This window comes from Desmodus rotundus, chromosome 12 (genome assembly GCF_022682495.2).
Source record: "Desmodus rotundus isolate HL8 chromosome 12, HLdesRot8A.1, whole genome shotgun sequence".
NCBI lineage: Eukaryota > Metazoa > Chordata > Mammalia > Chiroptera > Phyllostomidae > Desmodus > Desmodus rotundus.
In genome coordinates, this window is record NC_071398.1 from 41,860,172 (window position 1) to 41,913,806 (window position 53,635).

The 53,635-nt window shown below is 54.2% G+C and overlaps 4 protein-coding genes across 5 annotated transcripts in view; 3 read left to right on the plus strand and 1 right to left on the minus strand.

Annotated features, from left to right (window-relative positions):
- The window catches only part of LOC123480663 (uncharacterized), a 12,292-nt gene extending 8,050 nt beyond the window's left edge, over nt 1-4,242 (plus strand). Inside the window, exons 7-9 of one of the 2 annotated variants that reach the window (XM_045202975.3) lie at nt 862-1,026; nt 1,283-1,429; nt 3,403-4,242. In XM_045202975.3, the coding sequence (XP_045058910.2) occupies nt 862-1,026; nt 1,283-1,429; nt 3,403-3,629 (539 nt within the window). In that variant the 3' untranslated portion in view covers nt 3,630-4,242. The remainder of the gene's footprint in view (nt 1-861; nt 1,027-1,282; nt 1,430-3,402) is intronic. The other variant, XM_045202976.3, reaches the window with a different exon arrangement.
- Nucleotides 4,243-15,568: 11,326 nt separating this feature from the next.
- Nucleotides 15,569-17,269, plus strand: IRGC (immunity related GTPase cinema). The gene has a single exon (XM_053915409.2). The coding sequence runs from the start codon at nt 15,786-15,788 to the stop codon at nt 17,166-17,168; it is 1,383 nt and encodes a 460-aa protein (XP_053771384.1). The 5' UTR covers nt 15,569-15,785; the 3' UTR covers nt 17,169-17,269.
- Nucleotides 17,270-20,638: 3,369 nt separating this feature from the next.
- On the plus strand, nt 20,639-22,920 carry LOC112312864 (interferon-inducible GTPase 5-like). The gene is made up of 2 exons (XM_024569432.2): nt 20,639-21,242; nt 22,304-22,920. The coding sequence occupies exons 1-2, from the start codon at nt 20,639-20,641 to the stop codon at nt 22,918-22,920; spliced, it is 1,221 nt and encodes a 406-aa protein (XP_024425200.1).
- Nucleotides 22,921-24,298: 1,378 nt separating this feature from the next.
- SMG9 (SMG9 nonsense mediated mRNA decay factor) lies at nt 24,299-44,439 on the minus strand. Its single transcript, XM_024569480.4, has 14 exons — nt 44,177-44,439; nt 41,556-41,711; nt 38,953-39,027; nt 38,597-38,861; nt 38,399-38,496; nt 36,162-36,274; nt 33,153-33,264; nt 31,301-31,396; nt 30,798-30,883; nt 28,064-28,170; nt 27,248-27,355; nt 26,971-27,099; nt 26,520-26,664; nt 24,299-24,843 (listed from the first exon to the last, which is right to left on the minus strand). Exons 2-14 carry the CDS (start codon nt 41,703-41,705, stop codon nt 24,765-24,767), a joined length of 1,563 nt encoding a protein of 520 aa, XP_024425248.1. The 5' UTR covers nt 41,706-41,711; nt 44,177-44,439; the 3' UTR covers nt 24,299-24,764.
- Between the last annotated feature and the right edge of the window lie 9,196 nt (nt 44,440-53,635).

Below are 53,635 nucleotides of genomic sequence, written 5' to 3' on the forward strand. Positions count from 1 at the left end.
CAGAGACTGAAGGCCAAGGTCACATAGGTGGCTGCATCCAGCCAGGAACTCGACTGGGGCTGGGATGTTCAATTCAGCCTCTCACTTTCTGGGTCCTCTCTCCATCTGGTCTCTCATTAGGCTGCAGCCTAGTCGAGCTTCCTTACAGTATAGTGGCTGGCTCCCCAGAAGACGGAAGTGGAAACCGGTAGCTCCTTAAGAGTTAAGCCCAGAACCAGCAGTGTCATTTCTGCCACATTCTATAGACCAGAGCCAGTGGCAAGGCCAGCTCAGATGTAAGGGGCGAGGAAATAGATTCTGCCTTGTGATGCTGGAGTGGTAAAGTCTCGTTGCAAAGACAGTGTGTGGGGTGGGAGGCAGAGTGTGGCCGTCTTGATATCTACCACAGTTTTCCAGGCAGGGAGTCCCCTGAGCCCCCTGTGCATCTGCCTCTTGAAGGGAAAAACAGCACATTTCTGTAAATGGCAAGAGGCGTTGAGCTACAAACAAGATTTTCTTGGGTATAAATTCCAAGATGCATGGAAATAGTATAACTAGGAATAGTAAGGATCGTGGACCAGGCTGGGCATTTCTGGGGTCCTAGAGAAGTTTCTGGCCGAGGACCTGAGATGCTCAGAGACAGGCCGGGGACACGTCGCAGGCGCAGAGCTGCCTCTTCATTGGAATCCTAAGGGGAGAAGGCAGGGGAAGGAACGCTTCCTGACCTATGCGTCTTGGTGCACAATGGCAGGCTTTGAGTGCATCAGGGATGATTCAGGCAGAGTGAATGCCAGTAATGACACCCGGAGGGCTTTGGGGGGCTCAGTGAAGTGGTGGCTGGTGACTGCTCTTCCTCACAAGTCTGACCCCAAATGTCTCCAGCTCTAGCGGAAGGCAACTCCATGGACTGGAGAAACGGTTCCTGCGTGGCCTCCAAGGACTGCAAGTCTGACAGCCTCATCTCCTCCCTGACCTACAGCAACAGCTTTGGCTTCTGGATCAACACCACTTGTTGCCAAGGCAACTGCCAGAAGCCCACTCTTCTTGGTATGCTGCCACCAGAAAGCAGTCACATGGGTGGCTAAGGAGGTGGCGGGGTGACTGGGGGAGAGAGTTTGTCCTGGGTTGGAGAAGGCCTCACTTAACCCCCACTCCCCCGTCAGGCTGCCCTAAGGCACCCGGACCCCAGCCCGGCGGGAAAGCCCATTCCAGTCAGTCTCTTGTGGTAGAGCCCGTGAGCACGTGGAGGGCCCTCAGAGGCCCTGCGAGTCCCCCCGGCTGACTGTCACCCTCCTTCACACAGCAGCTCTGCCGGTCTCCCGCACCCTCAGCAAGTTCCTGTGTCCTACGTGTGCGGACAGCCACCTGGGCTTCTGCAATTCCTCCTTGTACATGCAGTGTCCCCAAGGGGAGACCGAGTGTGTCCAGCTAGACATAGTGTCTGAAGAAGGTAATGTGTGTGGATGTGTGTGCACATGTGGGCGTGAGTGAGCCTGAGCACCCTGACTTTGAGTAAGGCATGCCTAAGTTTGGGGTCCCCCTCTATCCTTTGCTCTGCGTGCCCAAGGTAAGTGACTGCGTCTCACTGAGCCTCACTTTTATCTTCTGGGAAGGGGGGTGCTGGAAGCACCTCACAGGGGTTTGTGAGGACGAACTGAGCTCATGAGGGACGCGAGAGAGCAGAGGGTATAACTGGAGTCTGGGGTCAGGCTGCCTGGGGTCAGATCCCAAATCTATACCACGTATGAGCTGGGCGGCTGTGGGCAGGTGACTTCGCCTCTCTCTGCTCAATTTCCCATCTGAGAATATTCCAGTTCGGGGCAAAATGAGACAAAGGCAGGATAATTCCAGTCCCTAACTCATAAGACGGCTGTGAGAAGGGAGCTAACGCACACAACTTCCAGGTGAGTGCTCTTCAAAAGAAATACGGGAGCCACGTGTATAATTTAAGTTGTTCTAGTAGCCGCATTAAAAAAGTACAAAGTAACAGGCCCTGGCTGGTGTGGCTCAGTGGATTGAGGGCCGGCCTGGGAATCTAAAGGTCTCCAGTTCGACTCCCAGTCAGGGCACACGCCTGGGTTGTGGGCCAGGTTCCCAGTTGGGGTGTGAGAGAGGCAACCGATCGATGTATCTTTCGCACATCAGTTTTTCTCTCCCTCTGTTTCTGTCTCCTTTCCCCACTCTCTATAAATAAATAAATAATCTTTAAAAAAGTAGAAAGTAACAGATGAAATTAATTTGGTAATATATTTTATTTTTAACCCAATATATCCAACAGCTATCATGTCAACATGCAACCGATATAAGAAATTATAACGAGCTAACTCTTACATTCAGTCTTTCCTACTAAGCCCTTAAAATCTGGTGGGGATTTGACACTCACAGCACCTCCCGGTTCAGACCAGCCCCATCCCCAGTGCTGAGCAGGCCAGGGGCTGCTGTACTGAACAGCATTATTCTAGAACACAGCAAGCGTGGGTATATGGCACGGTGGTGAATTTCAGACGATACTGAGGGGGAGACAGGAAGACAGTTTGACTCAGAGATGTTGAAATGTGTGTGTGGGGAGGAGGGAGGGTGTGCCTCTTGGAACTGATGGAATTCCACGGCAGTGGTCACGACTGTGCCGGGCGGGGAAGGCTTGCATGCGGTGGACAGGCCTGCAACCAGCAACACTCAGGGACTGGGTGTGCGGAGGAACTCGGGTGTGCGAGCACCGTGTGTGTGTTTCCTGGACAGGGTGGCTCGGTGTGCTTGTGTTGATTGTGGGAGGGCTCCTGGGGGCACCAGGGGAGCTGTATGTGATTGACATATGTGGGTAGCAGGGCCTGAGGGTGGGTGTGGGGTGCCTCACAAATAGGGTTCTTTGAGGAAGTACATTTCAGTTCAGGGCAAAATAAGACAATGGCAGGCCGTGCTGTGCGGCTTCCATTTCTTTTTAACTTTTGTATTATGGAGAAGTTCGAAGACAAATAAAAGAGGAAATACTTTATTTTTTTAAGATTTCATTGATTTATTTTTAGAGAGAGGAAGAGAGGGAGAAAGAGAGGGACAGAAACATTAATACGTGGTTGCCTCTCACACGCCCCCTACTGGGGGCCTGGCCCGCAACCCAGGCACATGCCCTGACTGGGAATCAAACCGTGACTGTTAGGTTAGCAGGCCCGAGCTCAGTCCATTGAGCTACACCAGCCAGGGCCCGTGTTTCCTTTGGATGTGACAGTTTTCTTTTCCAAAACCTCAGCAAGGCTCTGACCCTGTGCAACGGGCACTCTGAGGGGCTGCAGAGAATTTCAGGGGAATTTTCTTAGAGAAACCCAAAGTCTGGGGTCGGGGAGGCGGGGCAGGTGCAGGTAGGGACGAGCGTGCGCTTGTGCAGGTGACCCAGCCTGCGCGCATCCTCACCTAGCGGTTCCCACCCAGTCTCCCCAGGTGGCAGGGACATACGAGTGCGTGGCTGCGGATCCAGCGACCTGTGCAGCGCCCCAGTCGGGACAGAGGGGCTCTGGGCGCTCTTCAACCACCGGATGACCGGCCAGTTCAAGTGCAGCTCCAGCGTGCGTGCCTTCATCGACTCGGGAGCGGCACCTGGCCTCCGCCTCACCCTGCCGGTGGTGGTGGCCGCGCTGGTCACGGCGGCCCTCTCATGAGTAGTCCCGCCTGGCCCCCCTCACGCGGGAGCTCCCCCGCCCCCTGGTTCCACTCATGGCTAGAAGGCACCCTGGCTCCCCTCTGCTAGGATATTTCCAGGGGCCTGGAAGGTTCTGGTGAAAGAGTCAAGAAGGGGTGAGCCTCCGCCCTCAGACTAAGGCTTCCCTGTGGCTGGACCCCTTCATCACCCCACGGGCCCAAAGGCTATACCTCTTCCCTAACACTAGAGCTTCCCCGAGGCCACACCTCCTCCCTCAGACCAGGCTGTTTTTCCTCCCCAGACTAGAGACCCCTCCATGATTACATATTCTCCTCCACATGGGGAGCCTCAAAGCCTAGGCCTCCTTCGGTCAAGCTGGGCATCCCCAACGCCAGGCTACGGCCACAGACTAGGGCTGTGTCTTTTCTCCCGAACACTGGGACACAACTCCCCCTCCTTCTGTCTCCCTCTTCAGGCTCTAGCAAAGTCCTGGGCAGCCAAGGTGGGGCTTAAGGACCAAATTCGCCCGCTCCCCAGGCTTCTCAGCCATCCCTTCCACCCCACCACCCACCCCCCTTCTGTCTGGGCTCAGGCTCCGCTGTCACCAAGTTTGAATGAATCGCATCGCACAAGCTGAGTGGTTTGGGTTTCTTTTCTTGGTGTTCACGGCCTCATACAGGGCCCTGAGGTGGTCTGCTCTCTCCTCTGGGGACCCGAGGGGACCTGCAGGTGACAGTGTTTGGGAGCCAGGGTGGGCATGAGATCCAATGCTCAGTCCGGTGTGAGTGTCACCTTAGAGCTCTTGTGGGGCCTGGAGGACTGAGCAGAGAGGTCAAGCGGGACACTCACAGGAGGCTGAAGGCCGGGAACCACTCGGCTGCGAGCAATGGATATAGTCCAACTAAGAGAACTGAACCAGTTCCCTCAGCACGCATTTGACACATGTTCGTGGATCACGTCAGTCGATCAAGCACAGTTCTAGTCACTGGGGGCACGTAGTAAAAATCCCTCTGCTCTCAGGAATTTATGTCCAGTGGGGGAGAGAGACAATAAACATCACATACGCTAGATGGTGGTAAGTGCCCTGGAGAAACCATGGAGGGGGAGGAATGGGGAGCCCTGGGACAGGGGGCACTTTACATGGGGTGGGTTAAGAGGCCTCAGGAAGGTGACATCTGAGTGAAGACCTGCAGGGGGTGAGGGACAGGGCCCTGCAGATGGCAGGGGCCAGGCTGGGGGCATTCCAGGGGCAGAGGGATCTGCAAGCAAAGGCCTGAGGGACGAGTGGCAAAGACTAGTTAATACTGTGGAGCAAATGCACCACCAGACGGAGTGAGCGGAGGCAGGGGATGCAGCGGGCATTAACCGAGCAGGTCAAAGGCATCATCCACCACCCAGCTGCTGCTCTGCCCTCCTCCGCACGCTGGGTTCACATGATGACGGCCATCGTTCCAGCCTCAGGACCTCATACAACCAAACCCAAGGAGGTGGTGGCCTCCGGTCCTCGTCTTCCCAGAAACCCCACCTCCCAGCCGACTTCCCTCAGGTCCCGCTGGCCAGAACTGAGCCAGCGAAGGTAATGGGTTGTCCTGACTGACTTCGTCTGATCTAGATTCAGTGCCTGGGGCTGAGAGAGGCCCTGGCCCTGGAACATGGCCACCTCAGATTCGGGACAAAACGGGGTTCTGTTAGCAAAGCAGGGGGTCAGTAGGGATCAGTTAGGACAAGAAAAAACACCTTAGGTGTTTCAACAGAAAGAATTTCATACAGGGAATGGCTTACAGTGTTAGAAGGGCTGGGAGAGAAAAGAGGGAAGAAGGGGAGTTGGAAGAAAGAAAGAGGTGCCTTCCAGTGACGGGGGCTGTTAAATCACCCAACACCTTGTGGCATGAAACAGTCCAGGAGTAGGAACTTGGTTCCTTCCATAGCGTTGACGGAAGAGCTGAGACAGGCACAGAAATCGTAACCGTACACGGGGGGAGCTCCTTGTGAGTGAATAGCGGCCTTTACCATTATTATTGGGGAGGAGCGCCCATTGGGTCACGCAGTCAGGACATGTGTTCCGCTCCCAAAGCCCCCTTCTGCTACCCAGCCAGGCCTCTGCCTGGAGGACATCTGCCCTCAGGTTTGGGTGCAGAGGAGCCTGGGGTGGCCGTGGAGGGGGGCAGAAAACGGAAGGAGCTATTTCTGTGAGACTGGAGGCCCCAGGGACGTGGCCAGGATGTGACCCATCCGCCCTGAGCAGGCAGGTGCTCAGGAAACGCTGGCACTGCAGCGGAAACCAGTTAATGACCGTGACCGGGAGTCTGCAGGGGGAGAAAGGGACTGGGAAGCTCACCTGGGCAGGGAATTTAATTTTATTGCACATTTCTAATTTTCTGGAGAGCACGTGTTTCAAGTGAAAAACGTCACTTATCTAAAACATACCAAAGCCGGTCTAGCATAAGCAGAGCCTCTCACCGCTGAGCTGAAGGGCAGGAACCGTGCGTGACCAGAACAGCAGAAATCCCCAGCATCTGACACTGCCTCTCCTCTCCCCCGGTCTGGACAGCCTCTACCCTCCGCAGGAGGTCTGTGATTTTGCTACACAAGCATGTGCTTTGAATTTTTCAAGTCTAGTCGTTTCCCTTTTGTCTGTCCCCCCTCTCCCTCTGTTCTCCCCCACAGACTCTCCCCAGGGACCCCCACCCCAGGAACGGCATGTTAACAACTTCCCACATCTCCTCGTATTAGTTCCCAAACTCAAATAATCCCATGTACACATTTGTTACACCTGTATGTAGATACATACATATAGCTGTATTGATATCCAAATAGGTCAATACCTACATAGGTCTGTACCATACACACATCTGTCATATGTAATAGGACAAAAGCCACTTTCTCAGGCCCTCTTTCCCAGAGTTAGCTGGACCCCATAAAGCAGGGGTGTCAAACTCATTTGCCCTGGGGCCCACATCAGCCTCCCCGTTGCCTTCAAATGGCCAAATGTAATTTCAGCTCCTTAACAGTTGAGGAGTAGTCACATCTAGACAGTCCTGAAGTTGTTTCGGCCCTTTGAAGGCAACTGTGAGGATGGTGTGGCCCCGCGTTTGACACCCCTGCCATGAAGCGTGACTGACCCTAATTGTTTTATGAGCTTTTATCCTCCAGACCAGAAAGTTACTGGAAGCGCCCTGAAGGTGCAGAGGCTCCGGGAACTTGCTAAGCAGGACAGACCAGACCTCGGGACCACCAGACCCAAAGATAACATCAAATTGCAGCCCAACATCTGGCTCTAAAACCACCTCAGTACCCAGTAAAAGCTGCAAGCCCCAGCCCCTCAGGGGCACATCTCCACACGGAGCCCTTTCCCTCCCTTGGGAAAGTAACATAAAACCTTTGCTCTCTGCCCTTTCTTTTCTCTGTGAATTCTTTCACAGCCCAGTCACCGACCCCCCTAACAATATGCATACAATTTAGACATGTTTATGTCATATCTATGTCATGCAGACATGGCTATGTTGCGTCCCTGTCATATAGGTATATGGGGTCTTTTTTGTCTTCTAAAAATAAGGAATTAGCCCTGGCTGGTGTAGTTCAGTGGATTGAGCAAGGGCTGAGAACCAAAGGGTCACCGTTTCAATTCCCAATCAGGGCACAGGCCTGGGTTGGGGGCCCAGTTCTCAGTGTGGGCCACGTAAGAGGCAACCACACATTGATATTTCTCTCCCTCTCTTTCTTCCTCCCTTCCCCTCTCTTTAAAAATAAATAAATAAAATCTTAAAAAAAATAAACATGTGGAATTAGCCACAGCTCTCTGCATCTTGTTTTCCTCACCAGCACCGCATGGAAACCCTCCAGGCCCTTTGATTCACCCCTTTTGAAGGCTGCATGCCAGGTTTAAATGCCTGCGGGGGGCGGGGGGGGGGGGTGATGCACCAACGTTTATTCCCTCGTGACCCTGCTGTGAGGGGATTCCCATCGTTTGTTCCCTCCCGCTGCGAGAGAGTCAGCAGTGAGCTCCCTGATGACAGCGGTGTAGTTCCTTGTGCTCTGCTACCTGGCTTCAAATGCCTCCAGTGCACTTCAGGAGTTTGGAGGACAGTGCCCCGTCATGCCTTTGAATAAAATTCTAAAATGTATCGTGAAATGGGATCACAGGCAACACTTATAAATTAAAAGTGAGAAACGGTGAGCCAGGGTTCAAAGAACATCTTCCCCCACCCCCAAGTCATCTTTACCCAGGCCAGGGTCCCTGGATGTCCCCTCTCCCCTGAAGACTCCAAGGAGAGAGCAATGCAACTGCTTCCGTCCTCCAGCGTGGGCGGGATAGGTTCTCAGGAGGGACGGTGCTGGGTTGAAGGAAGACTGCACTTAATTCATTGAGAGGTGATGCCAGATTGGCCTCCCGTGTTCTGCTTCCTGAGCCCGACCTTCTGTGTGGGGGGCACCTGTTTCCCTCTGCAGGCCCAGCCTGACTTCCCAGCCCCCCCCACCTCTGCCTTCTTCCTCCCGGAAACAGCCCGGTCCCGTGTGTCTGGCCCTCTGCAGGCAACAGCTTGGCGTTCTGACCAGTGCTCTGCTGAGCCACACAGGAGCCTGAGGCGAAAGGTCCTGTATACACGCGGTTACCTATTTTTGTGATGCTTGTTTTTTCTAGACTCCTAGAGTAGTTGAAAAAAATATCGAGAAATTATCTAAGGTATTAAGGCTATTTGAGTTGAAATATTTTATTTATATCAAAACAGAATTTATTATAATTTTATGTTGGTGTAAGTTAATTACAAATTATTTAACATCATCATTTGATCCAGAGACACTGTCGAGCATGAAGTTCCTCTCAACTGAAATTATTATTGCTAAGTTTGTTTCCGTCAAAGCCAGGCACCAACACGTCTCAGCACAGTCCTGGTCTTTATTTAAAATTTTGATATTTTGTTCATTGAACTATCAGGGATTTTTGCATTAATTTTTATTTTAAAAAAGTACTACATTAAAATATCATTGATCTTGATAGTGAGTGTTTGGGCCCCCTTTAAGTTTTCTCCCGAGGCAGTTCTGGTCAAATTGCATCACCGAGTGCAGAAGGGAGGCCTCCCCGTTCCTGGCCCACTCTCACAGCGCTTCTCCAAAGGCCTTTGACTCCCTCCCAGGTCACAGCTGAATAAATCCCCCCAGAACGTTCTCCCTCCTCACTCTGCTCCAGCTGCCCCAGCCCCATGATTCTCCACAGACACACCAGGCTCAGTTCTGCCCCAGGACCTTTGCACTTCCATGCCGCCTGCCTGGAATGCTTGTCCCCCTGATGTCCACCTGGCTTGTTTCCTTACTTCACTCAGATCTGTGCTCAAATAGAAAGTCACTTTCTCATATGGATCTTCCCAAAACATTCTGTCAAAAACAATACACTCCCTCTCCAAGTCATGTGACCTAAAATAATGACTTATTATCTCTCAAAAACCTGTGGGTTGGTTGGGCTTCACTGGGTGGTTCTTCTACCCCCACATAACATTGGCTCGGGTCACTCTGTGGCTGCATCCAGCTGGAGCGCTACCGGAGCTGGAATGCTCTAGATGACTCAGGCTCATCTCCACATGGCCTCTGCCTCTCCACAGGGACTCTCCAGCGGGCAGCGGGACCTCTGCGTGGTAACTTGAGGCTCTGAGAAGGAGAAACCAGAAGCTGCCACTTCTCAAGGCCTGGGCTTGGAAATTCCAGAATGTCACTTCTGCTACATTCTGCTGGTCAAAGCAAGTCACAAGGCCAGCTCCAATTCAAGGGGAGAGGACAGAGACTTCCCCTCTTGACAGGAAGAGTGGCCTGTGCCTCCAGAGATGGGAGAAACTGTCAGTGCCCATTGTTATAGGCAATCTACAGCCCCCCCCATCCCTTACCCTTGTTGTTAGGGGGGGTCAGTGACACAGGCTGTGAAAGAAGTCACAAAGACAAGGAAGTGCAGAGAGTAAAGGTTTTTATTTTTACTTTCCCAAGGGAGGAAAGGGCTCAGTGCAGAGATGTTTTCCTGGACCAGCACGAGCAGCAGCACCAGCACCGGCCCTGAGGGGGTTAGGGCTTTGAGCTTTCATTGGGCAATGGGGCAGGTGTAGGGCAGGATGATTCAGTTGGGCTGCAACTTGTTTTGATGTCATCTTTGAGTTCAGGGTCCAATGGTCACTGGGGTCCCCGGAGCCTCTGCACCTTCAGGGCACCCCCAGTAACTTTCTAGTCCTGAGGATAGAGGCTCATAAAACAATTAGGGTCAGCATGCTTCATGTGGTCTGGCCAGCTCTGGGAGAGAGAGCCTGAGAAAGTGGCTTTTGCTCTATTACTTGTTTTCTTTTTTTTTCTTCTAATCGCTGTTTGACACTATCTTGTTTTTGTTTATTATCTTTATCTTTCCAAAATACAAGCTCCATGAGGACAAGGGCCATCTGTGTCTTACCCACCACTAGGTCCGTGCCCAGCACACAGAAGGCAGCCAGCACTCAAAGGTCAATGAATGGATGAGGGAATCCTGGGGACTGACTTCAGGTTTGCCCAGGATTATGGCGAACGGAGAGAAGGTGAAGGCCAAAATGTGGAAATGTTCCTAGGGAAGCCTTTTAGGATTTTTACTGGACACTGAAAGAAAGGACAGGGAGGAAGGGAGGATCAGGAGTGGGCAGGAGAAATGGGAGGAAGAAAGGAGGCAGGGGACGGGGACCGTCTTGGTCCCAGTTATATCTGCAGCCTCAGCCAGCACAGGGCCCAGCACACGGCAGGCGGTCAGAAAGTATATTGAAGGCATGGAGATTCTCCAAAAGCCTTTGCTGACTCCGCTCCCCCTGCTGGGTCAGGCATCCCCTCTGGGCAACTCCACCCCTTCCTTACCCACTGTGGGTCGTCACTGCCAGGGAACAAGCAAGGACTCAGAGTCACTTCCAGTCACTTCCACAATCATCAACCAATGGGCTCTTGGCTCACAGTCAAGCACATTCCAGCAACTTCCTTCCTGGAGGGGAGGCCTGTCTCCATCCTCACTCCCAGCCCAGCAGATGCAGAGTGGACACTCGGGATACCTTCACTGACTCTAAGGTGCACTTGCCCGCATTCTGGCCATTCTGAAATCAGGAAGAGTCACGGTGGGTGGTGCCTTCAAATCACCGTCAGCCCGACTGACTGCCTGGATGTGATAACGCAGCAGCTTTTAGACCAGACAGGGCTCATTCCGTCGGTATGGCCACAGACTGGAGCAGCTTTTAAAACCAAAACAATAACTCACTCACTAAATAACAGCATCGTGGCTGTTCCTGATGGCACAGAGAATGCGCAGTGAGGGAAAGCACAGAGGCTGCGGACACTCCACGGTCACACCCCGCGTGGCCTCAGGACCAGCTTAGCCAACGTATTTCCCTTGTATTTTCCTAGTTAGAGACACACACGTGTGGTACATGATGAAAATCTGTATTTTCTTTCTTTTCAAAAGATAAGAGGGGAAGGGAGGGAAAAAGAGAAGTAGAGAAATATGGATGTGAGAGAAAATCATCATTCAGCTGCTTATTGTCACACGCCCTGACCGGGGATGAACCCGCAGTCCAGGCATGTGCCGGCCCAGGAATCGAACCGGTGGCCCTCTGATTTGCAGGACACCACCCAACCAACTGAGCCACAGTGGTCGGGGCAAAGCTGTGTTTTCAATGAGTGTGAAATAAAAGTTTTAAGTGATAAGGAAATAGCGTGTCATGGTGTCATTGGCAGCATTGTTGTCCCTCGTTAGCGGGACCTACACGGATGCACCTGACCGCGAGTGGCCTCTCTGATTTGATTGTATAGGGACCTTGTGGGAGAAATGGATGAATAAACGTGTTCTTCTCAGTTGTCTCCGCCTTCCTCTCTATTCTAGCCTTGCTCCTGGGTTTATGTCTGTCTTAGGATGACATTCAGCAGAGCAGCATTTTGCCCCCGTTAAATGAGTGGCTCCATCCATCTGACGGGCTCAGGCAGTGCCTGGCGCACAGTGAGGATGCGGTAAGTGAACCCTCTGCCTCTGTCGGTGATCGCGTCAGCCGCCCCACCAGCCCATGAGGTCTGGTCTGTAAGAGCAGGGACAAGTAGGACTGACATCTCTGCACCAGTACAGGGACTTGCCTCAGGTCAGGTCTAAACAAATGTTTCTGGAATGACCAAATAGTTGAGTAAATTATTGCGCAAGCGAGAGCTCTCTCAGCTCGGGATCTTCGCACAGGTTGGATCTCTAGCCTGGGAGGCAACTCCCCAGCAGGCCAGGAGGCTCACTGCTTCTCATCCTTCAGATCTCAGCTCAGGAGCCCTCTCCTCCAAGAAGCCCTCCCTGATCCCCAGGGTGGGTCAGGTGCCTCTTCTGCGATCTTGTAGTCCTCTGGGATCCCCCATTCCAGTTCTGCTTGCTCTGGGTCCTCACTGTCTGCAGATGGACCTCTCCGAGTCCAGGGGTGGGGTGGGGGTGCGGAGCCCGGGACTGTCTCGGTCATTGCTGCATCCCCAGCCCCCAGCCCAGACGCGGCCTGTGGAGGTGCTGAATGTTTGATGAAGGAAGAGGACGAAGGAGGCTTGGCAGATGGGCATGGGTGCAGCCCCTTCCTGGCTGGCTCTCCAGGAGCTGGAGGAAGTGGCCCGGGAACTGGAGCAGAATGAGCTGGGGTCATGAATGAATGCTGCGGTTTCCAGAGGCAGGTAATTGAGTCTCTCCCACTCTGCAAGTCCGTCTCTGCCTGAATGTGTGCGGTTTGCGCGGTTTGTACGTCTGTGTGTTTGTCAGACTTGCTTTCCTGTAATGAGTCCATATTGGAGGGTCTTCCCTCCCGGGCCAGGTGTTCATGTCTGTGAATTTGGGGGAGGAATCTTGGCCTGAGCGTTTGGTGTCTGGGAATGCCTGAGAATATTTTTACATCTGGCCTCTGTGCACTTGTGTCCGTCCATGAGAATGTGAATGAGTTGGGCTGCTGGGCTGCACTTCCATCTGTGCGGTTTGTGAATTCTGGGCTACGCGCTCCGCAGACCACTGTGCCGCAGTTCCTGCTGTGGCCTTGAGCTGCTCTGTTCTCTTTCTGGGTCTCCACCTTCCCCTCTGTTGTTTGCAGAGGCTCCTTTGGTGAACCTAACTCCGGATTCAGGAAATCCTTTGACTAGCGGGTGCCTCTGGCTCTATCCCAGGATATGCGGGTAGGAGAGACCCCAGGGTGCCTGGCTTGGGCAGAGAGGAGGCCAGGAGGGGAGACCGTGTGGAGATGGCTTCGAAGGACTGCAGGGTCTAGGGGAGGCTTGGCAGCTGTAGAGAGAGTGGCTGCAGTGGAGGGGAGCCGGTGGCCCCCAGTGGCCTGGGGTTCCCGAGTCTTGGTCTCCAGACCTTCAGCTCCTTCCCTGTGCACGTCACGGTGCCCAGCCCTTGATCCCAATCTCAGGCCCTGTATCTTTTCACTCTTTCTGTAACTGGTGTCTCTGGCGTGGCCTTTCTCTGTTGTTTTCTGACGTGGCCTCTCATCCATAGTGTCTTCCTGCCCGACTCTCCCTCGTTTTTTTTTTTTTCCTTAGGGAGCCTCTTTCCCCGCCCTACCTCCCCCCTTCTTGGAGGGCCTTTGCCCCCCGCCTTTTCTCACTCACATCTCTCGCTACTTCTATCTGCCATTGAAATGGTTGTGAGGAAGCAGAGGAGGGGAGAGCAGAAGAGAGAAAGTCATTGTGAAGAGCCAGACCCTGAGCTGGGTGTTGAAGGACAGGCAGGGGCGGGGAGGGGTGAGGTAGGAGAGGGAGGGAGGAGGCCGGAGTCAGGGAGTCTGGATACCAGATGCTGAACTGGGCGGTGGATGCTGGGTTGGGTGTGGAAGCCACGTGCTGGCCAGGGCCAGGCAGGGCTGCTGGCAGTGACCGCGGTGTGGTTTCAGAACTGGCCTCTCCCCAGCGCTTCCTGTCATCCCGGCAGCGCTGGCGACGCTAAATCACCACCCTCCCCGAAGGTGGGTAGGTGAGTAGATGGTGCAGAGAAGGGAAAAATGAATGACTTATTTGGCAAACTGAGTGCCTAGATGGAGGAGGAGAGTTGAGTGTGTGGTGAGGAGGGCCAGGCCCTCAGACGTTGGGTCTGCGTCCTGGGCGTGATGGAGACCATGGATGGGTTTTGAACAAATCTGGAGGCTAGAAAGATCTCCCTCTGGGCCCTTTGTGGGGGACGCAGGGGCCCAGTGTGACTGACTGGCAGCCCCATGAGCAGCTGCGGGTGGGATCCCTGCCGGTGGGACTCCACCCCCTGACATCACTGTCACATTATTGCACAAGGGCTGGTTGACCAATAAGCTGCTGCTTGCTACTATGGGTCCTAGCAACGGGGTCTGACCCTGGGCTAACAGGGCAGGAGACCCCCCAGCAGGGAGAGTGTGAGGGGAGAGGGAGAGCCTACAGGGCAGGTGAGCATCCTGAGGGCGGGGTCTCCAGCTGGGTCCTGTGGGTGGGGGTGCGGCTTCCACTCCCAACCCAGCTCCTTTGGCCCTTACTCCACCCAAGGGCCATGGACCTGTCTGCCCCTTGCTGCTGGGACCTGTCTGAGGCTCCCAGTTTCCATTCCCTGAGATGTGGGGGAGGACATGGACATAGCATGGGGGAAATGGCCTGACCAGGGATGGGAGTAAGACCTGGCAGGAACAATGTCGTAAGGACAAGTTTCTGTGGGGTTGCGGGGTGGAGGTGGGGACAGGGGCAGCCAAGGAGACGAGGGGGGAGGCAAAGACATGTGCCTGAAGGTAGAGCAGCTCTTCAGAGGGCGAGGGAGCCAGGGACCTGGATTTGAGTCCTGGTGGTGGCTCTGAGCAAAGACATCCCTTGCCTGGTCTGAGCCCCAGTCCCTCTCCATCGATGGGGACAGTGACCCGGGATGCGGTTGTCTCTCCCAAGGTTGTCTGAAGAGTCTTAGTCAGTGAGGAGTGTGTTTTAGAGGCGATGGACCAGAAGAGAGTGTGACTGGGAAGAGGGAGGGCCAGGGAAGCTCCCAGGTGAGGAGGACGGGGTCTGAGGAGTGGCCACATGTCGGCTCCAGGGTGTGGGAGGGGACTTGGCCTGGCAAGGCCGGCCCCAGCAGGACTGGGTGTTTAATGCGGGGGGTCCCTGGTGTCTGGGCCCTTCCCTATCCGGGCTTCTTCCACCAGCCAAGCCCACAAATGTCCTCAAAGTTAACCTAAGGATAGAGGACACATGGGCTCACCAGCAGGCGTCACAGCGGCCCTGCGAGGCAGGCAGGGCTCCCTTCCACGTGCAGACCAGGCAGCCAAGGCTGGAGAGGGAGGGACTCGCAAATTCGCACAGCTAGAAGTGTTAGTGACAACCATAGGAACGATGATGGCGCTGACAAATAACAGAGACCCCCTGCCCTGTGCCGGCCACCATTTAAAATGCTTCGTATGCACTAACTCACTGAATTCTCAACAACCCAAGACGGTGCTTTTCTATGATTATGGTTATCCTCATCTTACAGATGAGAAAAACGAGGTAGAGAGAAAGTAGCTTCCCCCGAATCCAAAGCAACTTTGCGGCAGAGCCGGGAGTCGATCCCAGGGTGTGGGTGTCCTTCACCCTCCCTTCACGCTGCTCCCGGTGACAGTGGTGGCAGAAGTGCAGCCACTGTCCTTGACGGCACCAGGAGCTGGGTTTCAGCCCTGTCCTCCGCAGGCCTGGCTACATCATTTGTGGGCCCAGCACAAAAGAACAACACAGAGCCCTGGTTCGAATATTATTAAGAATTTTAATCAGTGTCTGCAGATAAGCATTCAGCCAAGAGCTGGGCCTTATGTGGCTGCACAGGTCACAGCTACGCACAAAACCGTCCCGCTCCCAGATTATCCCAGAGACTCCTCAGTGCTGCTGGAGGCAGGTCAGTCCCGCCCGCTAGCCAGAGGAGCAAACCAGCTCAGAGAGGGGCCTCATTTTGCCCCGGGTCACACAGCAAGTTAGTGGCAGAGATGGGATGTAGACTTGGGCCTGAGAGACCCCAAAGCCCCCTAATTCATGTCCAAAATGTCCCCCGGGGGTGTTTGAGAAGGAGAGGGCCGTGGGGTGCCAGAGGGGGGACTTCCTTCATGTCCCTGGTGTCTCCTGCCCCATGCAAGGCCCAGGAGACACGAAAGGCTCCCTTTTCTACCCCCAGACACCAGGACCCCTGGTCCTGTCACTCTCCCATCCCCCCTGAGCCATGGCCACGTCAAAGTGTCCGGGGGAGGAGGAGACCACCATCCTCATGGCTAAAGAAGAGCTGGAGGCCCTGCGCACCGCCTTCGAGTCCGGTGACATCCCCCAGGCCGCCTCGCGCCTCCGGGAGCTGCTGGCATCCTCCGAGAGCACCCGCCTGGAGGTGGGTGTCACTGGCGAGTCTGGCGCAGGCAAGTCATCCCTCATCAACGCCCTCCGCGGCCTGGGGGCTGAGGACCCCGGTGCGGCTCTCACCGGCGTTGTGGAGACCACGATGCACCCCTCGTCCTACCCACACCCCCAGTTTCCTGACGTGACGCTGTGGGACCTGCCCGGGGCTGGCTCTCCGGCCTGCTCCGCTGACAAGTACCTGAAGCAGGTGGACTTCGGCCGCTACGACTTCTTCCTGCTGGTGTCCGCCCGCCGCTGCGGGGCCGTGGAGACCCGCCTGGCCTCCGAGATCCTGCGCCAGGGCAAGAAGTTCTACTTCGTGCGCACCAAGGTGGACGAGGACCTGGCGGCCACGCGCACCCAGCGGCCCTCCTGCTTCAGCGAGGTGGCCGTGCTGCAGGAGGTCCGCGAGCACTGCGCCGAGCAGCTGCGCGCAGCCGGCGTGGCCGACCCCCGCATCTTCCTCGTGTCCAACCTGTCGCCGGTCCTCTACGACTTCCCGCTGCTCCTGTCCACCTGGGAGCATGACCTGCCCGCGCACCGGCGCCACGCCGGCCTGCTGTCGCTGCCCGACATCTCGCTGGAGGCCGTGCGGAAGAAGAAGGACATGCTCCAGGAGCAAGTGCTCAAGACCGCGCTGGTGTCGGGCATCATCCAGGCCCTGCCAGTGCCAGGGCTGGCGGCTGCCTACGACGACGCGCTGCTCATCCGCTCACTGCGCGGCTACCACCGCAGCTTCGGCCTGGACGACGACTCGCTGGCCAGGCTGGCGGAGCAGGTGGGCAAGCAGGCAGGTGACCTGCGCTCCGTCATCCGCTCCCCGCTGGCCAACGAGGTCTCCCCTGAGGCTGTCCTGCGGCTCTACTCGCAGTCGTCCAACGGCGCCATGAGAGTGGCCCGGGCCTTCGAGAAGGGCATCCCCGTGTTTGGCACCCTGGTGGCCGGCGGCATCAGCTTCGGCACCGTCTACACCATGCTCCAGGGCTGCCTCAACGAGATGGCGGAGGACGCCCAGCGCGTCCGCATCAAGGCCCTGGAGGAGGATGAGTCCCAGCCCGAGGTCAGCTTGGAAGCGGCTGGCGACAACCGCGTGGAGAATCACGGATCTGGGGAGGGAGGTGGCGAGGAGGCCCCGATCTCCATCCGCCGGAAGCTCGGCCTCCTGCTCAAGTATATCCTCGACAACTGGAAGAAGCGGGACTTGGAAGAGAAGTAAAAATGCAGCCCCCACCCTTCCCGCCTCATCCGCAAACCAAGTCTTAATAAAGCCAAACAAACACAAGGCCCATGTCCGAGCTGCCGTTGCTGAGGGGCAGGGTGTGGAGGGGTCTGAGTGAGGTGGGTGGCCCCAGGTGGAAGAGGGGTACACTGAGCAGGGATAGGAGTTGACCCTGGGGAGAGGGAAGTTCTGGGCATGGGTGGTGGGCCGAGGTCTGCTTGGTGATCTCTCTCCCCCTGGTCCCTAAGTGGCCAAGGGGGATTGTGGGGCGACTAGGCAGCCTGGCCTGGATCCAAGACAGGAGCCAACTATCAACCTGCGGTGGGTGGCTGGGTGGGGATCAGGGCCTGCAAAGGTGCTTATTTTAGTTGCAAAGGCATATCCCTTCCAGAGAATCCCAGCGTCCCAAAGGCCTTCTCTGGAGGGGGCAGGGGCAGCCAATCGGGGCCCAGGATTGGCACAATGGTGCCTAGCAACTGGGCTAAGCAGAGGGGGGCACAGGGGCATCCTGGGTCAGCACTGCTGCCCGTGAGTGATGGCGGGCTGGGTGGTGGACATAGCGGAGCCACAGGGCCCCTGCGCTGGCCTTTGTGTGGAGGTGGTAAGGGGGCTGGTGGGCGGTTTCTCTGAGCATCAAGAGAGAGGAGGCAGAGGGCACAGCTCTGCCACCTAGAAAGATGGTTTCATAAAGATGGCGGGTGTATCTGACCGAGTGTGACTGTGTGTGGCAGTAAGTATGTCTGATGGGAGGAATCCTGGTGAGTCTTCCTGATTTTGAGTAGTTTGCCGAGACTGGAGATACCTGTCCGTCTGCATAAGGGGTGTGTGTGTGTGTGTGTGTGTGTGTGTGTGTGTGTGAGAGAGAGAGAGAGAGAGAGAGAGAGAGCGAGTACACACGTGCACCCCCTAGTGAGTACTGGGAATGTGCTGAAAGGCCGGGGGTCTCAAAGTGATGGCGACTGCGTGGGGATCTGAAAGCTTCACAGGGCTGAGTGACAGACACGTGCAACACAGTGGGTGTGCACATCTGTGTCTGGACCAGGCGGCCCAGTGAAACCAAATTCCTCGGCTGATTCAAATATCACACATGTTTAAAAAAATCCAAGAACTACTGGACTGGGCGGCCTGGACAGGACGGGTTGCCACAGGGCTTCTGCGGGCTTGGACGAGGGTCAGGCAAGGGGCGGATTCAGGTGTGCAGAAGAAGGGCGAGTTCCCAGTGAGTCCCAGAAGGCTCTGGAGGCTGTGTACAAGGCTGGTGGCAAGATGGGGACTGTGGGGTCGGGAGGAGGCCTCACCTTCGGTGCTCACAAATACTCCCTGTGGATTTTCCAGAATCTGGTGATGGTGGTTCTTGCCTCATTTGGGGGCCTCAAATTACACATGACCCTATGAAACAGTCCCCGACTCAGAGGGCCCGCTTTGACTTGCACGATTAAAGGGGGTACCAATTCTCTTGGCTGAAGAGCTCTCTCCTTTGCAGAAGGGATTCCTCTCCTCCCAGAGGCCTCCCCATTCATTGGCTCTGCTGGACTATCAGGGTTCACATGGGCCCTTCTGCACCAAAAGGGGTGCGGAGAATCATGGGAGGGAAATCCCAGACCCCAGATGCAGAAGACAGCCAGTCCTTTCCAGACCCATTCTCGAAGCACAGCCCACATCCCCATACCTGTGGGCCCTCAGGCATCTCCCTAAACACAGGGCTCACTGGCCCCAAGGGGCAGGGACAGAAAGGTGGGCTTGAGGAGCAAGTGCTCTCACGACCCTGGGCCTGAGGTTAGGAGAGACAGGGCGGGTTAGAATGGGTTACTCTTGTCTCCAGCAGTCACCGTGTCCTGGCCTTTCTGCCTCCATCTCTCCACTCCCCCATCTCAACCCCCTTAGCCCCTGGTCCAGCTCGGGGGCCTTGCCTCTCCCTCCAGTTGCTGCCCCAGTCCCTCCCTCCCTCCTCTCCCAGGCTCTAGTCTCATTTCCCATAAGGCCAGAGGGACTTCAATGTCCACAGCAGACCGCTCGCTCCCCTGCTCAAGCCCTTTCCATGGCTACCCACAGATAAAGATCAAGCCCAGCCTGATGTTCCAAGGCCCTCCCTAGCTGGCCCCTGCCTGAACCGCATCAACTGTAAGCTCCCGGTTTTCCTGAAATAGCAGAGCTGGGGGGCCTCTGAGGAGTCATCTCTCCATTCCACAGGTGAGGAAGCCGACACCCCGCCCCTCCCGGGTGGAGGAGGTAAAGGCTGCACAGGGCACATGACTTGCTCAGTGTCACCGGCAAGTCCCTGGCATGGCAGGGACTAGATGCAGTCATGCAATTCCACCTGTGAGTGCTGGCAGCCCCGCCCAGCCTGGGCGAGGACTCCGAGGCCCCGGGCAGGACGGGGCTTGCCCAGGTGCTCGCTGCGGGTGCGGAGCAGATGGGTGCTCAGAAGCCAGGCAGTAGGGTGGGCAATGTTTCCACAAATGCACCGGATCCCTTGGGTCTCTCTTCCGGGTGTTGGAACTATAGCACCCAAAGAGGTCCTGGCACATAGTGGGTGCTGAATTGTGCAAGGATCAGGGGGTTTTGTGTGGCAAAAGGGTCAGAGGGAAACACAGGGGGAAAAAAAACCCAAACCAACCAAAATGCACCAGAGGGAGCCCGTCCATGTCCTGGTTCTGGTACAAGCTGTCAGTCACTTGGCAAGGGACTTCCACCTCCCTGAGCCTGTGTCCAACTCTGTCAAATGGGGACTTAATGAAACGCTGCACGTGGTTAGACCAGTAGCTGGCCCAGGGTGAACAGAATGTGAACTACCTACCAGTAACAACGACGAGGCTCCCAGCTCTTCACCACTGACCTGTGTTGTTCATTGCAGTGCCTGCCTGGTGCAGGGATCATGTCCCAGAAGTTATCTAAGAATTGGAATTCTAGCCCTGGCCGGGTAGCTCTGTTGGTTAGAGCGTCGTCCCAATATGCCAAGGTTGCAGGTTCGATCCCCGGTCAGGGCACATACAAGACGCAACTAATGAATGCATAAGTCAGTGGAACAACAAATCAATCTCTCTCTCTCACCTTTCCCCCCTCTCTGTAATATTCAATAAATTAAAAAAAAATTTAAAGAATTTGAATTCTAGGATCAGAAGACCTCAGTCCCATCCCTAACCCCCACACACTGGCTGGAGGTCTTGGGCAAGGGACCTCTCCCCTCACTGCCAAATGTGAATAGTAAGGGGATCTCCTTTTCTGGCTCTTGAGGATTTTATGAGATGCTCCAGGAAGAGAGGTTGGCAGCGATGAATACATGTTAACTAAAATATTTAGCACCGGGCCTGGCATAATGTTACACCAGTACTATTACTGGTGATGCCACAAATACCTTGGGGTTGCTGAGGGCTGGAGAGAAGAGGGCAACTCAGGGTGAAAATACTCCCTTACCTGTCCTGCCAAAGGTCGAGTCCTGAAGAAGGAGACCGGGGCTGAGGCAGTCCATGGCAAGCAACATCTTCCAGTTAGGCTTCAGCCAGTCCCAGATATTGGGGCTGGTAAAGGACACCAGGGCTCTGAGGGAGGCCTTCGAGGCAGGGAGCCTGCCAGCCGTGGCCACCAAGCTGCAGGCTACACTTCATTCGCTGGAGAATGTCAGGCTGGACATTGGCATCACTGGGGGGACAGGCTCAGGCAAGTCGACCTTTGTCAATGCCATCCGGGGGCTGGGAGATGAGGACCCCAACTCGGCCTGCACGGGCGTGGTAGAAATGACTGTGGAGCCCACGCCATACCCACACCCCAAGTACCCTAACATCGTTATCTGGGACCTGCCGGGCATAGGTGCACCCACCTTTCAGGCTGAAAAATACCTCCAGCGAGTGTTGGTGGACCGTTACGACTTCTTCATAATCATCACCTCAGAGAGCTTCACTGCCAAGCACGCCCAGCTGGCTCGAGGGATCGTACAGCGGAGCAAGGGCTTCTACTTCGTCCGCTCCAAGGTGGACGTGGACATGGCTGCCTCGTGCTGCCGCCGCCCCAGCACCTTCTCCAAGGAGCAGGTGCTCAGCCAGATCCGGGACGACTGCTCGCAGCGGCTGGAAGGTGAGGTACGGCTCCGCAGATGCTGGGGTGGGTGGGTTCTTGAAGGGTTGCTTGCCCCTTCCCCTTCATCTTCCCGCTGAGATCCAGAGTGGGAAAACGGGGCACGTAAGGTCACACTTCAAGACTGAACGGGCCCCAGTGTTGTGACACCCTTCAGCAACAGCCATCAGGAAACATTAAAAGGATACAGGTCTGTTACTCACAGGACCTGGAAATTACACAGCACAGCTGGGGCCGCAGAGCAAGGTCGCAGGTAGAGACAGATAGTGGGCCTGGGGTGCTGCCTTAATTGGGGTTGATTGAGGGTGGGCCCCTAGGGTTGTGGGGCTCGCTCTTTATTGGTGAAGTTAAAACATTGAGCAGCCCTTTGAAACGCAGGAAGAGAAAACAAGTAGCCCAAGTGGTCAGATAATGGAAATCAGCCAAGTGCTCTGGAACGAAGGAGCCTGGTGGGGGGGGGGTGGGGAGGCAACTTGGCGGCCATGAGCTCATTCGAGACAGCCCTCTCCGAATGGACGCCTCTGCCATCAAAGCTTAAGTCAGGCACTTGTGGCGCAAGCAGAAAAGCCAGTGTCGGGCCTTACGCTACATTTCCTGAGAGCAGGCACTTCTCAGTCACAGGTGACAGAGGCCGACCACTTGCATTAAGGAGAACAGTGGGTGTACTGGCCTGTGTATGGGTTACCAGGTTCGAGCGGTGCAGATGCCACGCACCCATGCAGGGGCTGGCACCTGTGGCTGACGGTACCTGACGTTTCCTGAGGGCTCAGCACGTGCCAGACGCCAGGTTTCTTCTTGAAACCAGTTCGCCACCACCACCATGTCCCTAGGGAGTAGGTGCAGCGATCACCTCATTTTACAGACCAGAGAGGTTCGGTAACTTGCCCAAGGCCACGCAGGTGGTAGGTAGCAAGGCCGGGCTCAGGCAGCCTGGCTCCAGGGCCCACTCTTAAGCCACAGGCTGCGCAGACTCGTGGCAAGTGCTTGAGCCCAGGCAGCTGCTAGGACACAGCAGCAGCCCTGGTGTGGAAGCCAATGAGCGGTGCTCCTGTCTCCTGCAGCGGAGGGCCTGGAGGACCCCAAGGTCTTCCTGCTCTCCATGTTTGAGTTGGGCAAGTATGACTTCCGCCTGCTGGAGGAGTCCATGGTGGAGGAAGTAGAGCGCCACAAACGGCACGCGCTGCTGATGGCCCTGCCCAACATCTCGAAGCCCATCCTGGAGAAGAAGGCGGCCTCGCTGCGGCAGCACGTCTGGCTGGTGGCCGCGGTGGCCTGTGGCATCAACCCGAGTCCTGTGCCTGGAGTAAAGGGTGTGGCGTGCGACCTCTACCGGCTCATCCACTCCCTGGAAGGTTACCGCTGCAGCTTCGGCCTGGACAAGGACTCCCTAAGGAAGCTGGCTGAGCAGATGAGTCAGCCCCTGCACAAAATCCTGGACACGATGCAGGGCCTGAAGACCAAGGTCACCAAGGAGCTGGTGGTGGACCTGTTGGGCCAGGCCTCCAGGGATGCCAGTGCCTTCACCCAGGAACTCCTCAATGTGCCTGCCCTGGGCACCCTGGCCACCTGCGGCATCTCCTTCGCTACTGTCTACCAGATGCTCCGTTTGTCCCTGGATGCGGTGGTTAAGGATGCCCAGAGTGTGCTGATGCCGACCTTCGACAGCTCCGACCAATGATCTCAGCCCCAGGCCTCAGCCAACTGGAGGTGGAAGCGCAGGGCTGGGAGGACACAGGCCCCATCTGTCCCCGGGTTGGTGGTGTGGGGCATGAGAAGAAAATTAAAGCCTGACTCTCCCGGACTCAGCCTGTGTGCTGTCTCATACTTTTGTGCCGGGGTTTTACGCACTCCTGGGCCTTTGTCCTCACCATTCCCCCTCTGGCAACCCACCACAGGAAGCCAGCCTGCCACCTGGGAAGCAGGGGCGGGAGGAACCATGGAACAGATACTTTTGACAAGAGCTCAGCTATTTACCCAGAGAAGGCAGTGTGTGTGCAGGCGGGGCAAGGCTGCAGAGCATTTCTGTGAGAGGGCAGGGAACACCATGGCTCTGAAGGGTGCAGGGGTCACTAAGGGCGGTGCCTGTGTAAGGTCCCGTCAGCAAGTGCTGGGCCAAAGCCTGCTCCGGATCTCAGGCCCCCCAGACTTCAGCCCTCTCTTGAGATCTGCAGACTTCACTTCTGGCCAGACCTTCGATGGCCTCTGGGCGCTTCCTTCACTGTCCCCACCCCTTCAGTTGTGCTTCTTTCCTGACAGACTCCGGACTCCCAAGACGTGGACACCAGGACTCTATGGGTCCACCACCACCCACCCAAGGCCAGGTGGGAGCCAGGGAGACGAGGAGGTGGCGGGGGCGGGGGGGGGGGGGGGTCAGGGGAGATTCAGCTGGACAGACTGGAACCAACTGCTTAGAGGAGGGTGGAGCGGCTGATTTGACAGGACTAATTTGGGGTGGCCAGATCAATTCAGAGCCTTACTTTGGGAAACACTGAGATTAGGTACCATATTTAACTGAGCAGATGAGAGATAGTACTAACTGAACTGTATGATACATTTCCCTGGGGCTAGGTCTGGACTTAAATGAAAGGTAGGGACCATTTCTTTAAGAGCGAGCAGATGAGGTTTATAGGGAAGGAAGCACCATAATAACCAACAGCAGGCATAATGAGCAAGGGTCAGGCCTGACGTTCGAACAAAGGTGGGACAGGCTTCAACCAAGGGGAAGTACTATACTTAACCAACTGTACTCAACAAGACATGTACTATGGTTCACCACGTGTTCGGCAAGGCATCGTATTCAGGCGCTTCACACTGGCTTCCTGCGAGGGCAGACGACACAAGGGCAGCCACCGCACTTCGCTGATGGAGGGCGCCACGTTTTCCTGTCCGCAGCAGAGCATTTTCCTGCTCCCTTCATCTGCTCCTAACAACTCTATGACCCACACTGAATGAGTGCCTGTGGAAGTTCACTCAGGCTCCCATGGGTGGCCAAGGATAATCTGCCCACAAGGGCTGGGACCCCAACTTGCCCCGCTGCCAGGACAGCAGGCTGGGGGGAGGAAAGGAGCATGAGAACAGGCTTACATGACTGTTTTTATTTGAACCACCAGAACTGCCCCTGGAAAGAGCTCCCAGACCGGGCCTCACCTCCCAGGAAAGGGCTGTGAGTCAGGGAAGAGGGGCCTGTTGCTCCTGTCCCTGCAGAAGGAGGTCCAGACGGATGGAGCCTGTGCTTCTTAGTGACCAGTCCTACCCCGCCCACCACCTATCCCTGTGGGGACGGAGGATGGGCTGCCCCGTCCCAGGTGGGGGTGGGGTCTCAAAGTCGCCCCCAAACAATGCTCCACTGAGGGTGGGGACCTGACCCTGAACACCTCATGTCTCTGGGCAAGGAAGTCACGGTCCCTCACCCACCAGGGCTGCTGCCACTCTCCAGCCCGCTGGTGGGGAGGATATACATGCTCCATTGACATCCACTGGGGACCCAGAGAGATTCCCTGCGTGACTTTCCTCCCCTGCGTCTCAGGCCAGCAGACGGCTGTACTCGGCCAGGGCAGAGGACTTCTTCACCCCGTCCCAGATCCGGGCAGCGTAGTGGAACCTGTAAGAGGAGGTAGATAGTCAAGAGCTGCCTGGCTGGGGCCCATCCCAGCCTGGGCCCACTATGACCTGTATGTGAGCCTTCTCAACTAGGCTACAGGAAGGGGCCAGTGCTGATGGGCGGTGGCCCTGATTCGCTAACTGCCCCCAGTGGTAAGCAAAACTGAAGGTCTGGGACCTGGACTAAGACCTCAGCTCCCACCTCTGAGTCTATTCAGTACTGGCCTTTGTGGGAAGCAGTTCTGTCTCTACTTCCCTCCAAAGTCTTGTGAGGATCAGCTACATAACCCTTCTCCCCATTTCCCGCTCCCATCTGGCCCTGGTTTAGACCAATGGGAGGAGCAGAGCTCCGGCCGCCTCGCCCTGCCCTCAATGCGCTGCTGCAGTGTTAGTCCCTGCGCCCTCCCACAGCCCACAGCTGGCAGACCCAGGGGACCAGGGCAGAGGCTGCACCAAGCCAGCCTATTTCCTTTTCAAATTTGTTTCTCTTAGAAAGTAGAGGAGACAGACCTGCTGTGGGCTCTGGATACATAAAGCCACGCAAAGCTGGGGTGGAGAGGGGGTGCAGGGCTCTGGGAGAGCAGGGTGGCAGCTTGTGGGCAGAGGCGGAGGAAAACCAGGGGAGGGGACGACGAGACTGTGCATCCAGGAAAGCTGGAAAGCGCAGCCCTGTGGTCCCCGATGGCTTTCTGGCTTCCTCTCCCGCGAGGCTATGCTTGCGCACTCAGGGCCTCAGAATAGATCTTCAAGCTTGACTGGGCTTACTGGTCCTACTCTTTGCAGCCAAGCGGCACCTAACCACAGGGTGTGACCCCACTATGTCACACCCCTCTGAGCCTAAATTTCCCCATGAGTAAAATTGGTGACGAAACCTGCAGCCCCCTGGCGAATTAGGAGAATTCAAAGTCACGGGAAACAACGTGGTATATAAAACAGAGAGCAACAGATGCACAAACTCATAAAGACAGCAGCACGGTGGTGATGGGCGGGGAGGGGGGGCTGGTAAAGGGGTGAAATATCTGGTGACGGAGGGAGACTAGACTTTGGGCAGCGAGCACACAAAGCAAGGTACAGATGACCTATCATAGAACTGCACACTTACAACTAGATAATGCTATTAACCAATGTTACCCCATGAAATTTAATTAAATAAAAAAATAAAACAAACCTAACCCTAACACAACCTTATAACGCTAACTCTTACCTTAACCCTCTAATAGTAACAACCATTTAATACTAAACCTAACATTAACCCTCTAACCCTATCCTAAATTTTAAACCCTAACCGTAGCCCCGAACCTAACACCATAACCCTAACCCTACACATAACCCTGAACCTAAAGCCTAAATCCTCCATGACCCTAATGCCACCTCTAGACCTAACTCTAACCTAACTGCTAAACCGAACCCTGAACTCTGTCCTAAACCCTAACCCTAATTTTAACTTTAACCAACAGCCCCCCCCCGCCCCCCGCAAAACAAACAAAAACCACACACACGAAAGCAGCAGGCTGCCTGACGCAGAAGAGGCGCCTGCAAGGCGGTAGCGGCCACCAAGGTGCCAGGAGAGGGCACGGAGCGTGGCGAGGCTCTGAGCACACCCTCCTGGGCACCGCCAGGGCTGGGGGTGGTGGGTGCGCACCTCGTGCTGACCCCTTCTCTGCCAAGAGCTCTTACCAGTTCTTCTCGGTGAGGATTGTGTGTGACAGCTGTGGCCGGGCCATGGACATCACTTGGCTCCGGAGCTTGTTCACCAAGGACTGGAAACTGGGGTGGCCACGGTACCCGGGAAGCAGGGAGAAGAGTGGGCTGGAACCGGGTCCTGGGAAGTTACAGTAGGAGAATAAGGGGCCTTCCTCCCAGTCAACCAGCATCCTGGCCATCCTGGAGCACCTGAGCTCAGCCCCGTCCAGCTTTTCTTGTGCTTCCACGAATCTGAAACCTGCCCCTGAGAAAGGGTCCAAGCACCTCAGAGACAGGCCAGCCTCCCCTCACACCAGGGTGGGGCCCTATCATCCCCAGACCAGGGCAGCCCGTGTCTCTCCTAACCAAGGGGGACCCTTGTCTATCTCTGGACCAAGGAAGCCCCTGGCTGCCCGTGGCCAATGCTCTTGAGGGGGAACCGCACCTGCCCTTGGTGGGTTTTCACTCTCCGCTTCACTGTCCATGAAGGGCACCAGGAACAAGTTGACCTCCGAGTCCAGGAAGTCGGGGGGCAGCCCAGGGAAGACGTTGCACTGCAGCATGGACAGAGTACCTGGAGGGGAGAAACGGGGAGCCTGCAGGGACCACGCTGCCGGGGTGGGGGTGGGGGGGTGTAAGATGGTCACGCTGGGATCGGGAGACTAGTCTGGGGATCTAGGCCGAGAGGCTGGCCAGCTGGGGGGTGGCGCGGGGACCCTCACCCTTGTAACGCAGGTGCGAGTGGGCCATGAGCTGGTCGATTATCAGGTGCATCTGCCGCAGCTTGCGAGGACAGAAGTCCTCCCGGCGAGCTTTGTTCTGTAGGAAGACTGGGAACGGAGGGGACGTGGGGCCCTGTGAGGCTCGGCCATGGGCACTCCCTCTCCTCACCTCGAAGATCTGCCCTTACCCCCGAGTTCGGATCACTTGTAAATATTTATGTGATGTGTAACTTCACTTTAGCACCAGGCCCTGGGCGATGCTGGAAACCCAGAGATGAGTCAGGTGTGGTGTCTGCCCGCAAAGATGGAAAAGACAGAAGAAGATGGCCACATGATTAGTTGTTTTTCAGAAAGTGGCACCAGGGGCTTGGCAAGGCCAGAGAAGTACGCAAGACCCTGCCTGGGGTGCCTAAATGACTAGATCGCTGCACAATAGCAGGGCATCAACAGAGCACAGCAAGGGCAGAGCAGGCACAGGGGAGGGCCACACGGGGCCACAGCCGGAGCACCGGCACGTGGGACCACTCGGGTCAAGCCAAGACTCACTCCGAGCCCCGGGCTTGGAGGTGCCCGGGACTCGGAAACGGGCAGGCTGGGGCCCTGTCCCCAGGAGGCTCCCATTCTGTTCAAGGAGCTGGACCCAGACTTAGGTTTTACCCTCGGGGGTCAGGGTGGGACTGAGGCAGTGGGACCTTTACAGGACAGTGCTATTAATTTTTTTTGACTTCCCTCCTCCCAGCTCCCCACTCACCCAATGTCCCCGGTTTCGCCCTTCTTTCCTGTACCCACCCCTCTGGCCCCCAGTGAAGCACTCACCCAGGTGAGGGTAGTACTCAGTGCCCTCATCGGAGCCTGACGAGCTGCTGGACTCGTGGCTGGGGGACGGGGTGGAGGGCTTCACCATCTCCGCTGTCTGCAGGAACCTGGGGATTGGGGGGACAGGCTGGCCAACGCTCTGGCACTGGTACCCCACATCCCACAGCCTGGGGGAAGGAGCTCCCTTTGCAAATCTGATGAAAGCTACGGCCACCCCCAGAAAAATGTCACATACACACCAGATTTCTCACAAATTTTAGGGAATCCAGACACAAATCCATGGATTTATATCAACGGGATATTTTTTTTTTGAGTTGTGTTATTTTAAACACTATTTTTTAGAGCAGTTTAAGTTTAGAGCAAAACTGAGTGGCAAGTACAGGCATTTCCCGTGAACCCCTGCCCCACTCCCAGCCTCCTTGGCTATCAACATTCCACAAACCTACACTGACACGTCACAGAACCCAAAGTCCACGGGACAAGTCCAGGGTTCGCTCGGTGCGGTTTACTCTTTGGGCTTTGACAACCGTGACCAGTGCACACTGTCGTGTTACCACAGAGCAATGTCACTGCCCTAAAAATCCTGGGGACCCCACCTAGTCGTCCCCACCCCCGCTGAGGCCTGAACCACAGACCGTCACACGGCCTCCACAGTGTTGCCTCCTCCACAACGTCACGTAGTTGGGATCACAGTGTAGCCCTTCCAGACGGGCTTCTTTCACGCAGTGATACGCATTTAAATTCCTTCACGTCTTTCACGGCCTGAGAGCTCACTTCTTTTTAGCCCTAATAATACACCGTGTCCGGAGGTACCAGTTTCTTTAGGCTCTCACCCACTGAAGGCCCTCTTGGTCACCTCTGAGCTGTGACAATTACGAATACAGCTGCTAGAAACCTGTGTGCAGGGCTTCGTGTGGACGTAAGTTTTCAGTTTACGCTATTTTTAGATGATGTTTCCAAACACATAAAAGTGAATAGTGTCAGGCTGTTTTCAGAGGTAAGGGATGATGGGATGTGACGAAATGATGGCCATTTTCCTTCTACAGACACACACACGAACATGTTCTCCATAGTTTTGAGGTGCTCACCTATGCCAAGAAGCCCACGGCCCCACGAGAAGGCCATCTGTTTCACCTGTTTCGTTCAGACCCGCCTCCCCAGTGCCCAGAACAGCGAAGGACATACGTAAATGCTCAATGTTATTCATCACGTGAATGGACTCCGGTGAGCAATGGTGACAGGAAGGGAGCTTTCAGAACCAGGTTGCTTAGATCTGGCCACAGTGACCGGCTCCCCAGCAAGTCTTAGCTCACATCTGGCCAGGCCCACAGCTCCACGCCACACCCAGGGTTACTCACACAGATGGAAAGCCCCCATTTCTGAGCATACACAGTTGCTCACTGTGTATCAGACACTACACCGAACGCTTTAAATTCTTTTAACTCACTTAATCTACATGAAACAGTTTTGCCTACGCAGAACTGTGGGAAATGAAGCCAATTCCAACGGGAGCTGGGAGTCAAACTCAGGGCCGCCTAATTCCGGAGACATCTGCTTCCTTCAGCTCAGCTCTCTTCTCCCAAGAGCTCCCCTTCCGTGCTGGCGCCTGGGCCCTGTGCCCATGGCTGCTGGCCTCCCCTCCACTACCTGCTGGGGCCCGAGGCCACAGAGGACCCTTGTGGCCATAGGTCCTGAGCCAGTTCTGTCTGGGGCATTTCCAGCTGCTTCGGGCAGGACTCCTGCCAGACCCAGACTCCCTCCCTTCTCCTGCCGGCAGGGCGCCAACAGGACGGCACACATGTCTGCAAGGGGACAGGACCCTAAGGACCAGACAAGCCAGCACCTTCTGGTATCCATTCAGCAAACTTGTATCAGCGTCTCCCTGGGCCAGGCACTGAGTGAGGTGCTGGGGACTCTGTCCGCCTAGCCATCCCTCCTCCGCCTAACCCTTGGCAACCCCGGAGCTTCCACTCTAATGGGGGGGACAGACCACAGAGAGATCTACACTACCCTGCAGGGTGACAAGTGCAATGAAGGGTGGGGGTGGGGGGCGGAGGGAACAGAGGGGCCTGAGTGAGAAGGTCAGGAAAGGCCCGAGGGAGGGGTTCCGAGAAGATCTGTGTGGAGGGTGTTTCTGGCTGAGGGGTGAGGGGTGAGGAGGGCCTAAGCTGCATGAGGAACAAGCAAGAGTTCACCACGGCTTTCATGGAGGCAAGGAGGGCATGCAGCAGGAGAGAGTTCCCATGAGGTGGCGGGGAACACAGAGGGGCCTGTAAGCCGGGCACAGGGAGGACCAGGTTGTGCTCTGAGTGATGCAGTCAGTGGGGTGTTGTAAACGTGCGTGTGTGCGCCGAGGGAGAGTTAGGCGACGGTGACCCACTCCACTGGGATTTTATTTAATTTTTGCTTTTTAAAGATTTTATTTATTTACTTTTAGGGAGAGGGGAAGGGAGGGCAAAAAGGAGGGAGAGAAACACCAAAGTGTGGCTGCCTCTTGTGTGCCCCTACTGGGGACCTGGCCCGCAGCCCAGGCATGTGCCCTAGCTAGGAATTAAACTGGCAACCCTTTGGTTTGCAGGCCGGCGCTCAATCCAGAGCCACACCAGCCAGGGCTCCACTTGCATTGTAAACGGATCCCTGGGCCCGCAGTGTGGAACCTGTGAGCCCTGGTGAGTGGCTGGGTCTCTGGGCCCCAGGTCTTATGGCTGCCTCCCCCTCCCCTGCAGCCCCTCACCTGTACAGACTGAGGTCTGTGAACCAGTCCTGGACGACAATCACCACGTGGCAGACCGTGAAGAGGAAGGCAGCGATCTGGAGTGACTGCGGGGGTGGGGTGGGAAGGAAGGGCCACAGAGTTGAAGGTCCCTTCTGTCCAGAGAAGGGTCTCTGATCCCGGACTCAGCTGAGGGGGTGTCAGGGTAAGGGTCTCAGAGCCTTTAAGCACCTACTGTGTGCCCAGACTGTGCTGGCACTTCCCTCAGGGGCCATCCCTCCATCAGGCACAGTAGGAACCATCACCCCCGTTTTCAGAGGCAGAGACTGAGGCCTGAGGGGGAGGGCATGTTAACAACTGTTCTGAGGGGCAGAGCCAGGCCGGCTCTCAGTGCTGGCCTCTTTGGACAGAGAGCCGGGGCTCTGATGAAGCAGAAGCAAGGTTAACCCACACCCAGCCCCCCATTACAGATCTAACAAGGCAGGGTTATGGCTTCACCCCTGGGCCTGGCTTGGCCCCCTCACCTGCATCTCAACGTAGGTGTGGGGGAGGTTGTACTCTGGAGGCAGCTTGCGGTCGTTGTTGATGAGGTGGTCCAAGATGGAGGGGCTCAGGATGGGCTGGAGGCGAGGAAGAGAAAAGGGGTCAGGGAAGGGGCTGGGGGTCAGAATCCTAGGGGTCATGGCCAGCCATGTCCCACATGTTGAAGGCAAATACGTCGCCTCTCTTAGGACAAAATATGGTCAGAAACCCAAGCAGGGTGCTTCTAATTAGAAGCACAGTGCTAGTTAGCAAGAGGCGAGGGCAAAGTTTAAAGCGGGCACACTTCCCCCAGCTCTCGGGTGCCTATGCCCAAAGAGGCCGGCGCCAGTGCTAACAGACCTAACATCTGCCCGGATGAGTCGTGTCCCTGCAAGACCCTTTTGTTGTTAGCTGTCTCTGATGCTTTCGTAGCTTTGCTAACATCACTACTTAGGCCAAAAAACGGTTAGTGTGAGATTGGTGAGGATTTAAGAAGTGTACCAGTGGGTGTAAAAGAATCAGTGGTGAGCTCATCAGACTTTTCTTAGAGGAACATTCCACTGAAAACCTGTAAGAGCTAAATCAGCCTGCTAGTCTATGGCCTTCTTGCTGCAGTGAGTGGAATTAAGAAAGGCTTTTCCAACTGCTCACTTTCTAAACTCCAAACACTGAGTGTTTACTTTGTGCTGTTTGTCGAACTTCCGTTCTGCCCCCCACGGCCTCTGACACAGCTGGCACACAGTTCAGTTCCCTCCTAGGTCCCCATGGTCCATGCGCAGAGCCTGGCACACAGGTCTCAGGCCACATTTGTCACCAATTCCCGAAGTGAGCAGCACCTGTGATACAGGGCCCCCTACAGAAGAGCTCCAGGGGGTGGGGCGGGGAAGAGCACATAAGAATCAGGCTGATAGACCCCACGCTGCGGTGGGAGGTGCACGTGGGCACGAGCAGACACTCAGAGGAAGATTCCGGGAGGAGGCCACACCCCAGCGGAATCTTCAGGGAGAAGGCATTAGCCAAGCGAAATGGCCTGGGCAGAGCAAGTGGTCTGACGGTGGTGACAGTGACAGCGGAGAGTACAGAGGCCCTACTGTATGTCGGGTGCACCTGACTTGTCAACTCACTGAAACCTCACGAAGAACCCCCGTTTCAGGGAAGGGGAACAGGATGTGGAAGGCCCACAGGGGACAGAGACCCTGGTGAGGCCTGTGCTGTGTGTGGCAGGGCTGGGGGCTATACCAGAGGGGAGGTTAGAGAGTGTGGAGGAGGAAGTCACATAAGCCCTGAATTCCAGGCTAAGGAACAGGGACCCTGCGTAAGAGCAAGGGGGGAGCTAAGAGACGCTGCCAGCCAAATGCACGACGAGTCACTACCAAAGGTGGTGACGTGCCCGAACGCTCAGCCCGTGGCAGGTCCTGTGCCCAGCACTGAGCTTCACAGCTCCGCCGAATGCTTGCCACAACCCTATGAGGCTGAATACATTTACCGTCCCCATCTACAGAACAGGAAACTGAGGTTTGGGGGAGGGGCGGATTTACTCCAAGTCACCTGGACGATAAGAATTCAAGGCAGGACCTGGAGACAGACCGATTCCATGGCCCACACTCTTAACTACTATGCTGGAGATTCTTTAGGCCACTGTGTGCACACGATGGGGAAAGAGAGACGGGGTGAAAATCTGACAGGAAGAGACTAAGTGCCAAAAAGCACAGAATTTGCCCAAGGGCACCTAGCATGCCCCTGGCCCAGCCGGAACCACTTGCAGACCAAGCAGGGTGCTGGCTTAAAAAACTTCTGAGATGGAACTGAACGCCACATGCGGCAGGGGTGGGGGGGTCAAGCGGAGGTTGGCACCTGCGTGTCCAGGAAAACAATCCGCTCCTGGGTAATAAAGAAGTCGATGCCACTGGTCTGATTGCCCCCTCGTTCCTTCATTTCGGCGCTCTGGGCCCGGAACACATACGCCCTGTGGAGGAGCAGGCAGGGAGAGTCACAGCCTAGTTCTCAGACGCTGACATTTCCAGGGCGACACATGAAATCTGCATGTATGACACGGCCCCTGCTGGCCCACGAAGCCTCCCTCCACAGCCCCTGCCATCTGGGGAGGAGGGGGGCGGGCCAGTGGGGCTGTATTTTACACCACAGGACCCCACCCCTACCCATAGTGGATTTGTTAATTCACTTAATGAAGTTAGTCAACTCAGGTGCTGAAGAGCAGGGACTGGGCCTGACTGCTGGGATTCCAATCCCAGCTCTGCCTCTTCCCGCCTGTGTGGCTGTAGCAGATTCCTTGGTCTTTTTCCTGGTTTCCTCGTCTGTGAAGTGGGGACCACAATGGTGTCGAACCTCTTCAGGTTACTGTGAGGCTAACATAGCACAGCCCTTAGAAGAGTGTCTGACAACAGTGACTTGTAATTGTCAGCCATTAACTACCACGTGTGCCTGCTCTCTGCCCGGCCCTGGAAACAGACTGGCAAGTCTGCACAGGGGGAGGCTGTTCGGTGTCCCGGTTCCCAGTCCTCCCCCATCAGGCGAGTCTCCCTCATGTCTATCTGGGCTGGATGCTTGGATATCGCAGCAAAACTGACAGAGCTGGGCTTGGCCCTAAACCACTGAGGCTCAACTTGGTCACTCTGTGATTGACACAAAGCAATTTTGTCTCTTTCAACGTGTAAAATCAGGATAACAGTACCTACCGAGCACAATGCGCTCCTGTGTATAGTGCATGCCCATCTTTGTGCACGCTACACTCAGTACCACTACACCCACGGTATGTAATCATTATAACCATGTATAATGCACATCCTTATTCTTCAGAAATTTGAGCAAAAAACTGTGCATTATACATTGCAAAATACGGTACCTCTCAAAGGGTAACTGCCACCTCCCTGAGATGCTTAATATGTTGTCTGACCTAGAGCAGGTATCCTCCCACAGAACACTGTACTGAAGACCGACTGTGTGCCAGGATGTAGTAGTGAACAAGAAAGACAAAATCTCTGCTTCCACGCAGCTTCCGGTCTAGCTTACAAGTCAACAGAAATCAGTAACCACCGGCATTGGGAAGAGGTGCGTAGAGCCCCAAATGGGAATGAGTTTGTCCATGGAGCGGAGAATGATCGCCCTAACAGGCAAATGATGCTACTGAGGGTGAGAGAGAAAAGGGGAGCCAATGAAACAAGTTAATTCACTTAAAGGGGGATGTGGGAGGGATGGAGGATGGAAGCAAAGGCTAGTCCAGGCAGGAGGCGGGCGGCTTGTGTGAGGGTCAGAGCTGTGTGGGGAGAGCAGAGAACAAGGGAGGCTGGGAGCGAGAAGAGGGTACACAGGCCCCGGAGGGGCGCGGTGAGCAGCTGGGACTTTGGCCTGTGAGCCTGGAGAAGCCCCTGAAGAGATTTAGGCAGGGGAGTGACAGGTCAGGATTTGGGTTTTGGAGAGCTCTCCCTCGCTGCTGTGTGGCCAGGGCTGTCAGGTGAGAATGGATAACGACAGAAAAGCCCAGCACTCTGGGGCCTCCCTTGTCTCCCTGACCTGACGTCCGAATCCTGCCCTTGTTCACTCTGCTCCGCTCTGGGGCCTCCACGTGTCTGCACACACGCCCGGCATTCTCCCAACTCAGCGGTTCACATCTGCCATCCCTCCGACTGGAATGCTTTCCCTTCTCCAAGCCTGCTTTTCCTCACATGCCCCTTAGTGAAGCCCTCCCTAACCACCCAATATAAAACTAACCCAGCCCAGCAATGCCTCCCTATAATCCTTTCCATTTTGCCACCATCTTCTACCATGCCCAACAACGTATTTATTTGTTTTGTTTACTGCCTCCTCCACTGCTGAAGCCTCGAGTAGAGAGGGGGCGAGGCCAACTGGGGGGCAGAGGAGCCTCCCAGCTGGGGTTCTAGTGGATCGCGCTCGCACCACAGCGGTCCGTAACCTGTTCTGGGCCTGCGTCAGCCCCACCGAGACCTGGTGGGAACTATGTGCCCTTTCCCTAGAAGAAACCCCCGACCGTAGATGTGCATGAAATTCTGCATTTACTCTTAGGGTGTTATCGTGGACCCCTGATGCCCATCTGTGGAGTGCAAGCTAATATCACCTGCTTTATTAAAAACAAAACTATTTTTTGAGATAACCCCAAGTGGCTCCTCCTCCTCCTCCCCTGTTCTGAGTCTTCCTTAAGTAGACTGTGTATGCCCCTACTCCCTAATCCCTGCCTTTCTCCCTTTCCTTCTCTCTCCTTAGTTCTGGACCCTAGTTCTTAAGCTCCCTCGTCTACCACATCCCTTCCAGCGACTTCATTCTTATCTTCGTGATCACACCCATCCTCACCGGAGACTCAGGACTGAGGCCGGTCTAGAAGCCACACCTGCCATCCAGGCCTCTCCCGTTGTGTCCCAGCGGTGTCAGCCACAACTGTGAGCATTTGCTCCGCACCAGGTTACTTTTTGCCTTCCTGATCTTACTTCTTCCTCCCAAAACCCACTTCACAGATGAGGAAATTATATGCTGGAAGGTGAAGTGACCTGCCCAAGGTCAAGCAGCTGGTGAGTGGCAGGGCTGAGACTGAAGTAGGCCTCAATCCAAAGACAAATGAGAACTTCACCCCAGGTCCTGGCTGGGCTCTGTACCATTTCCCAGGGCAAGGCAGGAAGGGAGGCATAGGACGGGTTACCTTGGAGCCACACAAAAATTTAGTCCAGCCCGTATTCGTCCTCATCTGATGAAGACACGGAGGCCAGGGGAGGGGAAGCAACTCCTCAAAGGCCTTTAGTAATACCACTCGCAACACCCAGGCCCACCCTCCCGTCTCAGATGGGGGCCCACCTTCCTCCTGCCCCCCCAAGCCCCTACCTGATGCCCCCTCACCTCTGATCCTCCTCAGGAGTGTTGGCTGACAACAATGACATGATCATGGACTTGCCTGTCCCCTGAAGGCCCAGGACACCAACCACCAACACATCGGTCTGATCCAGCAAGTACTGTGGGAGAATGCAGGAATGCGGCCCTCAGGAGCCCGTGCGTTGCTTGAGTGGAAATGAGACAAGGGGGCCCCAGACCTCTGTGGCTTGCCCGCCTGCCTTGTTGCACACGAAGAAAAAATTCTTGCCTCTGTGTGTGTGTGGGGGGATGGGTACTGGACTATTCAGGGCACACCGAACAGCAGCAGTGAGGATTCCAAAGTAGAAAAGAGTGTGACACAGTCAAGAGGCTAGTAAGAGTCAGTGTGGCTGGAACACAGTGGGGAAAAAGGGAAGCCTGGCCTTCGGGAAGAGAAGAGGGAGGCACTGGAATGCAAGGACAGGTTGCAGAAAACAGGACTCGGTAACTGGGGGCTAACAGAGCTGACTCATGGGAGGATCTCTCCTCAGTCAGGTTGGAAAACATGGGGGAGGAGGCGTGAGAAAGCGAGCAGCGTGCGGGAGCAGGAGATCAGTTCATCCTGGCTCTCTGTGTGGGGTTACATCCTGGAAATTCCTAAGACTGTCACTTCTGGGCCGCCAACTCTGCTGACTTTCACCACCAGGGGGCACAAGAGACAGTACTCAAGGAAAAGGAATACAGCAAGTCCTTGAAAAGCCTCATTTTGTTATGAGGTTAATAAGGAAAGAAAAAAATCAATTCCTAGCCGGGGTCATTGTCTGTGTGGAGTCTGCGTGTTTTCTGCATGTCTGCATGGGATTTCTCCCGGGACTCCGGTTTCCTCCCACATCCCAAGGATGCGCACATTAGGTGCACTGGCATGTCTACGGTGTCCCAGTCTGAGAGTGTGGCATGGGTGTGAATGGCCCTTCGATGGCAGGGCTCCTGTCTGGGTGGGTTCGCACCTTGCACTCTGAGCTGCAGGAATAGGCTCACCTGTGACCCTGAACTGGAATAAGTGGGTTGGAAAAATAATGATCTGACTTGTTTTTATTAATCTTTGACTTTAAGATTAAAGAAAACATTTATTTCAGCATTTAATATTAGAAGTGTTTTGGGTCTTTATTGGTGATGTTTCTGTGACCATAAATATGCTATAGGAACTTAACTCTTGTTTATATCAATGAGCCGAGTAAAATTAGTTTCCTTATACATCATTTCCTTAAAGTCGCAGTTTCCAAGAACCTATCAAGGATGTTACACAAGAACTCACTGTATGTTCTCAACTGTGGCTGGCGCTCCTTAAAATCACCTGGAGAGCTTTAAAAAAAGGAGGAAAAAAAAAGCAGCAAATCCTAGGCTTAACTCTAGACACAGGAAAGCAGCAAATCTGGGGCTAGCCCTGTTCAATAGGGCAGACAGACCACACATGGCTATTTAAGTTAAAATTAAACAAAATTAAAAATCCAATCCACATACTGGGCTATGTGGGTAAGTGCTCAGACCAGAAAACACAAACACGGAGCATCTGCATCACGGCACGGACTCCTGCTTGACCGTGCTGAAGGGCCGGGCTTGGGCACCGGCTCCCTTCAGGAAACACAAAAAACAAAATCTCCCCAGGTGATACCAGTGTGAGAGAGGACACACGGAGGCAGCAGGGCCAGGTGACAGTGGGGCCTGGCATACTGGCCTGAAGTCTAAGCTGTTGGGGAAGGAGGGGACACACCAGGGTGAGCTGAGTAGGAGCCTGACCGGACAGGTCTAGGGGGTGGGGCGGCAGAAGCGGGGAAATGAAGACCAGCAGACTGGAGGCAGGGATGTCGGTCCAGGAATGGCAGTCTGAACGAGAGCAGAGGCCGCTGGGAGGAAGGGGGACCTCTGGGGAGTGATACTCAAACCAGTTAACGTTGGTACCACACGGCTTCCACCAGTTCGGAGGGGGGCTAAAGCAGGGTCCAGGAGACCGCCCTGCTGGGGGATGGTGCATGACACCCCCGGGCACCTCGGTGGCAGGGGGAGCACCTCTCAGCCAACCACTGTCGGGGGGGGGGGGGTGGTCAGTACTTTACCAACGAGTACAGCTGAGCTAGTGACCCTTGAGAGCTTTCAGATCGGATCCCTCCCACTGCAGCAACTGCCTGAAAGCTGTCCGGGCTGGTGCTGCCCACCACATGGCTGGAGGGGGCGAGGGTGTGGGACCCGGGGAAGCTCAAGCAGGGAGAGACCCTCCCCCCCAGTACCTCAATGGCACTGTCGCACCAGTTCATCTGGTCATCCACCAGCTTGATGCTGTGCTTCATGCGCTCTGGGGGCAGCAGTTTGGCCTGGCCCACGACAGCTGGAAACACAAAGCAGGAGACAGAGGATTTGGTGAGGGTCTGTCTGTCTGTGTGAGGGGGTTCCGGCTGCCAACCAGGTCCCATTCAGCCCCAACTCACGGTCCATGACAGCTGGCGCGGCAGTGCCCATGCCCCGGTTCTGGATCTGGTACACAGGCTGTGTGGGTCTCTGGCCCTCCTTCTCCCCCTTGGGTGGCACGGGGGCTGCAGGGGGGGGTGGGGGGGTGCCCTCGGGCGTTGAGGCGTTTGTTGGGGCCGCAGGCCCTTTCCCCTCCTCCCGTGGTTTCATGAGGACGATGGGCTTCTCAAGAGGGGCTGGGGCAGGTGGGGCAGCAGGGGCCGTTGGAGGTGGTGGCTGCTTTGACTGTGGGAATGAGAAGATTCCAGTCAATGGGAGAGATCCTTGCCCTACAATTGCTCCCAGCCCCCCCTTCCCAGCATTTCCTCCTGCTCACCCGCTCTGCTGGAGGTTTTGAGAGGATGATGGGGGTTTTCTGCATGACCGATGCGCCTGTCTCTTCGCTGCCATCCTGTGGTGAGGGAGGGCAGTTACTCCACGGGGTCTCCCGGAAACTCCTCTGAAAGCCTGTACGTGCCAGGAACTAAGAGCCCTCATATATGAACTCCCTCAACCCTACCAACAACCCTGTGAGACAGATACTATTACCGTCTCCACTTTACAAATGAGGCAATTGGGGCACAGAGAGGTTAACTGGCTAACCCCAGGTCACACAGACAATAAGCAATGGAGCCAGAATTTGAACACAGACAGCCTGGATCCTTCTGGAAGAACCATGCTGTCCACAGCTCCCCCCAGCTGCTTCCGCTAGACAAGCCCAGGTGGAAGGAGCAAGGACTCTGGAGGTAGATGGATCTTGGTTCAGACCTGGCCCTGCCGCTTGTTGGCTGTGTGAATTTGGATGAGCAACTAACCCAACGCCCGTTTCCTCATCTGGCGAGTGGGGATGGGAGTTCCTTCATCACAGGACCATGATGAGTCTGAAAGAAAACAGAACTCATAACCGTCCATGTGGCACCTGACATACGGCAGGTGCTCACTATCCCAGAACTGCTGGTAGTGCCTGCTATTTTTTTTTTTTTTAAGATTTCATTTATTTATTTTATTTTTAGAGAGGGGAAAGGAGAAAGGGGAGAGAAACATCAATGTGTGGTTGTCTCTCGAGTGCCCCCTACTGGGGACCTGGCCTGCAACCCAGGTACATGCCCTGACTGGGAATCGAACCAGTGATCCTTTGGTGTGCAGGCTGACACTCAATCCACTGAGCCACACCAGCCAGGGCAGCGCCTGCTATTCTGACCCTCTCTGCCTCAGCCCTGCTCTCGTGCTGGCCAAGCCCATGGCCTGAATCCCACATCTGCCCTCTTCATGCCTCTTCTGACTCATCCCCAATCTGCTTGAGAAAGGGGAGATGTGAGTTTGAGTCCTGTCCTTTCTTTGGTTTCTTGATCAACCTCGGGAGGATCCTGGCCCTTCACTGGGTCTGTTTCTTCTCCCACATACTGAAGCTTCTTATTTTAATCCTGCTCACTTCACTGCCCTCTGGTGAAGAAAAAACAGAAGGGTAATATGAAAGTGTTTTGGAAAGAACAGTTGTGAGCAAACTGTTGGAGGAAAGGCTGTGGGCTTCCAGGAGGCCAGGGAGGGAGAGAGGCAAGAAGGTCCAGGGAGGAGTGGGAGACACCTGGGACTGAGGCCGTGAGGGCAGGGAGAAGATGACGGATGGGAGACACGTTCAGGAGGAATAACGTGCAGCACTGGTGTCTGACTGGTGAGGGGTGGGGGGGAGGTGTCCAGGAAGAGGCCTAATGGGTTGTTATTGATACTGGTAGGAGAAATGGCAGAAGATGCAGAGGCCAGCAGGGGACCTGAAGGATGTGAGGAGTCCACTGGCCAGTTAGGAGGCTGCCAAGGCTCAGTAGAAAAAGTCGAGAATTGGCAGTTGTTTGTTCAGGCGCTGAAGCTGAAGGTGTAGGAAAATGGTAACATTTCCCAGGAAGGTGTGTGTGGGAGGAAAAGAAACTGTGTTAGACCCACGGGGAGAACAAGCAACCCCCCCAGTTCTCTGTGAATAAATTACTCTTCATCTTTGTAGTCTTATGACTCAGAAACTGGTCCGAATTGTTACTTTCTTCCACCCCACCAAACAGCTCTCAGAGGTGGGCAGGACCCTGGAGAAAGAACCCAGGGCGCAGATTCTGGCCGTAAGTCACCTGTGCACAGGAGGAGAGCAAGGCAGGGGCTGGGCCCACCCCAAGGCTCTGATTCTCAGCCCAGGACACAGGCTGCAGCAGGCAGATGGTGCCGGGCTGAAGGCTCAGCTGAGCCTGGGTTCGAGTCTTGGCCCCAAAGCTTACTGATTATGACTTTGGGTAAGTCCCTTCCCCTGAGCCTCATCTACCTCCTCAGTGAAAATTACATCTATCATAGGCTGTACTTCAAGGTGTGGCTGTAAGGGTTCAGGAAGGCCCAAAGTACACTGCTCAATACATGGAAACATTTGTTTTAATTGTTATACAACTCTTTACGACCGTTGAGTTTATGGCACCTCTCAGCTCAAACTCTCCAATGCCAATTTCACTTGGTGAAATCCAAAGTTCTTTCCACAGCTTCCCAGGTCCTATGAGATGTGGCCCCAGTCACCTCTCTGATCTCATCCTTCTATTACTTTCTCTGTCTTCATCCCTTGTAGCCACACTGGCCTCAGGCTTGCACATGCCAGATAGAGGCCTCAGGGCCTTTGCATTTGCTGTTCTTCCTGTCTAGAATTCTCTTCATTCAGATTTTGGTCATTGCTTGTTCCCTCACCTCATTCAGGTCTCTGCTCAAAAGGTACCTCTTCAGAGAGGTCCTCTCCGACCACCTCATCTCACACTGCTCCCCTTATCACTCTCTCAGTCTTACTCCAAGGGGGCAGTTGCTTTCGTGCACAGACATGTCTCCGACATTGGGATTAGTGCCTGGCACATGGCAGGTGCTCAACAAACACCCGTGGAATGAGTGGATACAGACGTGCTGTCCTTGGGACTAGAAACTCACCCGTCTCTCTCTTTCCCATGGTGCAATGTAATCCCTCTCCCGACCACCAGGCCCAGAGAGATTCTGGGGGCCTCCAGGGCCAGGCTCCTTCCACCGTCGCCGCCTCTCTATACCGTAGAGCCCAGGCTGACTGTGACCAGACTCAGACATGGTCGCCTACAGAGACAAAGAGGTGGACTTTAGGGTGAAGAAAGTCTCTCCCCGCTCCACTTGGTTCACCCCAGACTATAGAACACTTCAAGAGAATTCTGTGGCTGTGGCAGTGACAGCCAAGTGGCTCCCAGTATTCGTTCTGCACTTCTTCCAAAATAAATAAATAAATAAACCCCCTCAGTTCTGAGCTGAGTACATGACTATCCAAAATACACTGTTCAGCCTAGTTTGCAGTTAGGTGTGTCCAGTGACTAAGTTCTTTCTAGTCCATAATGATTCCAGAAGTGTGTTCTGGCAGTTTTACCAAACTTTCCTTCACAGACGCTCACCTATGCCCTTTGCGCCTTCCTCCTCCTGGCTGGAAGGAATGTGGGTGTGGAGGCTGGAGCTCAAGTAGCCAACTTGGGCTGTGAGGCAACTTAGTAGAAGGAAGGGATGTCAGAACAAGATACAAGGTTTGGGGTTCCCATTAACCTTGAATTGCCTACCTCAAGATTCAGTGAGGAACAGAGACACTTCTACTTGTAACCAAAACTATTTCTAAGTATTAATCATTTTGTCTCAACATAATTCATAGGGGCAGGGTCACATAAAAATGGGACATTCTTTTCCCCAAAATGCTGCAAGGCATTTCCTCACAAATCAGTAACATGGGCCCCGGTGAGACAACTAGCTTTTAGTTAACCATGACCAGCATGTGTGGGGGCGGGCTGCAGCACTCAAGGGCCTACTTTCCCCTGGTGTCGCCTCTACATGTCAGGGTCTGTTCACCCTCCATTGCTGGTGGTTCATCATCCATCACACTCCAAGGCCTCACCAGTGTTCACATTATAAATACACTGTACCTACATGCCCCACTCCCTACCCTTTAAGCATCTGTTCACAGGTAGGTACCTAGGGACTTCCCCCAGGTGTTCACACATCCTTCTAGGGAAGTCTCTGAGTACTTCTCTGTCTGTTTACAGGACTATGAGGCCAAGGCCATTGTTTAAGGGTCAAGGTGGCACACCTATGGACCAAATCTGGTCTGCCTTCTGTTTTTGTAAATAAAGTTTTATTGGAACACAGCCACCAATTTACAAGTTGTCTATGACTGCCTTTGTGATTCAATGGCAGAGATGAGTAGCTGACACAGAGACAGTATAGCTCCTTACAGAAAGTTTGCTGACTCTTGCTTAGCTAGCTAGGAAGTGCCTGTTGAGTCCCCTCCAATGCCACCCTGGTACAATGGGACATTAACGGGTGCCTGTGAGAAACTTTCTAGAACTGAAGTATCCGCTTACAGGATGCAGGAGTATGTCCAGCTCCTCTCTCACTGCTGCGTGACCCCTTCCCCGGCCACAAACAGGAGGACAAGGCCTGTTTCCAAACGTTTTTGGAAATGACTCATTCAACACTTAAATGACTGTTTACAATCTCAGAAGGAGACTGTCCTCAGAACTTGGGACTCCCTACTTCCTCCCTCGCAATTAAGTGTCTGCTTACACCTGATGCTGGAGACCTCTGCAGTGCTCAAGTGTCCGTGTCAGTGACAACTGTCTCAGCACTATCAACTGTCTGTTTACCTATCTAGGAGGGCCCCCTTCCCAGGCAAACAAGTGTCCATTTGCTTGTTATTCTGGAAACCTCCGCAGTATTTGAGTCTACTTAACAGCCCCTATGCGGACTTCCCCAGAATAAGAGTCCACCTACATGCGATTTGTTTTCTCTCAGTGTTGTTTCCAAGCTCCTCTGGGGATTCTCCCCAAACGTATAAAGCCAGTCTAAGTGTATATTGACAGGATTCTTACGGTGACCCCCCAGAAACCGGGTCTAATTACACATTTCTTTGGAGGGGCCTCCTTAGTACTTATGCATCTCTTCACACACCCCTTCTGGGGACCTTCCAGACGCTGTCAATTTGCACATCATTGGGAGAGGCTCCCAGTTCCTGACTCATTTATGCCCACCCTGATGAAGCACTCAAGAGATGACACACTTTTCTAAGGGCTCTCGGACACTTAAACATGTTCACGGGCTCCTAGGTGACGCCTCCCCTAGAACTGATGAGTCTATTTACTATCCAGGGGCCTTCCCGTCTGCACGCATCTCTTCACAGGCCTCCTACGAGGGGCCCCCTACAACCAGTGTCTGAAGGTATCCGGGTCTGTGTGCAGGCCCTCTGAGAGGGCGCTCCCGCAATTTCAGTCTCTCTTGACACGTTCTTGGAAGGACCTTCGCATACTTTGTAACCCGTTTACAGGCCCTCCATTAGGATCTCCCAGAACCGAAGTTCCTACGTGCAAGTTAATACCTCCTCCCCACCCCACTCCCGCCAAGCCGGCATTCAACACGCTGCCCCTGGCTCTGCACTTAATTCCGCACCCCCGCGGGCGTCCGAGCCACAGTCTTAACGGTCGGGAAGGGGGCGGGCCCTGAAGCGCACCCCGCGGGTGCGGGTGCCTCGCGCGGGCACGCGGCCCCCTTACCTAAGGCGGCTGCTGATTGGCTCTACCGGCGCGCGCTCTTCGGAGCGGGGGTGGGGTGGGGGCAGGGAGGTTCCACCAGCAGCCACCCGCTAGGAAATAGCGTCTGGGGGGCCAGGAGCGTGGGGGAGATGGAGAGAAAGCGGGCACCAGTCACTTCAGAACCGGTCCCGGCATCCCGGAAGCGACACCCACGGAAGCACAGAAAACCAGCCTGAAAGTGGAAGAGGAGGAGGCCAAGCCGAGCTCAGATCCCGCGAGCGTAAGCGCCCAACTGAGCATGCGTCGCTGGGTGATTGTCCTCAACACGCATGCGGACCCCGGAGAGCCGGCGGCGGATGCGCTAAGGCCCCGCCCCAATGCGCGTGCGCGTCGGCGGGGGCGGGAGTGGATGAGCGGCAAAGGAGAGTGGGGCTCCGGAGAATTCAGCTTGGAGTTCCGCCTCCTCAGTGGTTTTGGCGAGATTCGGTAGGGTGGGGCAGCAGGGAGGAATTTCAGCGCCCTGGACAGAGTGTGTGCTGAGAACATAGGAATGAATCTGACCTGGCGTGTGCGCTAGAAAGTGTGCTGCCGTTGTGTGGAGGGAGACGCCTGGAGGTCGAGTCAGTTAGGAAAGGGGAAGGTCCGGACTGGCTTTCCCGAAAGAGTTCTGCCGAGGTCGGAGGTGAGGCAGCAGGAATGGGCAGGTCGGGCCCTAAGTGAATCCAGTATCAGGCTTTGTTCTGAAGGCCCGAGAAACGCAGAGTGGGGAACAGGACCACTTATTAAACCCCTCGGAGGCTTCGGTGGAAGAGGATCCAGTCCAGGGTCAATATTCAAATGACCGTGGGCGGAGTCCTGTGCGCGCCAAAGAGGAATACACCGTGGAAAGTGTATGCCTTAGCGCAGGCGCAGTCCGAAGGGCTTGGCGACTGAACTAGGGCGGTTCTCCATGGGAATGAAAGATGTTAGAAGAGAGAAATATGTGTGGTTTATTAATATGTACCATATATGATAGGTGAATGGGGGAACACCAGTTTTCATTTGAAGTCTTATTTTAAAAAATTTAAAAACAGCCCTGGCTGGTGTGGCTCAGTGGTTTGAGCGTGGGCTGTGAACCAAAGGGTCGCTGGTTCGATTTCCAGTACGGGCACATGCCTGGCTTTCCGGCCAGGTCCCCAGTGGGGGCCATGTTAGAAGCAACCACACATTGATGTTTCACTCCCTCTTTTCCTCCCTTCTCCTCTCTCTAAAAAAAATAAATAAAATCTTTAAAAAATTTTTTAAAAACAGGTTTGAACAGGGAGCCCTGACATTCTGACAATTCAAGCAGCCAGTGAGGTACACAATAAAAGTAAGTCTTCTGGTATTCCATTTCTAAAGCACAGGTTCCCAGTTTCCTTCTGGAGCTATTATTGCAAAGCATTGTAAAGGCTTGAGCCTGGGTTCACACATGAGGCAGCTGACCTTGGCCAAGTTCCTTAAACTGCTCTGCCTTCTATGTCTCCATTTGCAAAGTGGAGGGCACGGCAGGGTTAAATGGGCGAAAGTGCCCAGAACAGTGCCTGTTGCATAGCAACACTGCGTTTTCCTTATTTTGTGATTTATGATGATAATGATAGTGATAGTGGTTGGTTCTGAGCTATCCGCTCTCCAAGCCTCATTGCTGCTGCCATTTTCTCAGCACTGGTGCCTGCTGGAACCATTTCTCCAGGCTGCTGTGGGCTGGGTGAAGACACCCATCACACAGCTGAGTCGAGAGCCCTGTGGTTTATGGATTCTCGAGGAAGATTGTGGGTGTCCAGGGGAGAGACACGTGACAGGCCATCTTTGTATTATGTCTGTCAGCATCCCTGTTTAGCATCTTCATTGTCAGGTCACATCTGTTTTTCTTACCTGAATTTCTCAACCCCAGCTCACCCTCCATGCTCCTTTCACATCTGTGCAACCCTGAGAGGTGGAGATGACTTAAGGGAAAGTAAGGAGCCTGGCATTGACCATGGTCCCACTGTGTACCAGCCTCTGCTGTATATACACCATTCAACCCTCCTCCTTCCCTTGTGTAACGGATGCAGAAAATGAGTCTGAAAGAGAAGAAGGGCCTTACTGAGAGGCCCATACCTGGGAGGCAGCAAGCCTGTGTCACTCCAAGGCAAGCCCATATTTTTCTCTGTCCCTCGTATCTAGCAGCGTGCCTAGTGGCAAATCAGTCAAGCACCCAAAGAGTACTTGTATTCTGAACTTTCGCTCTTAGAGACATTAGCTGCGATGCACGTCCTCGCACATCTGATTGCGTGTGCATGATAGCATCAGTAGACAGTGGTGTTCGGGGTAGAACTGCTGGGTCAAAGTGTTGACGGGAGAGACCTGCTGCTGCTTGCTGGCCCACGTAAAGAATTACAGATCAGCAAATCTATTAGCGTGCAATCAGGGTTTATTAGTGATTTGTTCCCACGGAAGAGAATGGGCCTAGCTAAGGTGGGGGCGGGTGTAAAGGCAGGTTCAGGGCAAAGCAAGGTGTCGAAAATAGGGGTGGCTGAAGGCCGGGTGGCCTGAGGCTGGGAGGCCAGAGGGCCAAGAGTGCGAGTCCTTTGTTTGAGGACTTACACAGTTGGTGGGATGGGAGTAAAAGTTACATGTTGATTGGCTGGTAAATGTGGTGCCAGCTTTCCCAGGGGGACGTGACTACCCAAACTTAGGGGTGTGTGTGTGTGTGTGTTGGGAGGGTCTGTTAGCCTGAATCCTTATCTTGCTCCAAATTCCATTTATTCATTTTGTTGTAAAACAGATATGAGACAGGAGGCAGTTAAAGTTGGGGTGTTTACCCAACGTTATTTATGAGTTCACTCTTTGAGCATTAGGGACTCTCTCGTTAAACTGATAGTGTCCAGAGGCAGGCAGTTAACCAAAGTTGTTTCATGGGCTTCTTCTTTGGGTACTGTGGACCCTCTCCTGCCTTTCAGGCCTTGGGGTGAAAACAGAGTTTCAAAGGCTTTCTTTCCTTCCCAGACAGTGGAAAGGATACATAGAATTTCAAGGACTTCCCTGCTCCTGTGACAGCGTGGTGTTTCCTGTGATGTTGGGACGCCTGGCGATATTATCAGACCAGGCTCAGGGCTGCTGAGTTAGTGGGTGAGACATGTCTCCCTCCTCCCTGCCTTGGTTAGCTATTTGTTCTACCACAAAAAGGTGTTTCTTGGCAACCAGGATGCCAAACGCTGGCCGGTAACAGCAGGGCATCTCAGAGTTCTTCTTTGCTGTCTCCTGCCTCAAAGGATACCTCATTTGGGAATCTTGAGAGACATTGCCAAATGATCTGTTCATCTCTTAATTCATTTCTCTGTTCATTTCATGCATGAGTATAGTGAATGAGTTATGGAACTCTAGTCATCTGCCAGGCATGGCTGTAGGTTGGAGATCCTATAGTGAATAGGACAAAGCACCCGCCCTCTGGGAGCAGACATTCCAGTGCGGTAGATGATGCTGATAGGGAAAAGTGGCTTGGAAGAAAAGAAAATCAGAATAAGGGAATGGAGAGCGACAGCGGTCACAGAATGACAGTTGGTCAGGGAAGGCTGCTCTGAGGAGGTGACGCTGGAGCAGAAGGTAAGGAAATGAGCCATATGAAGATGCTGAGAACAGGAATTGGAAAGACCGTAGGAGGTGGAGTGGGCATGGCTATTCCAGGATCATCGGGGTGGCCAGAGTGGCTGGGGCAGGCGAGGGGAAGAGAGACAGGGTTGTTTAGGGGTAGAGAAACAGGGAAACCAGGTTGTATAGAACCTTGCAGGCCGTGGTAGGGGCTTTGGCATTAACTTCCAAGTGTAACAGGAAGCCGTTGGAGGCCTGTGAGCGAGGACCAGCACGTTGTGATGTAAGTGTTGTAAAGATTTCTCCAGCGAACACCAAAAATTAATTAACAGTGGTTGCCTGTGGAGGTGAGGGTTCTGACAGGCGGGGATCAGAGCTGTGAGGGAGACTTGTGAAGACTTTCGTAGTTTTGAACCATGTGACAGTTATCTATGTGGAAAAGAAGTTATGGTAGATGGAAACAATGTTGGTTGCTTTGAGGAGAATGGCCTGCAGCTGGGCAGGGGTGGGAACAGGAGATGAGGAAGCTGATGTCCCTGCCTGGGCAGAGATGATGGTGACTCAGGAAGAGGGTTGTGTGAGAGGAAGCATGAGTCAGGGCTGACTTACAAGTTATCCTAGAGGTCTTGGAACTGACTGACTAGATGAAAAGTGATACTTTTTACAAAGATGGGGAGGAGTAGTCTTGATGGGAAATCGACAAGCTTTGAACTTCTTTTATTTTTTTTTAAGCTTTGAACTTCTTAACTTTGAGATACACATTGGACATCAGACAAGTAGTCACAGTTTCAGGCCGAAGCCAGGGTTTATAGACAGAGAATTTTTGCTGACTTTTTAAAAAACATATACAAAGGTATTATGATGAACACCCACATCCCCATGGACTGGTACTGAGTCATCTGCATTTTACTCGTCTTGTTTCTTCTATTTCCCCCTCCCATGTAGAAAGAAGCAAACTTTTTCCTGCATTTTCTTTTTTGAAAGCCAATCTCAGATGTCCCATCATTTTATCAACAACTACAAGTATGCCGCGTTTTGGAGCTGATACTATAGAGATGGTATTTTAAAGCCCTGAGTTTTTCTGAAACCACCCAGGCTGAGGGGATAGAGAGAGAGAGAGAGGCTGTGAGGCCTCCCACATTGGGGGAACAGGGAAATGACCAGCAGCACCCCAGAGAGGAGCTGGGAAGAAGCAGGAACCTCAGGAGTGGTGATAGTCTGGTGGCCAGGGAACAGAGGGTTCCAGAGAGAAGGGCTCGACCGGAGAGGAGAGACACAGGGCAGCAGCTGGAAGTGGATGTGGGGGCCACAGTGAGAACAGCGTGGCTTTTTTACCCCCAGTGTAACTGTGTTATGGAAACTCCTCAATAGCGTAACACACGTTCTGTAAGGAGAAGTTTATGAGCACTTACTTCTTTTCTCTTACTTTGTGAGGTGTAAACTTAAATGTAAAGTTCATAAAGGGCACAGACCATAAGGGTATGGGCCAATGAGTTTTTTATAAATATATATACTCACGTAACCACTGACCTTTCCAAGTACCCAGAAATTGCCCTGTGTGCCGTTTCCCCTGTTCCAGAAGCAACCTCTGAGCTCATGCCCGTAATTATGGATTAGTTGTGCCTGCTCTTGAACTTCGTGGAAATGAAAGCTTACCGCGGGTCTTTGGTGTCTGACTTCTTGAGCTCTTTATGTCTGTGAAAGCCGATCATATTGCATGTAACAGGATTTTGCTTTACAAGAACTTCTAAAGGATTTCCTAGTGATGGTTTTCCATGCTGGTTATTTTACAATATCTAAAACAAGACTGAATTTCCTAGTGAACACACAGTGAACTTTGAGGATAATGGAGGCTCTGAAGGGCTTGAAGTTACAGTGGCATGTTTTTAAGATGGGAGTAATGGAGGGAAAATGGAGGAGACTTCGGTGCTCGAGGGGATGGGAGGGGGTGCAGACCAGGTGGAGAGAGGGGTTGGAGCTGAAGAAGGGCCAGCTCATTGTGGGAAAAGAAAGGAGAGTCTCACTATTTGACATTCCCTCCAAACCGTAAAAACCACTCCCCTGGTTTGTGTATGTTGGCAGCCGCTCCACACAGCATAAAAGCTGAAAACAGGTCTTTGGACTTCCTGTCTGAAGTTGATGTAGATAATAAGGCTTCCTTCACCACCTGAATAAAGAACTGTCCAGATACTGGGCAGTTCTAAGTGGGTGGGGCAAGCGGGAGAGGAGGGTGGTGGGCAGTTAGGGCAAAGAATGTTTGGGAAGCAAGAGGAGCCCCATGGCAGGAATGGGTGCAGTATTGTGACTTATAGTAAATAGATATTTATTTGCTCTTCCCTGTTTCTGGCACAGAACTCTTAAAACCCCTGGAAGTTTCTGCGATGAGAGTGAGAAAAAGTCTCTTGTTAATGTGGTGACTTTCTGAAAGCACCTGGGTAACCTAAGGGTGGGGTTGTGGCCAGAGACTCAACCATATATGATATTGATACAGGGTTGGAATTTTAATCCCACTGTCCTTCCACCCCACCTCCTGGGAGGGGAGAGGGGCTGGAGGTTGAATCAATTGCTAAATGGTCACCGATTTAATCAACTAGGACGATGTAATGGAGCCTCCATAAAAAACCGAAAGGAAGGGGTGCCAAGGGTTCAGAGAGCTGCGGGGGGGGGGGGGGTGGGTGACTCCATGGAGAGGCTTGGGGCAGCGGCAAGCGCAGAGAGCGTGGACGCTCTGGTCCCTTTCCCCTTAGGTCGCCCTTCGCATCTCTTCCACCTGGCTGCCCCGAGTTACATCCTTTTGTAATAAGCTGGTGATCTGGTCAGTAAAATCTTTCTCTGCATTTCTGTGGGCCACTGTACGAAATTAATGGGACCCATGGAGGAGCGTGTTAGAACCTCCGACCTACAGCCAGTCAGAAGCACAAGTGACAGTCTGGACTTGTAATTGTTGGCCGAAGTGGGGGGACAGTCTCGTGGGACTGAGCCCTTGTCCTGCGGAATATGAGTATCTCTAAGTAGATAGTATCAGAATAGTTTCGTACTGTCGGCGTGAGAAACGTCCAGACCTGTAGAGAATTTTTATTAGTTTATTTGAGGCAAACTGACAACAGTTGCCAGGAAGCAACATCTCAATGGATTGAGCAAATGCTCCGGAGATTGGCAGGTTTGCAGGATATCTTACACACTAGAGTCAAAGAAAGAGATGCAAGGAGGGTTACATGAAATTCGGCAGGTTAGGGAGGTCTGAGAAAGCAAAGCGGGAGGTCTCTGGGATTAGATGAAGGGTAAGCTGGAGAGACAAATACTCCTTTTACATTGGTGGGTGCAAGCTAGTTAACAACGTGTACAGCACGTAGAGACGGCATCGGGAAACAAGCCTGCAGAAAGGGGTTCTGGGCTGTAGTGGGTGGTTGTGTCCTGAGGGGTCTGGAAAAGGGGATTACTGTGACATTCCGACAGTATGTTACCGTGGATGCAAGAAGACAATAGACAGGCTCAGTTAAGGTAAAAATTGACCTTTGTCAAGGAAAATACCAACATGAGTACTCACCATGACTCACTTTTAGTTAGGAAGTTTTAATTTCAGGCTGTCCTGTGTGGTTACTTTTGGTCCCTCAGTCTGTAAGGCTGCCACGCAGGCTTCCCCTGCGCCTGTCAGGGTCGGTGTGCAGCCCCGTTTTCATCCACAATATTCAACAAAAGCTCACTCACGTGATTCTTGTGGGACCCCCAGCTGGTGTCCGAGAATGGCTCGATGTAAGGAAAAACCTGTAACAGGACCCGTTTGCCTAACAGCAGTCAGAGTGCTGGTGTGGGGGCAGCATCTGTAGAGCCCCCAGGTGAGGCCTGTGGGGGCACCGACACAGGGCACACCACTCTGCAGTGCACAGGCAGGAGGGTCTAGACGGGCCCCAGGCCGCTGCGCAGACCAGGGAGTACGTGCTGAGGAAGCAGGAGGGCTGCCTGGGGCTGGAAACTCCTGGCGGGATCTGAGTGGTGGCTGCTCGGGTGAGTGCCTTTGTACAAATTCCTGGAGGCTGCATTTAGAAATGTGTGTAGTTTATGTAAAGTGGATCTGAATGAAAGGAAATATGAGCTAGACTGACAGAAGGCAGGTGGGAGTCATGGAAGGGTTTTGAGGAAGAGCAGGGCCCAGTCAGTATTAGAAAGGTCCTCAGGGGCAGGGGGTCTCTGTGAAAGGGGACAGGCCAGAGCCTGCCCCCCCCACCTCAGTTCCTGGCTGGTTCTCTCACTCTGATAAGCTCCCACTCCTTTCGGGACTCTCTGTCCCACCTAGTCCTCTTGTGGGAGTGCAGGCAAAACAGAAGTAGGAGAGGGAAGTAGCCAAAAGCTCACCCTGACACCGAGCCCCTCAAGGACAGAGCCCTCTGGCTCGTGCCTGCAGCCCCAGCCCTCACGCAGCCCCTCAGGAGGCACTGGCTCTGTGAGAGGGAGTGCAAACACTGCCAGAAGGAGGGCCATCGGAACCTGCACTCACAGAGAGCCCGCGGGCAGGCAGGCAGGGCAGGCCCGAGAGAATTCAGAACTGGGATCTCTTAGTCAAAAAGCCTCTTCTAAACCAGTTCCTACCTTGTCTCAGGGGAAACCAGCATGTGGTAGGTGAGGGGCTTTGGTCCCCCCCCCCCCCCGAGATTCAGTGTGCTCATTCATTGGTACTCACTGAGGCCTTGCACATGGCATTGAAGACACAATAGTGAACAAAAATGAGAATATCATTTCAATGCGTGATGATCTGAATAGACCAGGTACCTGCATGCCGGGGCTCTGCAGGCAGGCTGCCTTCATCAAATCCCAGCTCCCCCACCTCTTTGCTGTGGCTTTGGGTAGCCTTCTGAATCTGAGTTTTCTTTTCTTTTCTTTTCTAAGATTTGATTTATGTGTTTTGGGGGGGGGATTTTTAAAATGTATTTATTTTAGAGAGGGGAAAGGAGAGAGAAAGAGAGGGAGAAAAACATCAATGTGTAGTTGCCTCTCATGTGCCCCTTACTGGGGATCTGGCCCGCAACCCAGGCATGTGCCCTGACTGGGAATTGAACCAGCAACACTTTGGTTTGTAGGCCGGCACTCAATCCACTGAGCCACACCAGTCAAGGCAAGAGTTTTCTCACCTATAAGACAGGACCAATGGTACCCACTTTGCCTCCTTTTGTAGAGGTTTTGTAAGATCGGTTATGCAAAGGGCTTAACATGTTCTTGGCCCAAAAAATATTGTGATAGAGACAGGTTCATGGGGCTATGGGAACTTCAGAGAGGGCTTCCTAGAGGAGGGGACATCTGACCCAAGGCCTAAAGGAAGAGTAGGAAGGAGTTTAGGAGTTTGCCAGCTAGAGGGGGGTGGGTGGGAGGGGAGAGACAAAGAAAGAGTGGTCCCTGAGGAATGAGTTTGGCAGAGGACCTGATGATACTGTAAATAGAGTTTCCTGCTGGGGAGGCTGCTGGAAACATCTTCAGAGGTTCCATCCAGTCCCTGTCTCCTTTACTCCCCAGGTGGGTGGGTGGGGAGGAAGGGCAGGCTGGCAGCCGGTGGTGCAGGCCCCAGTTTAGCAGAATTGAGGGGTGAGGCTGCCTGTGGACTTGTAGGGAAATCCAAAAATAGCTCAGCAGAGGATGACTCGAAGCTTGGGCTTCCCTGAAAATCAAAAATCCAGGGAAGTGAGAATGAATCAGCCTCTCAAAGTGGCATGAAGCCACTGTGGGAAGTGAGGCCTGGGTTTGAGCCCCAAGGCCACTCTGCCTCTGACTCACAAAGGGACAGGCTGGGTGTGAATCTGGGCCCTGCGGCCCTGGTTCTCAGCTTCCAGGCCTGGCTCCTCTTGGAATTTCAGTTTCTGTATCTGATTTTAAAAAAGGGAGCACAGAGCTGGGCATACGGGA

Excerpts from the sequence above, each read along its gene's own strand:
- IRGC (XM_053915409.2), top strand. The coding sequence starts at position 15,786 with ATGGCCACGTCAAAGTGTCCGGGGGAGGAGGAGACCACCATCCTCATG.
- LOC112312864 (XM_024569432.2), top strand. The coding sequence starts at position 20,639 with ATGGCAAGCAACATCTTCCAGTTAGGCTTCAGCCAGTCCCAGATATTG. Across the intron at positions 21,243-22,303 it reads CTGCTCGCAGCGGCTGGAAG|CGGAGGGCCTGGAGGACCCC; the intron begins GTGAGGTACGGC and ends TGTCTCCTGCAG.
- SMG9 (XM_024569480.4), bottom strand. The coding sequence starts at position 41,705 with ATGTCTGAGTCTGGTCACAGTCAGCCTGGGCTCTACGGTATAGAGAGG. Across the intron at positions 38,862-38,952 it reads CAAAACCTCCAGCAGAGCGG|TCAAAGCAGCCACCACCTCC; the intron begins GTGAGCAGGAGG and ends TCATTCCCACAG. Across the intron at positions 30,884-31,300 it reads ACACCTACGTTGAGATGCAG|TCACTCCAGATCGCTGCCTT; the intron begins GTGAGGGGGCCA and ends CCACCCCCGCAG.